We start from the raw sequence: 72,089 nt of genomic DNA on the forward strand, positions 1-72,089 counted from the left end.
TCGGCGAGAAATCGCTTGAAGTGGTCGAAACACTCTTTAAAAGCTTTTAGATCGTGTTACCATGCCCATTTAACAAGCAATATTATGAATGTCACTTTGTGTGAAAATGTTCATTATGATCTGATGCAGCTTTTTCAACCATGTTCCTTCAATCATAAACAAAAACAAACTCCGCATTTGCATATTACCAACTATGAAGTCAAACTCAAAAAGTCTGTAATGCGAGCTGAAAAAAGAAAGGCAAATAAACTTCCTTTAGAATCACGTCGGGTTGTTCTCTCGCAAATACAAACAAATTATAGAAATTGGGCCAGAGGTATGAAAGCCAAATTATATCAGGGCGATGGGGAAAACATGCTAGTAGCTTTAGCATCTAAAAATTTGGCCCGTTCTTGGCACATTATAAATCAAACAACATCAGGTCACCAAGTGGCAATCCAATCAAACGATGTCTCAGAGAACACGTGGGTTCATTACTACTCTAACCAATTTACAAGTGAGCAAGCGCCTTCATCTGTTCCATTTTTAAAGTTTGACACTGCATTTAATCTATGCTTTACTAAAGAAGATCTAGAGCAGTTAATTAGACAGACCAGTAACTCCAGGGCCCCTGGCCCGGATGGCCTGTCTAATATGCATCTGAAACAATTCCCGGAGATCTGGGCTGACATATTATTTCTCATGTTCGAAACAGTCATCAAATTTCAAAAAATTCCTGCATCTTGGAGACAGTCGATTCTCATACCGATTTACAAAAAGGGTGATCGTGCATCCCCGGCAAGTTATAGACCCATTTCACTATTGGATGTCACGGGAAAGATTTTTTGTCGACTCATTTTACGAGATTTAAATGAGTGGACAAAGAATCATTTGAGACGCGATCCTTTCCAATCTGGCTTTGTCAGCGGCTTGGGAACAATTCCTAACATTATCACCATCAACATGTTGAAATCCCAATATCTAACCAGGAAACAGACTTTATTTTTTGCATTTATAGATTTCCGGGCTGCTTTTGATTCTATAGATCGGACACTTCTTTTCAATAAATTAAAAGCTTTTGGTTGCCCCAGCTCTATTCTGGCGTTAATTATTCAACTTCATACGGATACTTCTATGCGAGTCCGACTCACACGGGAAGGTCTACTATCGACATCATTTCGAACGTCTGTAGGACTCAAGCAAGGATGTATACTAGCATCCACTTTGTTCAATCTTTTTATATTAGACATGGGCCTATGCTTCCGAGACATCATTAACGATGCTCCGGAATTGGGTGGCCAACGCATTTCGTGGTTGCTCTACGCAGACGATCTGGTCTTAATCTCACAGACACCAATGGGTATGCAGAACTTGTTGACCGCCCTTTCACACTATGCAGACTTAAACCATCTTACAATAAATCTATCTAAATCTCAGATTATGGTCTGCAAGCCTCATGGCAAATGTAGAATTTATAATGGACCGTGGTTTTTGCAGCGTCAAACCATGGAAACTGTGTCGAACTTTAGGTACTTGGGTGTCAGTATACAAAACACTGCCACCCAAGCCGCGGTCACACACATTCTAGACACCAAATTGTTGACTCTTATATCTCAAGCGAAAATTCTGGTACATAAATACGGAAAATTTACGTTAAAACATATTTTGATGTTCTATGAACAAAAGGTAGTACCCATCCTGCTCTATGGTGTAGAGTCAAAATTATATTCCAATGACAACTCATGGAATAGACTTGAAGCCACCTTCTGGAAAAAGGTTCTGCGTCTCCCAAACTGCGTACCTTTACCCATTTTAAGATTCGAATTGGGCTTGAACTCGCTACACTGTAGAGTGAAATGGAAAATGTGCGCCTTTTTTCAAAAAAGTCTGCTTGGAATTACTAATAATAATATTCTGAGCACAGTAGCTCGCCAATTATCAGGATCGTCTGCTCCTTTTCCTATGAAATGGCGAAACATGGTAGTAGATACCTTAGCTAAAGCCGATATCTCCTTGCAACTCCTTATAGAAAACCCAAGTGGTGCAAAGAAAAAATTCTTTTGCAGAGATTGGATTTCAAATTACGAGTTATGTGCAAAGTATAAAGATTTTGCCCCCAATCTCTTTTGTCCCAAACGCTTAGGACAAACGGCCGGATACCTGCTGAAATGCCCCTCAGCAAACATTCGTAATACATTTTTAAGAACAAGGCTGAATTTGTGGCCGACGAGAGAGATTATGGTCAGGCGTAAAATTATTCAAGTGGATTCTAATTTTTGTCGCTTTTGTAAAAATCGTTATGTGAAAGAAACGTTGCAACATCTCATTGCTTCATGCCCACACTTGCATGATATTCGAAAGAAACACTGTAAAAATCTTTTGAGATTCTACATGGAGAAGGATGAAAATGAAACTTGGAGTATTTTATTTAAAAGTACCAGATTTTCAGTCATGAAAGCCATCGTGCATTTTTTAGAAAATGTTTTACATGATGAGATATTGTTATAAGTATAATGGATAGACTCATCCAAAATTTAAATGTGAAATACATAGAACTTTATAGTAACAATTTTACCCATGGTTTTATGATAGTCATTTTATGTATTTTATCTGCCTGTATTGATGGCTTTTCTCTCTGGTATGAACGTTTTTGAAAATGTAATAATCATATGTATATGTCAAATCCTTCTTTGCTATTATGTAGCTATTTGTTATGATAACTATATTCTTTAAATTTTGAAAAGTTGATGTAATCAGCTATGACAAAATAAAAAAAATAAAAAAAAAAAAAAAAAAAAAGAATGTGGGTTTAGTATGTGTGTTCGCCGTGAATGTTCTGTTTGTAAAGTAGCTTTGATAAATTATAAGATGCCCTATCACTGCCCTTTGCCCTGAGAAGGATATGGGTTGTGCCTGTGGATTAGGGTGGAACCCATCCTGCAGCTGACCTGGTACGCCACGGCATGCAGCAGTGTCATGCATTACCCAACATGCCACTATAATTTTGCATACAACTGGTGTCTTGCCAAGGCAAGAGTTACATTTTACCGTATAGGAATATGGCACCCGATTGGTGAAGGGAGCGGAATCGTGATTTGAGCACTCTGAATGTGCGCTCCACTATGCCCCCAGTGGCAATTGATGCTGCATTGTATTGGGCCTCACCTGAGTTGGCAGGATTCGTGATGGGTGTCAACAGGCATGGTGATAGAGGGTCGGCACTGTCCCCAACAAGAGAGGAAATGGTACATTTGTTTAATTTATTGTCATTTGGTAGGTGTATATTTAACATGTGACCATTTGTGTCTGTGTTGATATGTGAATGGTGGGCGATACTCAACAATGAACCACATGTTGCCAATGGTTCGAGAGGCCAGAGCTTGGTGGATACATGTGTGACGAAAGATTTATCTGTTATGTGTACATCCAAGGAAATTTGTATTCACACACACACACATACACACACACACACATGATATGTCCCTTGGTGTCACAGACGACCTGGACATTGGTGGAATGGCAATGCTTTTGTCTCTCTAGGGGGAGAGGGGTTGCAACGCAACATGGGTGCAGTCAATGGCTCTGCAGAGCCGGGGAATCTGTGCAACTGCATAGAAATCCTGGACATGCAGATTGTGCAGCAAATCTATGTGCCTATGCATGTGTGCTATGAAGCAGAGCAAGATCTGGTGGAGCCACTGTGATTGGGTGGTTAAGAAAATACCCTCAACCATGGCTGTGGTGCGCCGGAATGACCCAGTGGCCAGGAAGTGAATGGCAGAGAGCACTTTGACATGAGGTGGCACTGCCTCTGAGCACATGGTGGGTGATGCCAGTTTATTCTCCCACTGCCTTAGCAGGTCATGGATAGGGGGGGAAATTGGGATGTGGCTCCTGTGTAGTAGCTCAAGTGCGACAAATGCATGATCAACCATTCTCACGCGTTTTCTTTAAGATTCACTAGCACCTTTTTAATCATGTTCATTATGATTGCATTGCAAACGTACATTTAGCAACTGTTCAAGGCTGGCAGTGAAATGTTGGCAGTTTCTAGTTGAATAAGGCAAGGTGTCCACGGTATGGGGCCTGTTTGAAGTTTTGCACAGTGCCTCCCTCCCCACGCCCATGTGTTTCCCATTTTCCATTTTTATTGAGGGCTTTTGCATATTACGCTCCCTTCTCATACGTCGCACTGACCTTTCCCTCGCGCTAATCTGACGCAAGCTCTATCTGCTCATGCTGGGCACAAAGTGGAAACGGCCAGTGCCAAGTATGATCCGGTAATCAACAATGGTATTTTTGCGTTGGGCAAACTACACCTTTCTGAATCAACTTGCCTTTGCGCCATGCTAAATATGTTGTAAATCAGGCCCTCTGTGTTTACTCAGGTGTACCTTGTTTGCAGTGATTGGCCACTGGCACTCACGCAGTGACCCACATTTCGCATACGGAAAATGAGTGTTATTGCGGCAACACCCTTCCCCCTGTCCTCAACGTTGCAAGTCTGCATGTGCAAAATTGAGCATTTCGCGCAGTTTGCCCAAAACATATTTTCACTAGGATCTTTCGTAAATGGCATATTTGTGTCTTCTGTGAAATGGGTGCCATTTTGTGAGCGCACTTTGTCAACAACATCTAATGGTCCCACAGTGAATTGGCATGAATTGACCCAAGATGAAAATGCATATCACGTCACAGGAATGAATATATGTTTCTGTGTTTCTAGTGTAATGATTTCATAAGTAAACAAATGTTCAAGCAAGTACTTTACATCTTAAAACGTCGTAATATATTTCTAAATAACGCTAAAATGCTACTATTCAATTTCCTTCAAACTGTCGCGAAACAAATAGTAGCTTTTAACCCTCTCTCCCCACTATTCGGAAACATGCATTATCATTAGACAAAATCAGGATGAAGGTAAACAGAGGCTCATTTCCGCCATTCTTCGCTATTTGTATGCGGCTTTTGTCAGCATGTCGGCAGTGGCCGGTGATAAAGTGCATTTTTCTGCTTGGGTGGTTAGCCCTTTCATTTTTACAAGTGACAAAATAAAAATCCGCTGAAGAGTGAACATGCTGCTTTCACTGTGTCATCTCAGCCCCGCGGGTCATTTTATTATAAAAATGTAAAAATCCAGTCAATTTTATTTAATCAGCTGAAAAGGAAAAGTGTTTCCAGGTCATTAATCAAGTGCTCCTTCTCTGTGGGACTTGTCTCTTCAGAAACTGCCATCTGAATCATTAATAAAGCTGAGAAGATTTCTTTTTTTTTTTGCCAGAATGTTTATGGGAAGCCTAGATGTTACCAATAAAGCAGAGCTAAAGCAATCTGAGGTCACAAAATACATCTTTCCAGCCTGTATTTTTAAACTGCATTCTTGTTCGTGTATTTAAATATATAAACACGCGTTCACGATGCTGTATAAACTCCAAAGCTTTCGGCATACTAATGACGCGTGACATAGCTGCTATATTCCTCCCTTTATGTACCGCATGAATTGTTTATCAGTCTGGATAACATGTCCCAAATACATATTTCACTTTGTGCAGAGGAAGGCAGCAAAACGTGTTCTTATCTGGGTGCAATGCTGGAAAGTTCATGTGTTTGGTCTACCCTTAGGAGCATCATATCTCTTGTGTCCACATAGGTCGAGTTATGGGTCCTGTTGATATTTGCAGCTGGTACAGGAGCATGCACTACCCCCTGTCAGCAAGTGATCACGTCATGGATGCCAATGCCCACATTAGTCTGGTCTGCACTGTCCTAGTCTATATATCGAGCAAGACAATTGCCCAAGATAATTCTCTGTTGACCTTTAATTAATTTCATTACTCAAATTAACGTTATTTTTGTGACCCTCTGTTTGTATCTTGTATCTGTTTCTGTTTCTTTGTTCTGTGGGTTGTTTGTTATGCTAATTGGGAAATCTGAATACACTATATATTACAGAATTTTAACCAGCGGTATACTCCCTGTATTTAATCGCATATAGTGACTTCAGCATATCTGTTACGGTATAAGTGTGAACTGACATCAAGAGAGCAATTCTCTATTAAATGTGCTCTCTTTTTGGCACCCAATAGGAAAGCTCAGGGCCGGGTATGATTTCACGTGACATATTTAAGCATAGCAACCTGATCGGGGTACTGCATGCAAATCCAAATAGCCTGGGTCACAGCCATGCACATAGAGGGGAGTGATTGGATTACATCCTTCTCTTCCATCCCCATGGTATATATACAGGGAACAGATTCATCACTTAATTTCTGCTATTCCAGACCTACCATTTATGGTTAAGAGACCATCTGCAGGGAAATTTGACATGGCCTAATGTCCCTCAATGTGTTCCGTCTGCCACTAAAGCAAATATCAGCAGCACCTTGTGGTCGTATTGCTCCATCCGCAATCCCTCCTGGATCACTAATCATGCCACGGGCTTTGCAGGAACAGTATATTAAATTAACTGTTTGCTTAGTGGGTCTTGTCAAGTTCCCATGGTGTTACAATATGGACCATGCAAGACATTGCACATATCTTGGTAATCACAGGGGTGTACATGTAGCCTAATACCTAGGCACAACACCATGTTCATCAGGATCATTGGACTTCCTCTCAACTGAGAGAACAAGATACTGTTTTGCAAATAGTTTCACAAATGTTTCCCCTGATTCTTGGGTGGACAGTGTCCACTGGCCCACACTCTCAGAGTACACATTTTTCATGTGGTTGCCAACATCAGCGAAATTGTGATCAGTATTCTCCAGTTCGAGGTCCTAGCTCTTCTCAGAGGGGTCAAGGGACAGCTTCCCTATTCAAAGGCAGTATGGCCAAAGTGTATAAACATGGGATGGGGGAATGCACTCTCTGACCACTCACACCTAGAGTGTGTCTCTGGGATGGTGACCCTAGGGATGGGTTGACACAAAAGTCTTAATTTGTTCCTGAGATTAGAGTGCCTAACCCGGAGGCATAGGGGTCCTTCCTCCTTGACCACCTCCTCCAGTTCAAGGGGTTTCCCAGGTCTGGATACTTCCCAACGAGCAAAGCCCTGACAGGTCAGCATGTCAACACAATGTCTGATATGAATCAATCTGATTGGCCATCTGATGGCTGCTACTTGATCAGCACAGGCTGGAACCTCAGCACTGGAATTCCCCCTTCATTGTACTCACTCTTAGTTGGGGGACCCAGGAAGCGATGGGGAGGGACTGTAAGGCCTACCTGTGTCCATAAGAGTCCTCCCTGATGCATGTAAACAACAGCTAATCCAATGTAAGCAACATATGGTTACTGATACAGACCATAATAAGAGCTTTGTATAAGACATGTAAGAAGCCATGTTGGCTTCAGATCATAGTAAAATAAAACAAAGAGAAACAGGTACCACAATAGGGGATAGTTTGCCTGTAATTGAGGGCCCTCTACCCTTATCTGATAGGTCCTTGGTTAAAACTAGAGGATCTAACTTACCTTGCCCCATCCAGGATACATATGTTGTGAAGTGTACTGCTTCTCCTACGCAAATATAAATAGACATTGGAGAAGTAGCTATTCCCCTGTCACAAGCAAAAAACAAAAGAATAACAAGGCGCATAGATGAAATAGGTAGTTTACTTCTTGGTATGTATGAGGTGTACAGGTGTGAACATGAGAATATTCCCAAGCAAATAATTGCTAAACAAATTTACTGAGTGAGTTAAGGAAAAAGAACTGCAACATATGATCCACCAGATAGATCATTCACATCCACTGGCTAATCTTGTGAGGCAAGGACTATGCTTAACAATGGCTTTTAAAAAACCTCGTATACCTGGGGAACAATCATCCGTATCCGCAGAGAGTTGAAGAATGCATTCTTCAGATCATAACTCGAAGAAATGCAATATTATTAAAGCCATTCAAAGGGAATGTGTACTAATTACCTACAAGAGCATACCATAAATGATGAGAGGACATTTTGTATGAAATTAGAAGATGATTTGTTGTGCCATTAATAAAAGAATAACTATGTCTGTAAGGAGAGAAGGTATGTTATGAAGGATGGGATTTTAAGTAGAAGCACTGCCACTGATGAAGAAAGCTAGATTCAAGTTAAAAGATGAACGAAAGGCAAACAACAATTTCACTTTAAACATTATATACTCTAACAGGTAAAACCCATAAAAAGCATTCTAACGCCAGAACATGAAAATTAAGGTCTGTTGGCAGTGGTTAAACTCCATCATCAGGTCAATCTCACATTTGGTGAAGTTCACCTTGAGTCTTGGCTCCTTCTCAGCATCCATCTTGCTGGAAAACATGACCACTGTAGCTATTGGGGCCACTGGTGTGATAGTATTTATTGCTTATCAGAGGTGGAGGGATTTGACACTGATTATGATGTGTGCATCATTACATTTGTAGTGTCATCCATGTGTACTGAGGTAGTTGAGTGTGTGCGCATGTATTTTGACCACCATGTGATATGGGATACATCTTGTTCCTAGTGTGCACCTTATTTGCTGATCACGGAACAGGAGGCATTGATGGAGTCACATGTGTGGTCATGTTGTTGGGTGATGATTTTTGTGTATTTTTGACTTGGTATGTGTTGGAATGTGTCTGTGTTGCTAGCGATGTGTGTGTCCTGTCGGTGCTGTGTCTGTCTTGCCTTTTGGTGTACATGTTTACACAGTCTGAGGTGTCCTGGAATCGATGTGATATTTGGCAGATGCTCCATGGAGTAATGTCTTATTCTGGACTAGGTAGGACATGTAAGGTGCACACATCTGTGGTGTGCATTCCGCTACATTCTGGCATCTCCGGCCCACCTGTATGAGCGTTTCTGTAGTTATGTCCTATGATTTTTGGGTATGCTAGTGGGTGTGTGACTATTTTTAGTTTGTTTGTCGGTGGGGGTATCCAATATTTTGGGGGGGTGTCTGTGGTGTTTTGGGGATGCTGTGTGTCTAGGTAAGTGTGATGCCCCCGAGTTTAAGTTTGAGGGTATTTATTAAACAAACATGGATCTTGCGAGATGTGTGTAGAGTGTTGTGAAATAAACCATGACGTTGATGGTTTAAGTCGTGTGCACGATGCAGGTACATTTTGGGATTTGTATGGTGACTGCAGGGATGGATGGCGAATGTATGTATGTTTACTGGAACATTTTCTCAGGTGCAAAATTACAATGTATGTCATACTTGGCAGCTAGATTGCTTTCCGCATTCACTTGAGCTGGGGTGAGCCCCACCGACAGTAGTTGCATCAACACATTTTGGATGCACATCCTGTTTCTTAGTGAATCAGGTGTAATTGTAATTGGATCCGGGATTTAACGTGTTTTGCTCCGCGCCATCTTGCTTCCAATGCAAGCGTGTTGCCCCTGAGCTATCCTCCCGAGGTGTGACTTATGTCTGATTCTGGGCAATGTATAAGATCTGCTAGATTTCTGTGTCTGACATGGTGAATGTGTATTTTTTGATGTATGTACCACTGCATGTATGACTAATTGTCTTTTCACATAACATATGCAAAAATAAGTATTAGTTAGCAAATTTGAGACATTTATGTATTGGGCTGATTTACTAACTCAAATGACACCAACTAGTGGCTTAAGTTCTACTTACACTTTATCTTTGTACATTTTGTCTTACTTAAGCTACTTATTTGGCTTACTCAATTAGCTCCAATTGTGTTACAGCACATGTAATAATAAAAACATTTGCATTATAACCTAAGTAAAACCAAATTGTGGTTAAACAAAGGTAACCCAAAATGTAAGTTTCTAACAAAAACACAATTGTATTTTAAAAAAGAAATTAAAAAACAAAACGCATGGTCCTTTAATAAACAAATTGTCCTTTGTTATGTAATTTCATCTGCAAAACACAGCATGAAAATGAAGTGGTAAAAGAAAAAATACATAAAGTAAAATACCTTAAACTTACCTCCAAAAAGGAACACAAAAAAGGAATAAAGGAACGTACAAGCAAACATATCACTAGCTAGCAAGAAGTTGAAATACATATTCCCACTGACAACGGCATAACTCTACCAACTGTAGGTAATGTCACAGAAGAAGTAGATGAATATATATTTTTAAAAGAACAAGTCACGATGGAAACAACAATATTTATTGCACCAGTTGAAGTCTTTTCTTCAGTTTCCACAAGTCCTTGAAAACATTTACAACAAATGAACATAGTAATATACTATTCAAAGTGTCCAATATTAAAACTAATATTACATCTACCACTCCTTATTAATTACAATGACTATGCGAAACACCTTAAGTTTACCAATTAAAATTTATAAGAAGCAGTCACCCTAAATGTGAATGTATTTCTTCAGTAAAACTTTGTCCTATTGAAATAAAAATACAACCTACATTAGCTATTATCAGTTATAAAACTTCTTCAATAATTGAAAGTGCTGTCACACCAAATAAAACAAGAAACATCACCAAACACTAAAGATACTACTATTTCAACAGTTTAAAGTCCACAAATTACCACAAAAAATAACACAAATAAATTCCCCATTAGAAGTGCTATTTCAAAAGTACAAACTTAATTATAGAAGCTGTCAAAAAAGGTATATTACCCAAAACTACTTCTACAATTGCAAAAGTACTTTTATTTAACCAAACACACTTTGACTACTTTTCTTTTAACAACCTCTCATACACCTAAAAATAAGACAATTGATGTTCCAATTCTATTTCAAATAGCATCATCAAAAAAACAAATTTCCAACTTCTCCAGTTTCAAGTAGAAGCATTTTAACAAAGCAAAACATATAGAGGCCGATTCATGGAATGAATGTGCGCTGAAAATTCTGGCGCAAGTGTGTGAAACCGTGCAAATCGCAGTGCAAGTGCAAAAATCACAGTGCAATGGCGAAAATCGCACCAAAACCCGCGCACATCGATTCATGGAAGTCCGTGCACGAGTAAAATCTGGGATGTGCGCTGAAAATCTGCGTGGCGCATGCCAGCGCACAGGTCATCTAACGGCGTGCGCTACGGCCATAGCGAAAGCGCACATAGCGCAGCGCACATAACAAAAGTAGGCGTAACACGGGGCGTGACACGCGGAAGGGGGAACAACGCGTGAAAATGTGGGCGTCACGGGGGAAGTACAGGAGGCAAGTGCGCGGAACGCCCACACGCTCGCCTACAACGCGTATTCATGGAATCGAATAGGGCGAAGATGCGCACACGCCTAAACACGTCCGCCACACGAAGGCAGGCAGTAGCGTCCCTGCGCATGAAAAAAATGTGCGTCAAAATGTGCGCTAACAAAAAGCACGTACATACAGCTCTGATGATTGTCCCATACTGTGGCCCTCTAGGACAAATGACGTGCAAAGGGGTACGCGACAAACACGGACACCTGCTGTGTCAAAAATAGCGTATGCGTGTATTTCGGGGATCTGCAGGAAGTTTCACACGTGATTGGCCTTGGGCGAGCGGGGTGCGTGTAAATCTGGGGTTCGCGGGAAGTTTCACACGCGATAGGCCCTGTGCGAGTGGGGTGCGTGTATTCCTGGGGTTCGCGTGAAGTTGCACACGCGATTGGCCTGGGTACGTGTAAATCTGGGGTTCACAGGAAGTCTCACACACGATAGGCCCTTTGCGAGTAGGGTGAGTGTATTCCTGGGGTTCACGTGAAGATTCACACGTGATTGGCCTGGGTACGTTTAAATCTGGGGTGCGCGGGAAGTTTCACACGCGATTGGCCTTGGGCGAGCGGGGTACGTGTATTTCTGGGGTGCGCAGGAAGTTTCACACGCGATTTCAACAGGGTACGTGTATTTCTGGCATTCACGGGAAGTTTCACACACGATTCCAGCAGGGTACATGTATTTCTGGGGTTCGCGGGAAGTTTCACACGCGATAGGCCCTGTGCGAGTGGGGTACATGTATTTCGGGGGTGCGTGGGAAGTTTCACACGCGACAGGCCCTGTGCGAGTGGGGTACGTGTATATGTGGAGTGCAGGGGAGTCCTACACGTGAATTGGCATTGTGGGTCCTCCCAGGTGTTCCCTCTACATCCTCCACGGCCCCTGCAGGGAGCCCACACCACAGGGGACTACCCTGCACCCCTGGTCATGTCCCGCAGGCAGACCATCCACCATGGGCATGCCCCCCAGGCAAGCCACATGTCAGCTTGCACTACTGATCACCAATGCATGACCCCCTCCACCCCCACCCCCCAGCACTGAAGGGCACCTGCCAGCAGGCCCCCACTCATGTCCCACTCATGCCCCCTTGCACCCCCACCCCCAAACAGTCAGGGGCACCTGCCAGCAGGCCCCCACTCATGTCCACTTGCACCCCCACCCCCCAGCACTGAGGGGCACCTGCCAGCAGGCCCCCACCCATGTCCCACTCATGTGCCCTTGCACGCACACCCGCCAGCAGTGCAGGGCACCTGCCAGCAGGCCCCTACTCATGTCCCCTTGCACCCCTACCACCCAGCACTGAGGGGCACCTGCCAGCAGGTCCCCACTCATGTCCCCCAGCACCCCCACCCCCCAGCAGTGCATGGCACCTGCCAGCAGGCCCCCACTCGTCCCACACATGTTCCCTTGCACCCCCACCCCCGAGCAGCGCAGGGCACCTGCCAGCAGGCCCCCACTCATGTCCCCTTGCACCCCCACCCCCCAGCACTGAGGGGCACCTGCCAGCAGGCCCCCTATCATGTGCCCCAGCACCCTCACCCCCCGGCAGTGCAGGGCACCTGTCAGCCGGCCCCCACTCATGTCCCACTCATGTCCTCTTGCACCCCCACCCCCCAGCAGTGCAGGGCACGTGCCAGCAAGCCCCCACTCATGTCCAACTCATGTCCCCTTGGACCCCCTCCCCCCAGCAGTGCAGGGCACCTGCCAGCAGGCCCCCACTCATTTCCCCTTGCACCCCCACCCCCAGCACTGAGGGGCACCTTCCAGCAGGCCCCCACTCATGTCTCCCAGCACTCCCACCCCCCAGCACTGAGGGGCGCAGGCCCCCACTCATGTCCCCCAGCACCCCCACCCCCCAGCACTGAGGGGCACCTGCCAGCAGGCCCCCACTCATGTCCCCTTGAACCCCCACCCCCCAGCAGTGCAGGGCACCTGCCAGCAGGCCCCCACTCATGTCCCACTCATGTCCCCTTGCACCCCCAACCCCCAGCAGTGCAGGGCACCTGCCAGCAGGCCCCCACTCATGCCCCCCAGCACCCCCAGCCCCCGGCAGTGCAGGGCACCTGCCAGCAGGCCCCCACAGATGTCCCACACATGTCCCCTTGCACCCCCACCCCCCAGCAGTGCAGGGCACCTGCCAGCAGGCCCCCACTCATGTCCCCTTGCACCCCCACACCCCAGCACTGAGGGCCACCTGCCAGCAGGCCCCCACTCATGTCTCCCAGCACACCCACCCCCCAGCACTGAGGGGCACCTGCCAGCAGGCCCCCACTCATGTCCCCCAGCACCCCCACCCCCCAGCAGTGCAGGGCACCTGCCAACAGGCCCCCACTCATGTCCCACTCATGTCCCCAGCACCCCCACCCCCCAGCACTGAGGGGCACCAGCCAACAGGCCCCCACTCATGTCCCCCAGCACCCCCACCCCCCAGCACTGAGGTGCACCTGCCAGCAGGCCCCCATTCATGTCCCCTTGCACCCCCACCCCCCAGCAGTGCAGGCCACCTGCCAGCAGGCCCCCACTCATGTCCCACTCATGTCCCCTTGCACCCCCACCCCCCAGCACTGAGGGGCACCTGCCAGCAGGCCCCCACTCATGTCTTCCAGCACCCCCACCCCCCAGCACTGAGGGGCACCTGCCAGCAGGCCCCCACTCATGTCCCACTCATGTCCCCTTGCACCCCCACCCCCCAGCACTGAGGAGCACCTGCCAGCAGGCCCCAACTCATGTCCCCCAGCACCCCAACCCCCCAGCACTGAGGGGAACCTGCCAGCAGGCCCACACCCATGTCCCCTTGCACCCCCACCCCCCAGCAGTGCTGGGCACCTGCCAGCAGGCCCCCACTCATATCCCCCAGGACCCCCACCCCCCAGCAGTGCAGGGCACCTGCCAGCAGGCCCCCACTCATGTCTCACACATGTCCCCTTGCACCTCCACCCCCCAGCAGTGCAGGGCACCTGCCAGCAGGCACCCACTCATGTCCCCTTGCACCCCCACCCCCAGCAGTGCAGGGCACCTGCCAGCAGGCCCCACTCATGTCCCCCAGCACCCCAACCCCCAGCACTGAGGGGCACCTGCCAGCAGGCCCCCACTCATTTCCCACTCATGTCCCCTTGCACCCCCACCCCCCAGCACTGAGGAACACCTGCTAGCAGGCCCCCACTCATGTCTCCCAGCACCCCCACACCCCAGCACTGAGGGGCACCTGCCAGCAGGCCCCCACTCATGTCCCACTCATATCCCCTTGCACCCCCCACCCCCCAGCACTGAGGGGCACCTGCCAGCAGGCCCCCACTCATGTTCCCCAGCACCCCCACCCCGCAGGACTGAGGGGCACCTGCCAGCAGGCCCCCACTCATGTCCCCTTGGACCCCCACCCCCCAGCACTGAGGGGCACCTGCCAGCAGGCCCCCCTCATGGCCCCCAGCACCCCCACCCCCCAGCAGTGTAGGGATCCTGCCAGCAGGCCCCCACTCATGTCCCACACATGTCCCCTTCCACCACCAGCTCCCAGCACCGAGGGGAACCGGCCAGCAGGCCCACACTCATGTCCCCTTGCACCCCCACCCCCCAGCAGTGCTGGGCACCTGCCAGCAGGCCCCCACTCATATCCCCCAGGACCCCCACCCCCCAGCAGTGCAGGGCACCTGCCAGCAGGCCCCCACTCATGTCTCACACATGTCCCCTTGCACCCCCACCCCCCAGCAGTGCATGGCACCTGCCAGCAGGCACCCACTCATGTCCCCTTGCTCCCCCACCCCCAGCAGTGCAGGGCACCTGCCAGCAGGCCCCACTCATGTCCCCCAACACCCCACCCCCCAGCACTGAGGGGCACCTGCCAGCAGGCCCCCACTCATTTCCCATTCATGTCCCCTTGCACCCCCACCCCCCGGTACTGAGGAACACCTGCTAGCAGGCCCCCACTCATGTCTCCCAGCACCCCCACACCCCAACACTGAGGGACACCTGCCAGCAGGCCCCCACTCATGTCCCACTCATATCCCCTTGCACCCCACCCCCCAGCACTGAGGGGCACCTGCCAGCAGGCCCCCACTCATGTTCCCCAGCACCCCCACCCCCCAGCACTGAGGGGCACCTGCCAGCAGGCCCCCACTCATGTCCCCTTGGACCCCCACCCCCCTGCACTGAGGCGCACCTGCCAGCAGGCCCCCACTCATGTCCCCCAGCACCCCCACCCCCAGCAGTGCAGGGAACCTGCCAGCAGGCCCCCATTCATATCCCACACATGTCCCCTTCCACCACCACCTCCCAGCACCGAGGGGCACCTGCCAGCAGGCCCCCACTCATGTCCCCTTGCTCTCCCACCCCCCAGCACTGAGGGGCACCTGCCAGCAGGCCCCCACTCATGTCTCCCAGCACCCCCACCCCCAGCACTGAGGGGCACCTGCCAGCAGGCCCCACTCATGTCCCCCAGCACCCCCAGCCCCCAGCAGTGCAGGGCACCTGCCAACAGGCCCCCACTCATGTCCCACTCATGTCCCCTTGCACCCCCACTCCCCTGCAGTGCAGGGCATGTGCCAGCAGGCCCCCATTCATGTCCCCAGCACCCTCACCCCCCAGCACTGAGGGGCACCAGCCAACAGGCCCCCACTCATGTCCTCCAGCACCCCCACCCCCCAGCACTGAGGTGCACCTGCCAGCAGGCCCCACTCATGTCCCCCAGCACCCCCACCCCCCAGCAGTGCAGGGCACCTGCCAACAGGCCCCCACTCATGTCCCACTCATGTCCCTTTGCACCCCCACCCCCCAGCAGTGCAGGGCACCTGCCAGTAGGCCCCCACTCATGTTCCACACATGTGCCCTTGCACCCGCACCCCCCAGCAGTGCAGGGCACCTGCCAGCAGGCCCCCACTCATGTCCCCTTGCACCCCCATCCCCCAGCACTGAGGGGCACCTGCCAGCAGGCCCCCACTCATGTCCCCCAGCACCCCCACCCCCAGCAGTGCAGGGCACCTGCCAGCAAGCCCCCACTCATGTCCCCTGCACCCCCACCCCCCAGCAGTGCAGGGCACCTGCCAGAAGGCCCCCACTCATGTCCCACTCATGTCCCCTTGCACCCCCACCCCCCTGCAGTGCAGGGCACGTGCCAGCAGGCCCCCATTCATGTCCCCAGCACCCTCACCCCCCAGCACTGAGGGGCACCAGCCAACAGGCCCCCACTCATGTCCCCCAGCATCCCCACCCACCATCACTGAGGGGCACCTGCCAGCAGGCCCCCACTCATGTCCCCTTGCACCCCCACCCCCCAGCACTGAGGGGCACCTGCCAGCAGGCCCCCACTCATGTCCCCCAGCACCCCCACCCCCCAGCAGTGCAGGGCACCTGCCAGCAGGTCCCCACTCATGTCCCACACATGTCCCCTTGCATCCCCACCCCCCAGCACTGAGGGGCACCTGCCTGCAGGCCCCCACTCATGTCTCCCAGCACCCCCACCCCCTGCACTGAGGGGCACCTGCCAGCAGGCCCCCACTCATGTCCCACTCAAGTCCCCTTGCACCCCCACCCCCAGCACTGAGGGGCACCTGCCAGCAGGCCCCCACTCATGTCTCCCAGCACCCCCACCCCCAGCATTGAGGGGCACCTGCCAGCAGGCCCCACTCATGTCCCCCAGAACCCCCACCCCCCAGCAGTGCAGGGCACCTGCCAACAGGCCCCCACTCATGTCCCACTCATGGCCCAGCACCCCCACCCCCCAGCAGTGAGGGGCACCAGCCAACAGGCCCCCACTCATGTCCCCCAGCACCCCCACCCCCCAGCACTGAGGTGCACCTGACAGCAGGCCCCCACTCATGTCCCTTTGCACCCCCACCCCCCAGCAGTGCAGGGCACCTGCCAGCAGGCCCCCACTCATGTTCCACATGTGCCCTTGCACCCCCACCCCCCATCAGTGCAGGGCACCTGCCAGCAGGCCCCCACTCATGTCCCCTTGCACCCCCATCCCCCAGCACTGAGGGGCACCTGCCAGCAGGCCCCCACTCATGTCACCCAGCACCCCCAGCAGTGCAAGGCACCTGCCAGCAGGCCCCCACTCATGTCCCCTGCACCCCCACCCCCCAGCAGTGCAGGGCACCTGCCAGCAGGCCCCCACTCATGTCCCACTCATGTCCCCTTGCACCCCCACCCCCCTGCAGTGCAGGGCACGTGCCAGCAGGCCCCCATTCATGTCCCCAGCACCCTCACCCCCCAGCACTGAGGGGCACCAGCCAACAGGCCCCCACTCATGTCCCCGAGCACCCCCACCAACCATCACTGAGGGGCACCTGCCAGCAGGCCCCCACTCATGTCCCCTTGCACCCCCACCCCCCAGCACTGAGGGGCACCTGCCAGCAGGCCCCCACTCATGTCCCCTTGGACCCCCACCCCCCTGCACTGAGGGGCACCTGCCAGCAGGCCTCCACTCATGTCCCCCAGCACCCCCACCCCCAGCAGTGCAGGGAACCTGCCAGCAGGCCCCCACTCATATCCCACTCATGTCCCCTTGCACTCCCTCCCCCCAGCACTGAGGGGCACCTGCCAGCAGGCCCCCACTCATGTCTCCCAGCACCCCCACCCCCAGCACTGAGGGGCACCTGCCAGCAGGCCCCACTCATGTCCCCCAGCACCCCCACCCCCCAGCAGTGCAGGGCACCTGCCAACAGGCCCCCACTCATGTCCCACTCATGTCCCCTTGCACCCCCACTCCCCTGCAGTGCAGGGCACATGCCAGCAGGCCCCCATTCATGTCACCAGCACCCTCACCCCCCAGCACTGAGGGGCACCAGCCAACAGGCCCCCACTCGTGCCCCCCAGCACCCCCACCCCCCAGCACTGAGGTGCACCTGCCAGCAGGCCCCACTCATGTCCCCCAGCACCCCCACACCCCAGCAGTGCAGGGCACCTGCCAACAGGCCCCCACTCATGTCCCACTCATGTCCCTTTGCACCCCCACCCCCCAGCAGTGCAGGGCACCTGCCAGTAGGCCCCCACTCATGTTCCACACATGTGCCCTTGCACCCGCACCCCCCAGCAGTGCAGGGCACCTGCCAGCAGGCCCCCACTCATGTCCCCTTGCACCCCCATCCCCCAGCACTGAGGGGCACCTGCCAGCAGGCCCCCACTCATGTCCGCCAGCACCCCCACCCCCAGCAGTGCAGGGCACCTGCCAGCAGGCCCCCACTCATGTCCCCTGCACCCCCACCCCCCAGCAGTGCAGGGCACCTGCCAGCAGGCCCTCACTCATGTCCCACTCATGTCCCCTTGCACCCCCACCCCCCTGCAGTGCAGGGCACGTGCCAGCAGGCCCCCATTCATGTCCCCAGCACCCTCACCCCCCAGCACTGAGGGGCACCAGCCAACAGGCCCCCACTCATGTCCCCCAGCACCCCCACCCACCATCACTGAGGGGCACCTGCCAGCAGGCCCCCACTCATGTCCCCTTGCACCCCCACCCCCCAGCACTGAGGGGCACCTGCCAGCAGGCCCCCACTCATGTCCCCCAGCACCCCCACCCCCCCAGCAGTGCAGGGCACCTGCCAGCAGGCCCTCACTCATGTCCCACACATGTCCCCTTGCACCCCCATCCCCCAGCACTGAGGGGCACCTGCCAGCAGGCCCCCACTCATGTCTCCCAGCACCCCCACCCCCTGCACTGAGGGGCACCTGCCAGCAGGCCCCCACTCATGTCCCCTTGCACCCCCACCCCCCAGCACTGAGGGGCACCTGCCAGCAGGCCCCCACTCATGTCTCCCAGCACCCCCACCCCCAGCACTGAGGGGCACCTGCCAGCAGGCCCCACTCATGTCCCCCAGAACCCCCACCCCCCAGCAGTTCAGGGCACCTGCCAACAGGCCCCCACTCATGTCCCCAGCACCCCCACCCCCCAGCAGTGAGGGGCACCAGCCAACAGGCCCCCACTCATGTCAGCCCCACCCCCCAGCACTGAGGTGCACCTGACAGCAGGCCCCCACTCATGTCCCTTTGCACCCCCACCCCCCAGCAGTGCAGGGCACCTGCCAGCAGGCCCCCACTCATGTTCCACATGTGCCCTTGCACCCCCACCCCCCAGCAGTGCAGGGCACCTGCCAGCAGGCCCCCACTCATGTCACCCAGCACCCCACCCCCAGCAGTGCAGGGCACCTGCCAGCAGGCCCCCACTCATGTCCCCTGCACCCCCACCCCCCAGCAGTGCAGGGCACCTGCCAGCAGGCCCCCACTCATGTCCCCTTGCACCCCCACCCCCCTGCAGTGCAGGGCACGTGCCAGCAGGCCCCCCATTCATGTCCCAGCACCCTCACCCCCCAGCACTGAGGGGCACCAGCCAACAGGCCCCCACTCATGTCCCCCAGCACCCCCACTCACCATCACTGAGGGGCACCTACCAGCAGGCCCCCACTCATGTCCCCTTGCACCCCCAGCCCCCAGCACTTAGGGGCACCTGCCATAGGCCCCCACTCATGTCCCCCAGCACCCCCACCCCCCAGCAGTGCAGGGCACCTGCCAGCAGACCCCCACTCATGTCCCACACATGTCCCCTTGCACTCCCACCCCCCAGCACTGAGGGGTACCTGCCAGCAGGCCCTCACTCATGTCTCCCAGCACCCCCACCCCCAGCACTGAGGGGCACCTGCCAGCAGGCCCCACTCATGTCCCCCAGAACCCCCACCCCCCAGCAGTGCAGGGCACCTGCCAACAGGCCCCCACTCATGTCCCACTCATGTCCCCAGCACCCCCACCCCCCAGCACTGAGGGGCACCAGCCAACAGGCCCCCACTCATGTCCCCCAGCACCCCCACCCCCAGCACTGAGGTGCACCTGCCAGTAGGCCCCCACTCATGTCCCCTTGCACCCCCACCCCCCAGCAGTGCAGGCCACCTGCCAGCAGGCCCCCACTCATGTCCCACTCATGTCCCTTGCACCCCCACCCCCAGTAGTGCAGGGCACCTACCAGCAGACCCCACGTATGTCCCCCAGCACCCCCACACCCCAGCAGTGCAGGGCACCTGCCAACAGGCCCCCACTCATGTCCCACTCATGTCCCTTTGCACCCCCACCCCCCAGCAGTGCAGGGCACCTGCCAGTAGGCCCCCACTCATGTTCCACACATGTGCCCTTGCACCCGCACCCCCCAGCAGTGCAGGGCACCTGCCAGCAGGCCCCCACTCATGTCCCCTTGCACCCCCATCCCCCAGCACTGAGGGGCACCTGCCAGCAGGCCCCCACTCATGTCCGCCAGCACCCCCACCCCCAGCAGTGCAGGGCACCTGCCAGCAGGCCCCCACTCATGTCCCCTGCACCCCCACCCCCCAGCAGTGCAGGGCACCTGCCAGCAGGCCCTCACTCATGTCCCACTCATGTCCCCTTGCACCCCCACCCCCCTGCAGTGCAGGGCACGTGCCAGCAGGCCCCCATTCATGTCCCCAGCACCCTCACCCCCCAGCACTGAGGGGCACCAGCCAACAGGCCCCCACTCATGTCCCCCAGCACCCCCACCCACCATCACTGAGGGGCACCTGCCAGCAGGCCCCCACTCATGTCCCCTTGCACCCCCACCCCCCAGCACTGAGGGGCACCTGCCAGCAGGCCCCCACTCATGTCCCCCAGCACCCCCACCCCCCAGCAGTGCAGGGCACCTGCCAGCAGGCCCTCACTCATGTCCCACACATGTCCCCTTGCACCCCCATCCCCCAGCACTGAGGGGCACCTGCCAGCAGGCCCCCACTCATGTCTCCCAGCACCCCCACCCCCTGCACTGAGGGGCACCTGCCAGCAGGCCCCCACTCATGTCCCCTTGCACCCCCACCCCCCAGCACTGAGGGGCACCTGCCAGCAGGCCCCCACTCATGTCTCCCAGCACCCCCACCCCCAGCACTGAGGGGCACCTGCCAGCAGGCCCCACTCATGTCCCCCAGAACCCCCACCCCCCAGCAGTTCAGGGCACCTGCCAACAGGCCCCCACTCATGTCCCCAGCACCCCCACCCCCCAGCAGTGAGGGGCACCAGCCAACAGGCCCCCACTCATGTCAGCCCCACCCCCCAGCACTGAGGTGCACCTGACAGCAGGCCCCCACTCATGTCCCTTTGCACCCCCACCCCCCAGCAGTGCAGGGCACCTGCCAGCAGGCCCCCACTCATGTTCCACATGTGCCCTTGCACCCCCACCCCCCAGCAGTGCAGGGCACCTGCCAGCAGGCCCCCACTCATGTCACCCAGCACCCCACCCCCAGCAGTGCAGGGCACCTGCCAGCAGGCCCCCACTCATGTCCCCTGCACCCCCACCCCCCAGCAGTGCAGGGCACCTGCCAGCAGGCCCCCACTCATGTCCCCTTGCACCCCCACCCCCCTGCAGTGCAGGGCAAGTGCCAGCAGGCCCCCATTCATGTCCCCAGCACCCTCACCCCCCAGCACTGAGGGGCACCAGCCAACAGGCCCCCACTCATGTCCCCCAGCACCCCCACTCACCATCACTGAGGGGCACCTACCAGCAGGCCCCCACTCATGTCCCCTTGCACCCCCAGCCCCCAGCACTTAGGGGCACCTGCCATAGGCCCCCACTCATGTCCCCCAGCACCCCCACCCCCCAGCAGTGCAGGGCACCTGCCAGCAGACCCCCACTCATGTCCCACACATGTCCCCTTGCACTCCCACCCCCCAGCACTGAGGGGTACCTGCCAGCAGGCCCTCACTCATGTCTCCCAGCACCCCCACCCCCAGCACTGAGGGGCACCTGCCAGCAGGCCCCACTCATGTCCCCCAGAACCCCCACCCACCAGCAGTGCAGGGCACCTGCCAACAGGCCCCCACTCATGTCCCACTCATGTCCCCAGCACCCCCACCCCCCAGCACTGAGGGGCACCAGCCAACAGGCCCCCACTCATGGCCCCCAGCACCCCCACCCCCCAGCACTGAGGTGCACCTGCCAGTAGGCCCCCACTCATGTCCCCTTGCACCCCCACCCCCCAGCAGTGCAGGCCACCTGCCAGCAGGCCCCCACTCATGTCCCACTCATGTCCCTTGCACCCCCACCCCCAGTAGTGCAGGGCACCTACCAGCAGACCCCACGTATGTCCCCCAGCACCCCCACCCCCCAGCACTGAGGAGCACCTGCCAGCAGGCCCCCACTCATTTCCCACTCATGTCCCCTTGCACCCCCACCCCCCAGCACTGAGGGACACCTGCTAGCAGGCCCCCACTCATGTCTCCCAGCACCCCCACCCCCCAGCACTGAGGGGCACAGCCAGCAGGCCCCAACTCATGTCTCCCAGCACCCCCACCGCCCAGCACTGAGGGGCACCTGCCAGCAGGCCCCCACTCATGTTCCCAGCACCCCCACCCACCATCACTGAGGAGCACCTGCCAGCAGGCCCCCACTCATGTCCCTTTGCACCCCCACCCCTCAGCACTGAGGGGCACCTGCCAGCAGGCCCCCACTCATGTCCCCCAGCACCCCCACCCCCCAGCAGTGCAGGGCACCTGCCGTCAGGCCCCCACTCATGTCCCACACATGTCCCCTTGCACCCCCACCCCCCAGCACGCCCCCACTCATGTCCCACTCATGTCCCCTTGCACCCCCACCCCCCAGCACTGAGGGGCACCTGCCAGCAGGCCCCCACTCATGTCTCCCAGCACCCCCACCCCCAGCACTGAGGGGCACCTGCCAGCAGGCCCCACTCATGTCCCCCAGAACCCCCACCCCCCAGCAGTGCAGGGCACCTGCCAACAGGCCCCCACTCATGTCCCACTCATGGCCCCAGCACCCTCACCCCCCAGCAAGGAGGGGCACCAGCCAACAGGCCCCCACTCATGTCCCCCAGCACCCCCACCCCCCAGCACTGAGGTGCACCTGCCAGCAGGCCCCCACTCATGTCCCCTTGCACCCCCAACCCCCAGCAGTGCAGGCCACCTGCCAGCAGGCCCCCACTCATGTCCCACTTATGTCCCCTTGCACCCCCACCCCCCCAGCACTGAGGGGCACCTGCCAGCAGGCCCCCACTCATGTCTCCCAGCACCCCCACCCACCAGCACTGAGGGGCACCTGCCAGCAGGCCCCCACTCATGTCCCACTCATGTCCGCTTACACCCCCACCCCCCAGCACTGAGGAGCACCTGCCAGCAGGCCCCAACTCATGTCCCCCAGCACCCCCACCCCCCACCACTGAGGGGAACCTGCCAGCAGGCCCACACTCATGTCCCCTTGCACCCCCAACCCCCAGCAGTGCTGGGCACCTGCCAGCAGGCCCCCACTCATATCCCCCAGGACCCCCACCCCCCAGCAGTGCAGGGCACCTGCCAGCAGGCCCCCACTCATGTCTCACACATGTCCCCTTGCACCCCCACCCCTCAGCAGTGCAGGGCACCTGCCAGCAGGCACCCACTCATGTCCCCTTGCACCCCCACCCCCAGCAGTGCAGGGCACCTGCCAGCAGGCCCCACTCATGTCCCCCAGCACCCCACCCCCCAGCACTGAGGGGCACCTGCCAGCAGGCCCCCACTCATTTCACACTCATGTCCCCTTGCACCCCCACCCCCCAGCACTGAGGGACACCTGCTAGCAGGCCCCAACTCATGTCTCCCAGCACCCTCACACCCCAGCACTGAGGGGCACCTGCCAGCAGGCCCCCACTCATTTCCCACTCATATCCCCTTGCACCCCCACCCCCCAGCACTGAGGGACACCTGCTAGCAGGCCCCAACTCATGTCTCCCAGCACCCCCACACCCCAGCACTGAGGGGCACCAGCCAACAGGCCCCCACTCATGTCCCCCAGCACCCCCACCCCCCAGCACTGAGGTGCACCTGCCAGCAGGCCCCCACTCATGTCCCCTTGCACCCCCACCCCCCAGCAGTGCAGGCCACCTGCCAGCAGTCCCCCACTCATGTCCCACTTATGTCCCCTTGCACTCCACCCCCCCAGCACTGAGGGGCACCTGCCAGCAGGCCCCGACTCATGTTCCCCAGCACCCCCACCCCCCAGCAGTGCAGGGAACCTGCCAGCAGGCCCCCACTCATGTCCCACACATGTCCCCTTCCACCACCACCTCCCAGCACTGAGGGGCACCTGCCAGCAGGCCCCCACTCATGTCCCCTTGGACCCCCACCCCCCAGCACTGAGGGGCATCTGCCAGCAGGCCCCCACTCATGTCCCCCAGCACCCCCACCCCCCCGCAGTGCAGGGAACCTGCCAGCAGGCCCCCACTCATGTTCCACACATGTCCCCTTCCACCACCACCTCCCAGCACTGAGGGGCACCTGCCAGCAGGCCCCCACTCATGTCCCCTTGCACTCCCACCCCCAGCACTGAGGGGCACCTGCCAGCAGGCCCCCACTCATGTCTCCCAGCACCCCCACCCCCAGCACTGAGGGGCACCTGCCAGCAGGCCCCACTCATGTCCCCCAGCACCCCCACCCCCCAGCAGTGCAGGGCACCTGCCAACAGGCCCCCACTCATGTCCCACTCATGTCCCCTTGCACCCCCACCCCCCTGCAGTGCAGGGCATGTGCCAGCAGGCCCCCATTCATGTCCCCAGCACCCTCACCCCCCAGCACTGAGGGGCACCAGCCAACAGGCCCCCACTCATGTCCCCCAGCACTGAGGTGCACCTGACAGCAGGCCCCCACTCATGTCCCTTTGCACCCCCACCCCCCAGAAGTGCAGGGCACCTGCCAGCAGGCCCCCACTCATGTTCCACACATGTGCCCTTGCACCCCCACCCCCCAGCAGTGCAGGGCACCTGCCAGCAGGCCCCCACTCATGTACCCTTGCACCCGCATCCCCCAGCACTGAGGGGCACCTGCCAGCAGGCCCCCACTCATGTCCCCAGCACCCTCACCCCCCAGCACTGAGGGGCACCAGCCAACAGGCCCCCACTCATGTCCCCCAGCACCCCCACCCACCATCACTGAGGGGCACCTGCCAGCAGGCCCCCACTCATGTCCCCTTGCACTCCCACCCCCCAGCACTGAGGGGCACCTGCCAGCAGGCCCCCACTCATGTCTCCCAGCACCCCCACCCCCAGCACTGAGGGGCACCTGCCAGCAGGCCCCACTCATGTCCCCCAGCACCCCCACCCCCCAGCAGTGCAGGGCACCTGCCAACAGGCCCCCACTCATGTCCCACTCATGTCCCCTTGCACCCCCACCCCCCTGCAGTGCAGGGCAGGTGCCAGCAGGCCCCCATTCATGTCCCCAGCACCCTCACCACCCAGCACTGAGGGGCACCAGCCAACAGGCCCCCACTCATGTCCCCCAGCACTGAGGTGCACCTGACAGCAGGCCCCCACTCATGTCCCTTTGCACCCCCACCCCCCAGAAGTGCAGGGCACCTGCCAGCAGGCCCCCACTCATGTTCCACACATGTGCCCTTGCACCCCCACCCCCCAGCAGTGCAGGGCACCTGCCAGCAGGCCCCCACTCATGTACCCTTGCACCCCCATCCCCCAGCACTGAGGGGCACCTGCCAGCAGGCCCCCACTCATGTCCCCAGCACCCTCACCCCCCAGCACTGAGGGGCACCAGCCAACAGACCCCCACTCATGTCCCCCAGCACCCCCACCCACCATCACTGAGGGGCACCTGCCAGCAGGCCCCCACTCATGTCCCCTTGCACCCCCACCCCCAGCACTGAGGGGCACCTGCCAGCAGGCCCCCACTCATGTCCCCCAGCACCCCCACCCCCCAGCAGTACAGGGCACCTGCCAGCAGGCCCCCACTCATGTCCCACACATGTCCCCTTGCACCCTCACCCTCCAGCAATGCAGGGCACCTGCCAGCAGGCCCCCACTCATGTCCCCCAATACCCCCAAACCCCAGCACTAAGGGGCACCTGCCAGCAAGCCCCCACTCATGTCTCTTTGCATCCCCACCACCCAGCAGTGCAGGGCACCTGCCAGCAGGCCCCCTCTCATGTCCCACCCATGTCCCCTTGCACCCCCACCCCCCAGCAGTGCAGAGCACCTGCCAGCAGGCCCCCATTCATGTCCCCAGCACCCCCACCCCCCAGCAGTGCAGGGCACCTGCCATCAGGCCCCCACTCATGTCCCACACATGTCCCCTTGCACCCCCACCCCCCAGCAGTGTAGAGTACCTGCCAGCAGGCCCCCACTCATGTTCCCTTGCACCCCACTCCCCAGCACTGAGGGGCACCTGCCAGCAGGCCCCCACTCATGTCTCCCAGCACCCCCACCCCCCAGCACTGAGGGGCACCTGCCAGCAGGCCCCCACTCATGTCCCCTGCACCCCCACCCCCCAGCAGTGCAGGGCACCTGCCAGCAGGCCCCCACTCATGTCCCACTCATGTCCCCTTGCACCCCCACCCCCAGCAGTGCAGGGCACCTGCCAGCAGGCCCCACTCATGTCCCCCAGCACCCCCACCCCCCCAGCAGTGCAGGACACCTGCCAGCAGGCCCCCACTCATGTCCCACTCTTGTCCCCCAGCAGCCCCACCCCCCAGCAGTGCAGGGCACCTGCCAGCAAGCCCCCACTCATGTCCCCTTGCACCCCCACCCCCAGAAGTGCAGGGCACCAGCCAGCAGGCCCCACTCATGTCCCCAGCACCCCCATCCCCCAGCACTGAGGGGCACCTGCCAGCAGGCCCCCACTCATGTCCCCTTCTACCCCCACCACCCAGCACTGAGGGGCACCTGTCAGCAGGCCCCCTCTCATGTCCCCTTGCACCTCCACCCCCAGCAGTGAAATGGTGATGTCATGACACAAACCAAAAGTCAACTATGTACATCAACACATGTCTGCCACACGAAGGCAGGCGGTAGCGTCCCTGCGCATTAAAGAAATGTGCGCTAACAAAAAGCCCGTATATACAGCTCTGATGAATTTCCCATACTATGGCCCTCTAGGACAAATGACGTGCTAAGGGGTACGTGACAAACACGGACACCCGTTGTGTCAAAAATAGCGTGTATTTCGGGGGTACGCGGGAAGTTTCACACGCGATTGTGCCTGGGTGAGCGGGGTACGTGTATTTCAGGGTTCGCGGGAAGTTTTACACGCGATTGGGCCTGGGCGAACGGGGTACGTGTATTACTGGGGTGGGCGGGGAAGTACAGGAGGCAAATGCGTGGAACGCCCACACGCATGCGCCCAAAAAGACGCGCTAATCCGGAAACACGCCCGCCAGCAGGAAGCAGGCGTACGTGGACCCGCGCAGCATAAAAGTTGTTAGGGAGAATTCTCTGTTAAGGCTGAATTTCCTAACCCAGTGAGTCCCCCAGCAGCTTTGCTGGATTTCTGGAGTTTGTTTTTTTCATCCTGCCAAGAGTGAGACTCTTTTTCTCCCACTCTTGGACATGAATGTGGTTGATTCCTTTGAATGTCAATGTGTTCTATGGGCTATGGGGTCTATTACTCCATATGGCCTCATGTGTTTTGCTATGTGTGTTACACCACACCCTATGTGCCATAATACTGGGGTGTCCTAGAGGATCCCCACCATAGACTCCATACCCTGGGACTGACTACTGTCTCCCAGGGCATGTAAAGTCACCATTGGCTTTACTAGACCTAAATTTAATAACAGAACCAGTACAAACCATCCTATTGTGGACACACTGGTAGGGGTAATTCGATTACCCCTGGGTCTGTTGTTCGAGGGGGCACTGTCCCGTCCCCCCTCATCGAGTTTTGGCTGGTGGCAGTGGATACTACTTTTTATATTCGACCGCAAATATATTCCTATGGGATTCTTCCCATTGGTGGAGGCTAATACTTTTTCACGTTAGTCTCTAACATAGCGCCGGTTTATTTATCTTAAATAAATTCACTGGTTGGTATTTTCTGCTAGAACTCAGTTTTTAAAATGGCGTATGTGTCCGCCTCTGTAACTCCAACCAAAGGTTGAGCCCTTTGTTCCACTTTTGGCGGGCTTCTACACAGAAGCCCTCCAGAGTGGTGCCATTCTGTCTGGGTACCACAGGGGGTGTGGGAGGGGTTTTAGGCACCCTGGACTGAGTTGCCTTGCCAACTCAAGTCGCACTCTGGTGTGATTGGCCCAAGTGGTGAGCTACCCCGCTCACCACTTAACGTGTTTGATTGACAGCTAGGCTGAATGAATGGGGGTTTTCTGCATAAAAGCAGGGATTTTGGTACTGGATCTTCAGAAGTCGCCACAGGACCTAAGAATCCGACGAGGGTAAAGCTGAGCCGACCTGCAACGACGACACCTCCGGTGGAGCCCTGCTGAACCGACTCACCACTTCCCAACGACAGAGGAGATCTCCCTGCCAGAGAGTCTTCTACCCCTGACTGGTGGGAACAACTAGTGTCTTGCTTTTTCTTCGCTTCCAGGACGTCTAGTGGTCGAATTGCCCGTGCTGAGCACCCCGGCAACCGGATAGCCACTAACCACTGTACCGTGACCAAAAGGTGGTGCCTTGTGACGGAGCACTCCGTGGCTGGTCTCTTCCCTGGTGGTGCAACGATCTTCAACTTCTCTTCGACGACGAGATCCTCTCATCTTCTGGCAAAGCCCCGACTTGCATCCACCACCAGGAACAACTGCCCCCGCCGGAGCTGTCTCTTCACTTACAAGGTACTGTGTCCGCCTGGCTGCCCTTGTGATGGTTAGCGTGAGGTGTCTTAAATCCTTACCTTTCCTTTGGGTCACCTCCAGACCTTCTTAACTTTTGTTCTAAACTGGTCCAACCTTTCTGTGACATTTTGCTACAAAGACTTGAAGTGCATTTCCACTGTGATACTTTTGGGACATACCGCCTTGCCTCTCTCTGAGTGGGCCTGGCCTCTGAACTTTGTGATCTACAGTAGACCCTGCCTTGCTTGCTTTGCATTTCCTTCGTAAAAGTGTTGGTACCGAGTTGGTTTCATACCCTGCCTTTTTCTTTCCCTTTCTAACGAATATTAGAGTGCCATCTAGGTTAAAGCATTCACATCTGTCTGCAAATAAGTGGTGCCGTTGAACCTAGACTTGTCGAAATATTGTTAGGGGATTGATATACTTATAGTAATTGTGATTGAAGATGTTTGCCGTATTAGTGCCAGTGTGTTTTTCGTAGATGTGTTTTTAAATAAATAATTATATATCTTTACACCCAAGCTCTGATCCGTGTCTGCTTGTTCTACTGTGTAAATTTCCCTATCTTGTATACTCCACATACTGCCTAACTCATCTTGAGAGAAGTCTGACTGCTCAGCCACAGCTACCTGGTAAATCTGGGTGGTACAGACTGCTACCAATTGGGTTTACTGCTAACTCCTGTAGACTTAAACTTTTTGCAGTGGTCCCAGAGGGAACTGCACAGGTTTCTGCCTAACAAAAGTGCGCGCAAACAACAAGCAAGCTCAGATGCCAGGATGAACATACCGTTCCTAGCAGCAGTGGTCGTGGGATACCGCAGGAGGAGGAGGAGGATAGTCAGGCCCAGAATTTTCACACCCAGAATCAGCCTTTTTGGCATGCCTGATGAGCAGGTGTATGGGAGGTACAGGTTTCCACCTCACATAATACTTGACCTGGTCAGTGAGTGGGAGGATGACCTCACATCACCCACCCTCTGCTCCCAAGCACTCAGCTCCCTGGAGAAGGTCCTCAATGTACTGCACTTTTTGGCCACCGGATCATTTCAGCAGACAAGTGCCATAGTGGGGGGGGTATCACAGGCCACGCAGTCATGCTGCCTACACCAGGTCTTGGCCATCATGACTGCACGCCCATCAGTCCGCAGGCACATATACCTGCCCAGAACACCTGCAGAAAGGCAGGCTGCCATCCAGGATTTCTACGGGGTGGCACAATTTCCCAAAGTCCTTGTTAGGCAGAAACCTGTGCAGTTCCCTCTGGGACCACTGCAAAAGATTTAGGACTACATGCGTTGGCGGTGAACCCACTTGGTAGCAGTCTGCACCACACAGATTCACTTGGTAGCTGTGGCTGAGCAGTCAGACCTCTCTCAAGAAAAGTTGAGCAGTATGTGGAGTATACAAAATAGGGCAATTCTTCAAAGCAAGACAAGCAAACATGCAACAAGGCTTAGTGTAAAGATATTAAGGTATTTATTTATAACGAAACATCTATGAAAAACACTATGGCACTATCACGGCAAACAAATCAAACACAACTACTCTATGAAAAAGAAAACGATCAATCCCCCTAGCAATATCTCGACAACTCTAGGTTCTACCGGTACCACTTATTTTCAGACAGAGGTGTATACCTCAACCTAGATGACACTCGAATATTAGTTAGGACGGGAGAGAAAAAGATAGGCAGGTTACGAAATCAACGCAGTTCAATACTTCGCGGGTAAAATGCACGGCAAGAAGGCAAGAATCACAATAGAGCATAAAGTTCAGAGGCCAGGCCCACTCGGAGAGAGGCAAGGCGCGATGTCACAAAAAGTCTCTAGCGGAGATGCATTCAAGTCTTTGTAGCAAATTGTTATCCGCAGATTGAACCAATTCAGAACAATAAATGAGAAAAGCTTGGAGGCGACCCAACGGAAAGGAGAGGATTAAGACACCTCACTCAATCCGATCTAAACGGAAGCCAGGCGGACACGGTACCTTGTTGTGGAGGGCAGCTCCGGCGGGGGCAGGTGTTCCTGGTGGTGGATGCATGTCGGGTCTTTGCCAAGAGTAGAGAGGTTCTCGTCGTCGAAGAAAAGTGATGTCCGGTGCACCACCAGGGAAGAGGCCAGCCGCTGAGTGCTCCGTCACAAGGCACCACCTTTTGGTCGCGGTACAGGGGTAGTGGCTATCCGGCTGCCGAGGTGCTCTGCAGGGGCAATTCGACCACTGCGTCCTGAGGCGAATAAAAAGCAAAGGGGACTGGTTGTTCCCACCAGTCAGGGGAAGAGACTCTCCGGCAGGGAGATCTCCTCTGTTGTCGGGAAGTGGTGAGTCAGCTCAGCAGGGCTCCATCGGAGGTGTCGTCGTTGCAGGTCGGCTCAGCGTTACCCTCGTCGGATTCTTAGGTCCTGTGGCTACTTCTGAAGATCCAGTCCCAAAAGCCCTGCTTTTATGCAGAAAACCCCCATTCATTCAGCCTAGCTGTCAATCAACACATGCTAAGTGGTGAGCGGGAACGCTCACCACTTGGGCCAATCACTCCAGAGTGCAACCGGAGTTGGCAAGGCAACTCGGTCCAGGGTGCCTAAACCCCCTCCCACACCCCTGTGGTAACCCAGACAGAATGGCACCACTTTGGAGGGTCTCTGTACAGAGGCCCGCCAAAAGTGGAACAAAGGGCTCAACCTTTGGTTTAGGAGTCACAGAGACGGACACAGACGCCATTTTACAAACCGAGTTCTGGCAGAAAATACCATCCGATAAACTTATTTAGGATAAGTAGATCGGTGGTACGTTAGAGATTAACGAGAAAAAGTATCAATCTCCAACAATGGGACGAATCCCATAGGGTTATGTTCGGGGTCGAACATAACAAGTAGTTTCCACTGCCACCAGCCAAAACTCGACGAGGGGAGACGGGACAGTGCCCCCTCGAGTAACAGGTCCAGGAGTAATCAAATTACCCCTACTAGTACGTCCACAATAAGATGGTTTGTACTAGTCCTTGTTAGTAAATTTAGGTCTAGTAAAGCCAATGGTGACTTTACATGCCCGGGGAGACAGTAGTCAGTCCCCGGGTATGGAGTCTATGGTGGAGGTCCGCTAGGGCGCCCCAGTGTTACGGCACATAGGGTGCGGTGTAACACACATAGAAAAACATATGAGACCCTATGGAGTAAAAGACCCCATAGCCCATCAAACACATTGACATTTCAAAGTAATTACACACATACATGTCCAAGAGTGGGACGAAAAGAGTCTCACTCTTGGCAGGATGGAAAAAAACAAACTCCCGAAATCCAGCAAAGCTGCTGGGGGACTCACTAGGTTAGGAAATTCAGACTAAACAGAGAATTCTCCTTAACACTCGCCCCCCCCAGACTAAGGGACAGGAGGATTTAATCCACTCCTGGATGAATCTCATACCTCTAGTCGATGACATACATCCTAGAGAGACCATCAGCATTTTGGTGGTGACATCCTGACCTGTGCTCAATGGTGAAATCAAACCCTTGCAGGCAGATCGACCATCTCAATAGTTTTGGGTTTTCCCCTTTCATTTGCATTAACCATCTGAAGGGTTGGTGGTCAGTCTGAATGACGAAAGTAGAACCATACAAGTACGGCCTAAACTTCTTCAGCGCCCACACGATAGCAAAGCACTCTCTTTCGATTTTTGCCCACCTTGTTTCAGGATCCTTCAGCTTGCGGCTGATGAAGCAAACGGGGTGCTCCCTACCTTTCCCATCCAGTTGACTGAGTACGGCACCTATTCCTACATTCGAAGAATCTGTCTGCACAATGAAGTGTTGGCGGTAATCAAGAGCTCTGAGTACTGGGGCTTGGCAAAGAGCTTTTTTCAGGTTTTCAAAAGCCTGATTGCGCTCCTCGTTCCATTTAACCTTTTTAGGAAATTTGGGCGAGGAGATGACATTCAGTGGAGAAGCTATGGTCGCATACTTCTCTATGAAATTCCTGTAATACCCAGTGAGGCCTAGGAAGGCTCTCACCTGGGTTTGAGTAGTCAGTGTTGTCCAATTTTGCACAGCTTCAATTTTACTGAGCAAAGGCCTTATTTCTCCACCGCCTACCTCATGCCCAAGATAGACTACCTTACTCTGTCCAATTTGGCATTTACTCGCCTTTATGGTCAGATTGGCTCGTCCAAGAGCCTGCAAAACATCTCTCAGGTGGGTTACATGTTCTTCCCAGGAATTGCTGAACACTGCGATGTCATCCAAGTATGCCATGCAGAAGTCCTCCATCCCATTCAGAACCTGGTTTACCATCCGTTGAAACGTAGCAGGTGCATTCTTCAATCCGAAAGGCATTACCTTAAACTGGTATAGGCCAAAGGGGGTAGAAAATGCAGTTTTCTCCTTGGCATGGTCTGTCAGGGCTATTTGCCAATAGCCTGACGTCAAGTCAAATGTGCTGAGGAACTTGGCGGCGCCAAGTTTATCCACCAACTCATCTGTTCTTGGCAAAGTGTGGGCATCAGTCTTGGTGACTGCATTAAGAGCTCTATAAAATACGCAGAATCTAAATTCTTTAGATCCGGCCTTTGGTACTAACACAACTGGGCTAGACCATGGACTAGTAGAGGGCTCTATTACCCCGAGATCAAGCATCTTGCTGACCTCACCTTTGATGTGGGTTCGTATGTTTTCTGACATGCGGTATCCTCTGCTTTTGACTGGCAGACAGTCACCAGTGAGTATGTCGTGCTGGCCCCAAGGGGTCAAGCCTGGTGAAAGCGAGAACAGAGGGACAAACTGATTCAACATCGATTTGCACTCGTCTTGTTGCTTGGGTGTCAGATTGGAGGAGAGATTTACTCCTTCAATTTTTTCGTCTAAAGGCAAGCCTCTGAGGAGATGCGGAAGAGCTTCACTCTCTTCTTCTTCCTCGGATGATGCTAGAAGCAACGCTCCTACATCAGGTCGTGAGACATACGCTTTAAGTCGGTTGGTGTGAAAGACTGTCGGAGCCTCCTTGGGATTGCCCAAGTCCACCAGATAGTTAACCTCTCCGAGTTTACCCACTACTCGGAAGGGTCCCATCCACTTATCTTGCAAGGCCCTCTGCCTTGTTGGGATCATAATGAGAACGAGCTGGTCTTGAGCGAACTCAACCATGTTAGCCTTTTGATCGTGCCAGTGCTTGACCAATGCTTGTCCAGCTTTCAAGTTATCGCTTGCTTCCGTCATCATGTGCGACATTCTCCTCCGGAGACCTATCACGTAGTCAGTCACTCTGACTGGCTTGGGGGAAGGAGCACTCTCCAACCATTCCTTAATCAGGGCCAATGGACCTCTGACGGGATGACCATAGAGGAGTTCGAAGGGCGAGTAACCTACGCCCTCCTGAGGGACTTCTCTATAAGCAAATAGAAGGCATGGCAGTAGAAGGTCCCACTTGCGCTTAAGGGGTTCCTCTAAAGCACCTATCATGCTCTTCATGGTTCGGTTGAACCGTTCTACCAACCCATTGGTTTGTGGGTGGTAAGCCGTTGAGAACTTGTAAATTACTCCGCAGGTTTTCCACATGGCTTTCATGTAGTGGGACATAAAGTTTGACCCCCTGTCAGAGATTACTTCCTTCGGAAACCCGACCCTAGTAAAAATACCAAGGGGGGCCTTAGCCACAGCCGGAGCTGTAACAGTCCTCATAGGAATTGCCTCAGGATACCTAGTAGCATGGTCTACTACAACAAGTATAAACCTGTTGCCTGAGGAGGTTGGAGGATCAAGGGGACCAACGATGTCAATCCCTACTCTCTAAAATGGGACTCCCACGACTGGGAGAGGCACTAAAGGTGCCGCATTCTTGGAACCAACCTTACCAGAGATCTGGCAGGTGTGGCAGCTCCTGCAGTGTTTTTTTACTTCGGCCCCCATCTTCGGCCAATAGAAGTAGAGAGAGAGCCTTCCCTTAGTCTTCTTGAAACTCAAGTGACCAGCCAAAGGAATCTCATGGGCTAACTGCAAGAACTGTGGTCTGTTCTCTTGGGGTACTACAAGTCGTTTGTAGTCTCCAGGTGCAGACTCGGTCGGTTCACTGTAGAAGAGGCCATCTTCCCAGTGCAACCTGTATTTCCCAGGCTCTTGCCCTTCAGCCTGAGCTTCTGCCTGGTGGCGAAGACCTTCCAGAGTTCGACATTCTCTCTGTCCCTTACTGAAGTCTGCCCTGCTGGGTCCACCTTCTGCCAGTAAAAACTGCAGCTCAGGATGGTCAACAGGATCCAGATCTCCAATGAGTTCCTGGCCTTCCATTAGCTCTTCCTCAGAGTCTAATTCTACCACACAGGGTCGTACCTCCCTCTCAGCCTCGGCTGGAGGTGGAGTTACAGGTGTAACTGTGGACAACCGCGGGGAAGTCCGTGTTGGCTGCACTGGAATGCGGGCTGCTGGTTTCGGGGTAGAAGCCTTAGGTTTCCCTTTCGCTTCTGATTTCTTGGAGACAGCGGCCGACAATTCCAGTGGAGCAGGAGTGATATTGTTCTTCATCATCTCCTGGAGAGTACCGCGCATGGTCCTCTCTCTTGCAGGTCTGGTTAGCTCCTGTAACCGTTTACTAGGAGGTCTGGGAGTATGCGATACAACTCCGAGAGTTTTTAAATCGTTACCCAACAGTACGCGTCCTGGTACCTCACTCTGTATGCTGACAGGTATCTTCACAGTCATGTCGTTACACTGGATGAGAACTGGTAATTGGGGAAGCATCTGCACAGGCCCTCCAGCTAACTTGGTGAGGCATTTGGGTGCCTTAGCAACATCCTCAGCCTGAAAAAACGATTTATCCACCACAGTTATGCTGGCCCCAGTGTCCCTAATGGCAGGAGTCTCCTGACCATTCACCTGGACACTGTCCTTATAATACTCTTTAGTATTATCGGGGATAGAATTATAGACATCTAAATTCTGTTGTTCCCACAACCCCAGAGATACTAAAGAAACGCTGGCTGAGACTCCAATGGGTTCGTCAGCTAGCAGTAGAAAGTTTCCACTTGCCATTTGGACTTCCTCCTCTGGAGCGAAGGCTAAGGAGACAAGCTGGACCCCTGAAGGTTTACCCTTACATCTGGGATCTCCTTTCACGTGGTCAGTCGAGCCACAAACAAAGCATTTACCAAATGCTTTCTGGAATGGTGGCTTGTTCTGACCTCCTTCCGGTTTGGCACCAGAAAGCACATTATTCTGCTGTGGTTTTCCCAGTGGCTTACCCTTCTGGTTTTGTTTGGGGCCCTCTTTGGAATGTGAGTTATTAGAATTCTCTTTTGAGTCTTTTTTAGGCTGTTTTCCCTCATCCTTTTTCTGAGTTGCCCCAGAATCCTTAGGAGTAGCCCTGTTGGCAACCCACAATTCAGCAGCCCTAGCTAGCACCCTGGAATCCAATTCCTTCGAATCAGCCAAGTGCTGTCTGAGCTCAGGAGAACAGGCATCATAAATAGACTCCAACATAAAAAGATTCCTCATACCCTCATAAGTGTTCACTTTGTAACCCTTAATCCATCCCTCTAAGTTTTTCAACCCTTCACTCACCCAGGTAGCCCAAGGGGTACCATCATGCTTTTTGAGGGTTCTAAACCTCTTAAGATACTGGGAAGGGGTCTTCCCGAATCTAGCTATTAAAGCTAGTTTCACACTTTCGTAATCCGTCTTATCCGCCTCCCCCAACTCCATTACCACATCAGTCGCAACAGGAGGGAGCCTAGAGAACAACCAGGGGAGCAAAGCATTCCCGGTGATGTCCTGGAGCCCATGATTGTATTCAAACAGTTTCAACCAATCCAACACATCCAACCTCGTCTCATACATACCCACTAATTCCTTCGGCATCCGGGGTCTTTTGGGACTGGAGTTCCTAGAGGAACCAGAGGAGAGAGAAGCATTTTCCATAGACAACTTTTTCATCTCTAACTCGTGATTAAGTTCTATTTCCCTGAGTCTTAACTCAGCTTGCTTCTGCTCAGCCTGGGCATTCATCCGTCTGAACTCGAGCTCTTGGTTTCGTTCAGATTGAGCCAAGAACCATTTGTATTCTAGTTCGAGCTTCATTTTTTCAAGTTCAAAATAAGCAGGGTTACTTGTGGGACCTGGTATGGGCCCCATAGGCACAGCTGGTAAGGCGGGTAGAGGAGCAGGGGAGACAGTTTCGTTAGCCTCGCCGCCCTCGTCAGCCTCTTCATCGCTATCATCAGAATTACGATTCAGATCAACACCATCACTGTTATCTACAGTCGCTGGAGAGATTGGTTCCTCTGAACCACTACCCAGACTTTGGTTCGCCAGCAATCTCTCGATTAGTTCTAACTTCTTGCCTCTTACAGAAAGATTTGCTTGCCTACAGAGAGCTCGCAAACTCTCAGTATTTTCACCTGACAAGGACTCTTGACTGGAAGTTTCCATCGTAGACATGTTTTTTTTTTTTAAAGTTGCTTTTTGTGCAAAGTTTTGTGGTTAGTTATCCTACAGTGTCGAAAAGCACTCTAAACTGTATACTCGATACAAATCCCACCGCTGCCACCAGTGTTAGGCGGAAACCTGTGCAGTTCCCTCTGGGACCGCTGCAAAAGATTTAGGACTACAGGCGTTGGCGGTGAACCCACTTGGTAGCAGTCTGCACCACACAGATTCACTTGGTAGCTGTGGCTGAGCAGTTAGACCCCTCTCAAGAAAAGTTGAGCAGTATGTGGAGTATACAAAATAGGGCAATTCTTCACAGCAAGACAAGCAAACACGCAACGAGGCTTAGTGTAAAGATATTAAGGTATTTATTGATAACAGAACATCTATGAAAAACACTATGGCACTATCACAGCAAACAAATCAAACACAATCACTCTACGAAAAAGAAAACGATCAATCCCCCTAGCAATATCTCGACAACTCTAGGTTCTACCGGTACCACTTATTTTCAGACAGAGGTGTATACCTCAACCTAGATGACACTCGAATATTAGTTAGGACGGGAGAGAAAAAGATAGGCAGGTTACGAACTCAACGCAGTTCAATACTTCGCGGGTAAAATGCACGGCAAGAAGGCAAGAATCACAATAGAGCATAAAGTTCAGAGGCCAGGCCCACTCAGAGAGAGGCAAGGCGCGATGTCCCAAAAAGTCTCTAGCGGAGATTCATTCAAGTCTTTGTAGCAAATTGTTATCGGCAGATTGAACCAGTTCAGAACAATAAATGAGAAAAGCTTGGAGGCGATCCAACGGAAAGGAGAGGATTAAGACACCTCACTCAATCCGATCGAAAGGGAAGCCAGGCGGACACGGTACCTTGTTGTGGAGGACAGCTCCGGCGGGGGCAGTTGTTCCTGGTGGTGGATGCACGTCGGGTCTTTGCCAAGAGTAGAGAGGTTCTCGTCGTCGAAGAAAAGTGATGTCCGGTGCACCACCAGGGAAGAGACCAGCCGTGGAGTGCTCCGTCACAAGGCACCACCTTTTGGTCGCGGTACAGGGGTAGTGGCTATCCGGTTGCCGAGGTGCTCTGCACGGGCAATTCGACCACTGCGTCCTGAGACGAATAAAAAGCAAAGGGGACTGGTTGTTCCCACCAGTCAGGGGAAGAGACTCTCCGGCAGGGAGATCTCCTCTGTCGTCGGGAAGTGGTGAGTCGGCTCAGCAGGGCTCCACCGGAGGTGTCGTCGTTGCAGGTCGGCTCAGCGTTACCCTCGTCGGATTCTTAGGTCCTGTGGCGACTTCTGAAGATCCAGTCCCAAAAGCCCTGCTTTTATGCAGAAAACCCCCATTCATTCAGCCTAGCTCTCAATCAACACATGCTAAGTGGTGAGCGGGAACGCTCACCACTTGGGCCAATCACTCCAGAGTGTGACCGGAGTTGGCACGGCAACTCGGTCCTGGGTGCCTAAACCCCCTCCCACACCCCTGTGGTAACCCAGACAGAATGGCACCACTTTGGAGGGTCTCTGTACAGAGGCCCGCCAAAAGTGGAACAAAGGGCTCAACCTTTGGTTTAGGAGTCACAGAGACGAACACAGACGCCATTTTACAAACCGAGTTCTGGCATAAAATACCATCCGATAAACTTATTTAGGATAAGTAGACCGGTGGTACGTTAGAGATTAACGAGAAAAAGTATCAATCTCCAACAATGGGACGAATCCCATAGGGTTATGTTCGGGGTCGAACATAACAAGTAGTTTCCACTGCCACCAGCCAAAACTCGACGAGGGGGGATGGGACAGTGCCCCCTCGAGTAACAGGTCCAGGAGTAATCGAATTACCCCTACTAGTACGTCCACAATAATATGGTTTGTACTAGTCCTTGTTAGTAAATTTAGGTCTAGTAAAGCCAATGGTGACTTTACATGCCCGGGGAGACAATAGTCAGTCCCCGGGTATGGAGTCTATGGTGGAGGTCCGCTCGGACGCCCCAGTGTTACGGCACGTAGGGTGCGGTGTAACACACATAGAAAACCATATGAGACCCTATGGAGTAAAAGACCCCATAGCCCATCGAACACATTGACATTTCAAAGGAATTACACACATACATGTCCAAGAGTGGGAGGAAAAGAGTCTCACTCTTGGCAGGATGGAAAAAAACAAACTCCCGAAATCCAGCAAAGCTGCTGGGGGACTCACTAGGTTAGGAAATTCAGCCTAAACAGAGAATTCTCCCTAACAGTCCTAGGTGCCATTGATTGCACCCATGTGGCTCTACGTCCCCCCAGGGCATCAGAGCACATCTATAGAAACCGCAAGCACTGGCATTCCATCAAAGTGCAGGTAGTATGTGATGCCAAGGGAATCATCACCTCAGTATATGCCAACTATCCAGGGTCCACCCACAACAGTTTCATTTACAGAATGTCAACCCTAAACCGGACCTAGAAGCTGGGCGGCATGGCGATACATGGCTGCTCGGTGAGTATAAATGCCACAGCACATGCATGCATGCCAGACACTGAGTAATGTCACAACCCTACTAATGATACCCATCACCACCTCCCCAGGGGACAGTGCCTACCCTCTGAGCACCCACATGATGACGCCAATTCGGAACCCCACCACGCCACCCGAGGTAAGATACAACACAGCCCATATTGCAACCCGCGGCATAGTGGAGCGCACATTCGGAGTGCTCAAGTCACGCTTTCGCTCCCTTGACCGTTCTGGCGGGCAGCTGTTATACGCTCCCCCAGTAGTGTGCAGGATCATAGTGGCAGCATGTGTCCTGCACAACATTGCAACACGCCGGGGCCTGCCGGTGGACATGGTGGTGCCCCCACATCCCCAACCACATGCACGCCCGCTGCGCATGGGAGGGGAAAGGGCATGGGGTGAGGCAGCCCGAACGCAGATGGTGACTAATTACTTTACTTAGAATCACACCCCTGTAGAGTGCACACAGCCTTGCCACATACCAGCTGACAATCAATGATGATGACATAAGGGACAGTCAACTGTCACAACCATACCAGCCTGAGATTGGTCAGCTGGAAGTGTCACAATGTGTGCATCCCTACCTACAGAAACACCACCAATGCTGTGTCATCAAAAGACAAATATGCTGCCAAATGCATTAACCCCTTGCAAAATACAACATGAGAACAGTGCCATGTCACCCAACCCCTCCCCAGCACCGCCACCCAACACACCATGGCATGTCATGCTATGTGAGAGCAAACAAAGCAATCCCGAAAACATGACACAAGTGTCAAAAAGTACAGTGTCCCTAATGGAAACTGGCCACACACAATATGCTCCCAGTAATGTTGAACTAACAACACACATGACCAAATACTTACCAACAATACAATGCAGCTACACAAGCTCAAACATAACTAAAACATGACAGAACTAAGTTAAAGTAGTCGTAGTCTTACAACCTGAATATGCCACCACATCGCACCCTTCCAACTGTAGTCTTGAAGGCTTCAAAACATGTCTGTGTACTGCATACAACATGAACTCCATCTCCAAAGTAGACGGCCTTGTGAAGACATGAGGAATGAACCTGCAAATTCAGAGGGAGACATGGAAGCAGAAACATACATAATTCCAACATGCAGTGTACAATACAACAACAATATACACAAGGAATGTCTACACAGTATTGACTACAGACTGCCCACACAGCTCATGGGAGCCCAACATGGGGGCGTGGCTTGGAGCCGATGGAGAGCAGAAGCTGATCTGCCGGGCTCCGGCCGAGACGCCGCTTCCTGATCCTTTTTCTCCGGTACAAGAGTGGTTGCAGCCAGCGGAAAAGCACGCATCGGCGGGGGAAGTGCTCCCCATTAAGAATTACTCGAGTGCTGGAATTTTCAGGGCCCCCGTGAGGAAGAGTGGGCTCCGGATCCCACCCTCCCCTCCGCCGCGCATTGATCCAAGATGGCGCCTGGCACAGCTTCACGCAGCCCCTGAACCAGCGTCCCCTGACGGAGCGCTTTGGGGATCGGCTACATGGCCGGGGGGGGCGACCCCTGTCTGACACTGGTTCGGAATCGGCACAGGCCCCCAGGCCCCTGACTCCGTTACCCCTGGGCTGGCCCAATTTATGCAACGCGGACTACAACTAGAACCACGTGGATGGCATCACATAAAGAGAAACTCGCCACCTCTGAGAAGCAGCACCCCGCCCCACGGCCATCACCCGAACGACCTGATTCCAGCCGAAGCACTCGGGAGCCCTGAAACTCAAGGTGCGTGAGCCTACATAATACCCTTTGGTGGGCCCCTGACCACCACCGCACCCTTGGGCCGCCTGCACTTGGCTCCCCTGCGTCCAGCGGCTTCAAGATGGCCACCAAGAACAAGAGCAGGGCCGCCACCATGGACTCCTTTGTCTCGACCAAGGCGAAGACCTCCACCCAGCCCAGACCTAGCCTCTCCGAAAACACTCATCCGAACGAAGGGGAGGTCAACGACAATCGCTCTCAGATATTGGATGCCATTGCCTCACTGAGAACCCACATTGACTCCAAGATTGATGAGTTCAAAATAGACATACAACTCATCCACCAGGATGCCCGCAACTTGACAGAGAGGGTAACGACCGTCGAGAATTCCACGACGGAGCTGTCCGGGGCCACCACAACCCTGAAGTCCGAAGTCTCCGATCTAAAGAGGAGGGTCGCCTTCCTGGAGGAAAGGGCGGAGGTAGCCGAAGGACGGGCCAGACGGGGGAACATCAGGATCCTGGGTATCCCGGAGGGAACAGAGGGCCTAAACACCACATCCTATGTCGAAACCCTTCTGCTACAAGAGATCGGGGCCGGAAAACTAACCCAAGGCTTTGCGGTCGAAAGGGCACATAGATCCCTCCAGAGACGTCCTCCCCCCGGCTCGCATCCACGGCCAATAATAGCCAAAATATTGAATTTTCAAGATAGAGAAACCATCCTACGGCACTCCAGGGAAGCAGGTCCCATTGAAAGGGGGGACTCAAAAATTACTATTTACCCCGACTACACCCAGAAAGTGCAGAGGGAAAGGAACTCATTCGTCCAGATCAAGGCGAAGCTTCGGCAACTGGACATTAAATACAGGCTGTTGTACCCCGCGCGCCTGAGAGTTGTTTATAATGGGCGAGCGATATTTCTCGAAAACCCGGAGGCAGCCAATATGTGGCTAGAAGATAATAACCTAGCCGATGGCAAGGATCCTCCTCGGAATGAGGATTAAGTCCCGAGTCTCCTCGCACCACCAGTAACCGGACCCCAGCAGGTAATCCAAACAACAGTTTAACTTACGGAAGCGGCCCTCGCACGGCCCTGCCGCCTCGCACCAACCCTACCCCCAGCAGAAAATCCAATTGGGCCAGTTCACCGCCCGACCCAGCTCACGCCCGATTCCCGGATGGGTTCAGACGGCTCGAGAGCGCCTGAGCACCGCGACAGTGTTGTAGTCACTGGGCGCACCAGTTTATGTTATGTTATTAGTTTAGTTGGTTTTGCAGTCTACGAATCATCAATGTTGGTAAAGTACAAGATGGTGGCAAGTTACGACACAAGACTTCATGAACCAGGGGCCCCCCGCCCGCAGAACGCCACCTGTGGTTCGTTGTGCCACCGGGCCAGCGGGCCAGAACTCCAAGACGAATTCAGAACACCGATCCGATGGCGTCGCAACTCGTTGTGATGACATGGAATGTGAGGGGAATAGCTTCATACCTCAGAAGGAACCGCGTACAGTCCTACCTCAGGAGGAAGAAGGTCTCGATTGCGCTATTACAAGAGACCCACCTTACAGCGGACTCCATGTCTAAGTTAACAGATCGATGGGATGGGACCACGAGGGGGTCTCCCTACTCCAAATATGCGAGAGGCGTACTGATATGGGTGAACCCGAATGTGCCTTTCCAGCTAGAAGGCTGGGATTCTGACAAGGAAGGGAGATATACATCAATGTGGGGCACCATAGAACAAACCCCAGTGTGCTTCATTAACACATACTTTCCGCAGCATGGAATCCCGTCATACTTAAGCACGTTGAGTGCTAGACTGGCACAACACCGAGGCAGGACCTTCGTGTGGGGGGGAGACTTCAACTGCGTCATGGACTTAAGCAAGGACAGATCACGCCCTCCTCCTCAGCCAAGCAATCCCGCATCCTCCTCCTTGACGGAAACACTCGACCAGCTCAACCTGGTGGACATCTGGAGAGTGCAACATCCAGAGGCCAGAATTTACTCGCACTACTCAGCTCCACATGGCGTCTACACAAGGATCGACTACTTGTTTGTTGATAAGGAACAATCTCCACTGGCCACATCCACTGAATATTTGGGAGATCGATCTCCGACCACTCCCCGCTCGCCATGCATTGGCAGCTGCGTGGACCCAAACCTCCAATTCCCATGTGGAGGATGCCTACAGCAGCGTTGGATGATCCAGAGTTCAGAGAGGACCTTGCTGAGAAGCTAGAGGAATATGTAGCAATCAATAAGGGATCGGTGGCTACCTGGTCCACACTGTGGGAGGCCATGAAGGTGGTTACCAGGGGAGAAATCATTTCAAGAGCGGGCGGAACCCGCAGACAACTACAGTCCTCTCTTGAGGCCCAGGAATTAGAGATCGCAAGACTAGAGTCCACCCCTGACATTTCCTCAGAGTCCGAGAAGATCCTTAAAACCGCCCGTATAAAATGTCAGGAATCATGGGTCAGACTGGAGAAATTTGACTTCGCAACACATACCGCCAGATCCCACAGCGAGTCTGACAAACCCGGCAGATTGCTTGCCTGTCTCTGCAAGCGGGAACACCCTAAACACCTGCCAACGGAGATAAAGGACGAAAAAGGAGTAACACACAAGACGCAGATGGAGATCAACGAGACTTTTGCTAAGTTCTACTCCAAATTGTATGCCCACGAGTCCCAGGTGCCCGCCGCAGAATTAATCGAAACATTGGAGGAGATAGGCCTCCCTCAAATCTCCAGCGAGCAGAGGGAGGAACTGGACTCGGAAATCACTTCCGAAGATGTGACAGCGGCCATCAGATCGCTCGCTAATGGCAAAGCCCCCGGCAGTGATGGTCTCCCGCCCGAATTCTACAAGACCTACGAACCCATTCTCACCCCCATCCTCCATGAAGTTTATCAAGAAGCCTACACAAATGGCATCCTGCCCAACACCATGAAAGAGACCATAATTATTCCAATGCTCAAGCCGCACAAGTCACCCACCGATTGTGATTCTTATCGACCCTTGGCCATGCTGAATTACGACAGCAAGATCCTCACTTCTATACTAGCCAATAGACTCGCTAGAGTGGTAGGATCCATAATTCACGAAGATCAAAATGGATTCGTCCCAGGACGCAACACCACGGCCAACCTCAGGAGACTACAACACATCATCGCCGAAACCCACGACCGAGAGGAGGACCTGGCGATACTGTCACTTGATGCCATCAAGGCCTTCAACTCTATCTATTGGGAGTGGCTTGTGGAGGTTTTGAGGGGCTTCGGCTTTGGTGCGGGCTTCATCAGATGGTTCCAGGTACTTTATAATTCGCCAATGGCAAGGGTTAAAACAGGCAGAATTGTCTCGGGATCCTGGGCAATACAAAGGGGCACGAGACAGGGGTGCCCACTCTCGCCCATGCTGTATATATTGGGCCTAGAACCAATAGCCATATACTTTCGCCAACAGTTTTTTGATGCGGGCATTAAGGTGGGCAACGTTTACAACATAATTTCATTATACGCGGATGATGTACTTCTCTACTTGAGGAACCCTGAGCTCAACGCACCCACAACGCTAGAAGTTCTCGACAATTATGCAAAGTACTCAGGGATACGATTCAGCAGACACAAATCAACTGCATTCCCCCTAGCTAGCCTGAGAGGCATTGCAGTAGACGACCTCCCGCCTATCGGAATACAGTGGCAACCTGACAAGTTCCGGTACCTGGGAATCAATGTGGGTCACACCCCGCTACTCACACACGAACATAACACTATAGCAGCAGTCACCGGCCTTCGGCGTTCAATCAAATTTTGGTCCAAACTACCACTGTCAATGGTGGGTAGAGCGGCGATTGCCAAAATGATAATCCTTCCTCGATTCCTGTACTTCTTTGCCAATATTTGCCACTACGTTCGCCCGCCTTTCTTCAAGACACTAGAGGCCATCATCAAGTACTTCTTGTGGGGTCCGCGCAGACACAAGCTCACACTGGCCACGCTGTCTCTCCCACATAAGGAAGGCGGAATAAAACTCCCAGACCTTCACCTTTACTACTTGGCGGCCCAGCTCAGTCACATTACGAAGTGGCTGTCTGATGACACATCGGCCGAACTGGAACTACTCAGGCAATCTTCCACAAACTTAATCCCCAAAGAAACTCTATGGTTTCCCCCTCGGCTACCTCCCGAAACTCCGCTGATTGTCAAGCTGGGCAGGCAGATATGGGCCAGGGCCTGTCACATAAGGCAAATGAAACATCCGTACTCACCGGATAACCCCATAATGGTGGATGTGTGCAAGTCGGAGGCGGAACTTCCCACTCCCAGGAGATGGGAGGAAGCAGGCATATATACATGGGGAGACATGTTCACTGATGGGGAATTCAGGGACTTCGAGTCGTTACAGAACATTGAAGGACTATCCAAGGGCCAGTTCCTCTGGTACCACAGGATCAAACAGATTGCTAAGAAGCAGTGGAACAGTTGGCCGGAAGAGCCCACCCCAGACCCACTGCTACAGGAAATGCACGACCTCTCAGATGGATGGAGACCAGTTTCCAGACTTTACAACAGACTCATAGACAAGCCTAACCCCAAAGGTCAGGCACTGAAGGCGAAATGGGAGGCAGATCTTGAATCACCACTTACTGACAAGGAATGGGAGAGAGCACTGATCTACCCCAAGAAAGTGTCCCGGAATTCCAGATTCGGACAAATACAGCTGAATGTCCTTTACCGGACATATATGACTCCCCACAGGATTGCCTCATTCAACCCGAAAATACCCCCGACGTGCCCATGGTGCGGAAACGACAAGGCAGACATGATCCACATGTTCTGGTCCTGCATCAAAGTGAAATCACTCTGGTTCAAAGCCAAACAATCCTGCGCAGAAGCTGGCATGGTAAGATACGACTGGACGCCCGGAGAGTGCCTACTAGGTATATATCCTAGACCGGGCAAATTTAAACATTTGGTGAAACTAATGGACATCTCATGCATTTTGGTCAAGAGAACAATAGCGATGGCCTGGAAGACTCCAGCGGGCCCCAGCCATGCTCGGTGGCTGAGCGAGCTGGCGAGATGGACGACTGCCGAAACCAGGGCCTGGCAAGACGGGATCACAACCAGCGGAGAAGCCACAAGTGGAACCCTGGACTCCTGGAAAGCCCTCCTGAGTGACATGCGTTTCAAGGCAGACTATAAGCCTCCCTGAGGGACTGTAGCGTCCTACAACACCCGATTTTTCATACTGATACAGAGATGGAATTACCCGAATCTGTTCCCCTCGCTTCCTGTAACATCGGAACTATAATTTTTACTTGCCACCAAACATCTCATAATTAACGCTACATGTAGACTGCTGTTGTTTTGGTTGTTCTCAAGTTACTTTTTTTTTGTTGTATCGTTTCTTTATTACCACACTTGTAAGTTTGTAACGTTTCTCACTTTCTTGAAAAAACCAATAAAATACTTTACAAAAAAAAAAAATGGGAGCCCAACATCACTGTGTACATCACTGTCACTTGGTCACACCCTTTGCAAGCCCATGGAAACGGGAAGCAGGAGGGATGTGTGTCTCACGAACCCAAGCATCGAACCCAAACTCAGGACAAGCCTGCATGTGCCCAGCCGGAATACAGTGGATGCCCACGGAAGCCACACAAGGCAACACGCTGCCAAAAAAAAATTAAAAATTAAAAATTAAAAAAAAATAATAAAACATTTTTTTTTAAAATGGCCTTGTGGGGGCCGGTGGGGGGGGGGGGAAACCCAGGAGGTCCGAGGACAAGGTGCGCACCAACAGCCGCCTGTGTGGATGTTGGGAAAAAAAACACCTCCATGGGTTCATGGCCTGCACGGCTATGCCAATGTGGGAGAACTGCTGCTGTCGCTCTCATTACCCTCTGCTGCTGCCACAGGAGGTAATGGTGCTATGGGAGGCAGCCCACGCAAAGCCCTGGTATGGTCCTCCGTTGCAGCAAGCATGCGGGTGTGGAAGGTCTCGTTCTGGAGGATTATAGTGCGGAGATCCCCATGCAGCACCTGACGTGATGCCCGGATCTCCTCCCGAGTTGCCTGCATCTCAGCTGAGAGTGAACGTGTGAGCCGCTCCAGCTGCTGTTCTGTCCTCAAGTTAGTGGAAGACTCAAGGTCAACAAGAGTCTCCCTGAGGTGATGGAGTTCTACCCTCAGGGCTGAGGCCTGGGACTCTATTGATATCGATTGGCGTAGAGTCTCCAGTGCCGCCCGTCTGTCCCTGTTGGACGCCAACATGTCCTCCCTGTGTGATTGGCAAATGGAGTCTTTTGCCTGCTGTAGTAGCTCCATCTGCCTTTCAGGGGGGACAATGGAAGTGGCCACCCTCTCCATTGCTTGAGCCATCATCTCAACTGATGCTGCCTGCTGGGTTGCCATACCGTACATGGATTGTTCCCATGCGGTATTGCCTGGTGGCGTACGGCCACCACGTCGGCGGGCACCACACCTGTTTTCTGTGCCGGCACTGCCTGAGGCTGCAGGACTGCATTCCCCCTCTGATCTGTTGGCCCAGGAACAGGATCAGATGTTGTGGAGTGTGACCCTGCACCTGTAACCGCCAAAGGCTGACTAACCAACACTGACATCCCCATAGAGGGTTCTACCCCTGGTGCAGGTGGGTTGTACAGAACAGAACCCCTTCCAGAAATACTTACCTGCGACGCCACATAGGTCTCATCATCCGAATCAGCAGCTGAATAGAGGTCTGGGGAGGTGCACCCAGAGACACCCCTGGACAGAATCGTCTGCAGCAAGAGTGGGTTCTCACCCACCACCACACCGCATCCCCCACTGGTGGCCGGTTGTGCCTCAGGTTCCTCCTGGGTCTGCGCCATCTCCTCAACCTCAACAGCATCAAGTGCGTCATCCCCTGCAAAAACATGAAAGACAAAAAATGGAAACAGGCATTAGCACCATAGCACACAAATAGGCCTGACAAGCTACAGAGCCAGTACACGATTTACACATGTCCCACATGACTATAACCCTCCCATGCATGCACTGTCACAGAGTTGGAAGGAGAGGCAAAAGTCAGACACTGATGACACCAAGATGGAAGAGCAACACATTTGCTGCATGCTGGGTAGCAGTGCCATCACACATTGGCCTGTGAGTGGCATGTCCTATACACATAATTGACACATGCCATCACACAGATGGCATGTACCATAGCCATGGTACATTCCACAAGTACATCCATATGTCAGTGAATGAGTACTGTCACCCATCCATGTGAGATGGACATGAAGAGATGAAAAATGCCACATAGTGTGAAAAGATATGCCATGTGCCACACACTGCAACACATCCAGTGTACAAAAATACAGCGATTGCAGGGCCATGTACACATCAATGGTTGTGCACTTCAACATGACAGGAAACAACAAGCATGTTCCACATTCAAACAGGCCCAAAAACATCATGTGATGAGGACAATACTCATTCAGCCTGAATGGTCAAATCATTCAACTACCAAGGTGACACATGTGGGCCAATGTGGGGTTCTTCAATGACAGAAGCATGTTACATATGTCCCAATAAGGCTGAGGAATGTGTTGCAAAAGTGGGAGAATTGAAACAATCAGCCTGAAAGAACACTTAAAAATACAAACAATGTTGTTGCATGATGCCACCTCAAGGGCAACTGCCGTAATGTTGCGCTAAATTATTACTGTGGGCAGAATGGATAGTGTCACACCCAAATTCAAGGCCGCAGAATGTTTTGGATGAAGCACATGGGTGACCCATACTACTCAGTCACACACACCCTCACCTGCAACTCAATCAGAACCCAAACAACATACACATGCATTACACACACATGCCTGGGCACTCACCGGACAATGTGTCATAATGGGGTAGTTCTCCCACACCTCGGATCTGTTCCTCTGTGACGAAGGTCCCAGCAACAGACTCATGTTCAGTGAGTTCGTTGTCCTCTTGTGGAGACCCACCGCCAGTCACCAGAGTAGCGGCATGACTTGAGGCCAGCTTGTTCTTTGCTCTGCGTTTCAGGTCGTTCCACCGCTTGTAGCAATCATCAGCTGAGCGCCTCACAAATCCAAGGGCACTTATGTGGTTGGCGATGGTCTGCCAGTGTGCCTTACGTTGACCAGGTGTGGTCTTGGACCCTGCAGTCACCACCATTTCGTGGCTATGTGCCAACACATAGCTCACAAGTGCATCAAGTTCCGAATCATTGAAGCAAGGCTTCCTTGAGGTACCGGAGTGTGTAACCGTGCCTGGGGTCTCAGCCTGTCGTGCCAGAGCACCCTTCTTCCTCTTTTTAGAAGGTGGAGCGGAGCCAGAGTGGCTAACGCCGCTCTGGTCAGTAGGGGCAGAATCACCGGTGGACTGGTTGTTGGAATGTGCGAATGCACATTGACCATAGGACTTGGTGCAGGCATTGTCTGAAGTGTGATGTTGGCAGGGGGAACATCAGTATGATGGACCAGGACCGACACTGTCCTGGCTGGGAGAGTCAGAGCTGGGGCGGATGGAGCTGCAGCTGCCCCTGCAGCCTCACCACCCTGCATACTTGGGGCAGCAGATGACATAGCTGTCCCAGATCCACGTGGCTTGGTGACAACTTGCACCGCCACACGTGGCTTAGACTTGCTGACTTGGAAGTCAGCCAGGGAGTCATCCTGTGCCAGGTCAGGTTCCACAATGGGCTGGTCCAACAAGGGCTGAGCTGGCATGGTCTCAGCCATGTTTCCCTCAACCATGGGGGGGGCATGGGTGTCCCTGATTGGTCCTCCACACATGGGGGTATAGGGGCAGCCTGCAAATCCCGGGCACGTCCCCTACCGCGCCCACCACGTCCACCTTTTGAAGGTCGGCCACCTTTGCCTCCCTTACTGCTTGGTCGCTTCCCAACCATGGCACTGATGTTGTTGTGCGTATGGGAGGAGCAGTAAACTATTGTCCTGGGCAATTGGGGGTCAAAGGGGTAGGGTACTAGATGGAATTCGTACCCTAGTGCTCTAACAAGGCTGTCTGTGACCCCTGGGGGAAGATGAAGGGTGACGCAATGCACAGGCAGCCCAAAAACAAAAATAAACGTGCACGCAACCCCTCGTAGACCACGTGCATGGAAAAATGAACCCACACTACGCTGTGGCATGCAGAAACACAAAAATAAGCATACGTGTGATACACACAGCCTACAATTACCTCTGAAGGGGTACGCAACACATGGGGCAAGCACAGTTGCTAGGTACGTGCGGAACTCACCGTCTGCCTGGAAAAAGAATGTGAAAAATATGCGCGTGTGCGCGTTGGCAACACCCCCACCAAAAGAAGAATTGTACGCTGTCTGAGGAGACAGGACAAAAGGAGAAGTGAACACTGTTTGAGGAAACAGGCCCAAAAAAAGTAAAAAAAATTAAAGCTGTCAGAGGTAACAGGGAGTACGAACTTGAAACGCTGTGAAGTAATCGCAATTGAACCTACAAGAAGTACAGAATCCACCCACTCGCTCTCCACAAAAAGCACGTACAAGGAAATGGCGTCCTACACGTACCTTTTAAACCGGCCCACACGTACACGTCAATTACGCGTGTACTCACCCTTTCCTCCAATTACACGCGCTGACACTCGGACGTGCAGCTTTTTCACGTGTGCTCTGCCATGACGTGCTATGAGGGAAACACCCATGCGCGTCACGTCACAGACGCACTTACGCGCTAAGGGCCTTTGGTCCAATGAAATCGCGTATGGGCGCTGACGCGCTTATTCGCTAAGGGCCTTTCCTCAAATTACACACTGACGTGCAAGATTTTCACGTGCCAAATCACTCCATATCAAGCTGGCCACGCGTTCACACACGGAAGACCACGCTCCTGCCCAGAAGGCCGAATTACTGCCCCACAGAGCCCCAAACACGCTCCCACCTGCCATCTACTGCTGCCTGATTTCCTGCTGCCCACATGCCCTGCTATTTGCTGCCTGCACGTCAGCCAGGGGTGCTGTTGCTGTGACCACCCCTGCTGGAACTGAAGACTCCTGACTGGGATTCCATCGCTCCACAACCCAGCCCCAGGACCCAGTTGCCCACCCACTCCTGCCTCTGGGGTTGCCATGTCCAGCACTACACCATCTGGCGGCACTGGCAACCCCCAGCCAGAGAGGCAGAGGGCCACCAGCTTCACTGCCACCAAAGCTGGTGCCCTGGTGGAGCAAGTCCTGGGGCAGTATGATGCCCTCTTCGGAAGGTTGCGCGCCGAAAAGGAAGGACGGACCAGGATCTGGACGGACATCGTGACTGCCATCAACGCGGAGGGGGTGGCAGTCCGCGAATTCCATCATGTCAAGAAGCAGTGGGAGGACTTCAGGTCCAGGACCCTCAACAAGGCCCGGTGCCTCTTGAAGGCAGCGGATGCTAAGGGGCTCCGGGCCACCTGTCGGAAGACCAAATGAGGGTCCTGGAACACGTATGCCCAGCGCTCCACGTTCAGGTCCTTGAGAGGCACACCCATCTGGAGTTGAGCGGTAAGTGTACACGCATATTGATTGGAAGCTGTGCGTGTGGTGGTGTGCCAGTAGTGTGCAGGTTGCACATGTGGTTTTGTAGGGCCATGTATGGATGTGTATGTACAGGGCCGTGAGGCTGACACATCCGAGTCCTTTCATGTGTGAGACACATGGATGGTGTATTTGTGGGTAAGCATGCAGGCCAAATGCAGATGTGTGAGCACACATGTTTGAATGACTGTGTATGTCAGTTGTCAAGGTTGTGGTGTCAGACATGGATGTTGGTTCCAGCTGCATGTATCTGCACTGTGTACATGTGCATGTATGTGTATCTGACAAGTGTGCAACTGTCATACAACATGGATGCATGTGAGACTGATATGTAGAAAACTGATTGCCAGATGTGACATGGATGCCAATCTCATCACTGCAACACTTGGTGGAGGTGTACACATGCATGTAAGTGTGGGTGCGTGTGTGCATGTCTAGTGCACTCCCTGTATCTCATGTGATGTCTGGCTCACCTTTGGCTGCTCATGCTGTTGTATGTGTATGGATGGTGCTGGCTGTTGCGATATGGCTGTGGAATAGCTCATGTGTGTGATATGAAATGACATGTGTGTTGGGGATTGTGATGCCATGTCTGAAGTTTGACAATGACACTCGTGTGCAACTGTCATGTGTGTATGAGTCCATTGTACAGTGCCCTGATGCCTGTGTCCTATCTCTCCCTGTCTGCAGCGTCGACTGATGAAGAGGGCGGAGAGGGTGCTGTGGAGCACAGCGGCAGGGATCGCACCACCAGCCGGAGACGCAAGGCCCGGCTCCCCTCCCAGGTTGTCATCTCGTCGGGGAGTGAGGAGTCCGGTGCCGCGTCCCAGGTCGCAGCTACCGAGGGGAGGTCCAAGTTGGACTCCTCCGCAGCAGAAGGGGCAGCTGAGACCACACAGGGCCCAACGGAGCAAGATGGCACGGAGTCATCCAGGTTGGCGGGGGGTTTGGTGGAGGAGGAGGCCATGCAAGGGACAGAGACGGGTTCTGGAGGTGGGATTCCACTGCTGCTAGTGGTGCAGTGCAGGGGCAGGGACAGGAGGCAGCACAGGCTGCCGCGGAGGTGCCTGTGTGTAATCCTGTCCCTGATCCTGTGACTGCATCATCTTGCACCAGCAGGGATACCTACGTCCAGACCCGTTTTCAGGCAGGGGATGAGCTTACGAAAACTGGCCTTCCTCTGCCTGCGGACGTGGCTATCCGGGACCGGGTTGAGCCTGTCCTGGGTGGTGTGGCGTTGCGTCAACGGCCCATGTGAGGCGAAATGCAGTCTTTTCATGGGGAGACTGCATGTCGTCTAGAATGGCTCGTTGACCATGTCGACCTACTGGGACAAGTCACCAGGGCCGGATTCCTCCATTTGCTGGGCCTTGTTCCGACCCCCTCCTCAACTGAACCCCCTATGCGCCAGTCGTACTCCGTGCCATCTTCCCATCCATGTGTCACCTGGGTGCCCTGTGGAGCTGCCTCTGACCCTGCGGCCAGGCTGGTGGAGGACACATCCCTGCCACAGTCGGGAGTCGGACGTCCAGCAGGGGTGGCCAACTCAACAACTGCACCCCAGCCAGAGGAGGATGTGCAGGCAGCAAGAGCCAGGGCACAGGCAGAGGAACAGCAGCAGCAGCATCAGGGTGGGAGCCATGATGGCTCGGGGCCTTCGTCATCGGAGGGGCAGGCATCGGCCAGAGGGCAGGAGGACCCAAGACGGGAAGTGTCTTCCGTGTGGCAGTGGTTAGGCCATGCCATAGATGCGGAGCGGCAGCGGGCAGAAGAGGCACGGCTCATGATGGTCTGGGCGGAGAACTCCATGCGGAGGGCCCTGAGGCGGGCCCAGTGCCTCGAGGCAATTCGCAGGGAGTTGGAGGAGAACATGTCGTCGTCCCTGCGAACCCTCGGGGCCATGGAAGAGGACCGCCTCCGGGACATTGAGCAGGAGTCCGATGATGCCCTGGCCCGGGACATCCAAAAGTGAGCCATCGGACTAGCCCGCTGCCCTTGTAAATAGTTAGATAGTGTTAGGTTTCCTTTGGTTTTTTCTTTATTTTGGTTGCGCTTGGACAATGCACCACGTTTCTGCATATAGTTTTTCATTAGGTAGTATTTTTGATAGGTTTCATTTCTTCAGTTGGGATCATGGACCCTGGATTGTTCATCTGTATATAGTTCACTATTGGATTCATTTCTTTTTTTTGGATTTCCCCATGGAGCAATGGTTTCACTTTTGTTTTTCGCTTGGATTTGCTTTGTTGGACTGTGACTTTGGACACCTTTCCTTTGGATTATGATTTCTTGTTTCTCATTATTTTATGGGCATGCAGCTTTTCTTTTTTAATTCCCATTGTTGTTTGTTTGATTTTAATTCCATTCATGTTGCGTTTAATACATTTTTTTCTTCATACTTCGATGTGTGGTATTATCTCATTGGTTTCATGCATGTCATGATATGGGTTTTCACATTCACTTGCAACCATTGTGTGTGTGTGACGGACATGTGTTCATTTACATACTTGCCATTGGGGTTGTATCATGTAATTGCCTTTTCTATGTGGGTGGATGCAATACTTGGTTGGGCCTTTGGGCTGGGGAGGCTGGCCATAAGGGCCATGATTGAGGATCGTCATGACCTGGGGGCAAGGGGACATGAGTGGGTGCCTGCTGGCAGGTGCCCTGCACTGCTGGGGGGTGGGGGTGCAAGGGGACATGAGTGGGGGCGTGCTGGCAGGTGCCCCTGACTGCTGGGGGGTGGGGGTGCTGGGGGACATGAGTGGGGGCCTGCTGGCAGGTGACCTGCACTGCTGGGGGGTGGGGGTACAAGGGGACATGAGTGGGGGCCTGCTGGCAGGTGCCCCTCAGTGCTGGGGGGTGGGGGTGCTGGGGGACATGAGTGGGGGCCTGCTGGCATGTGCCCCTCAGTGCCGGGGGCGTGGGGGTGCTGGGGGACATGAGTGGGACATGAGTGGGGGCCTGCTGGGGGCGTGGGGGTGCAAGGGGACATGAGTGGGACATGAGTGGGGCCCTGCTGGCAGGTGCCCCTCCGTGCTGGGGGGTGGGGGTGGTGGGGGACATGAGTGGGGGCCTGCTGTCAGGCGCCCCTGACTGCTGGGGGGTGGGGGTGCAAGGGGATGTTAGGGAGAATTCTCTGTTTAGGCTGAATTTCCTCACCTAGTGAGTCCCCCAGCAGCTTTGCTGGATTTCGGGAGTTTGTTTTTTCCATCCTGCCAAGAGTGAGACTCTTTTCCTCCCACTCTTGGACATGAATGTGTGTAATTCCTTTGAATGTCAAGGTGTTCTATGGGCTATGGGGTCTTTTACTCCATAGGGTCTCATATGTTTTTCTATGTGTGTTACACCGCACTCTACGTGCCGTAACACTGGGGCGTCCTAGCGGACCTCCACCATAGACTCAATACCCGGGGACTGACTACTGTCTCCCCGGGCATGTAAAGTCACCATTGGCTTTACTAGACCTAAATTTACTAACAGAACTAGTACCAACCATCTTATTACGGACGTACTAGTAGGGGTAATTCGATTACTCCTGGATCTGTTACTCGAGGGGGCACTGTCCCGTCCCCCCTCGTCGAGTTTTGGCTGGTGGAAGTGGAAACTACTTATGTTCGACCCCGAACATAACCCCATGGGATACGTCCCATTGTTGGAGATTGATCCTTTTTCTCGTTAATCTCTAATGTACCACCGATCTACTTATCTTAAATAAGTTTATCGGATAGTATTTTCTGCCAGAACTCGGTTTGTAAAATGGCGTTTGTGTTCGTCTCTGTGACTCCTAAACCAAAGGTCGAACCCTTTGTTCCACTTTTGGCGGGCTCTGTACAGAGACCCTCTAAAGTGGTGCCATTCTGTATGGGTTACCACAGGGGTGTGGGAGGGGGTTTAGGCACCCTGGACCGAGTTGCCTTGCCAACTCCGGTCGCACTCTGGAGTGATTGGCCCAAGTGGTGAGCCTTCCCGCTCACCACTTAGCATGTGTTGATTGACAGCTAGGCTGAATGAATGGGGGTTTTCTGCATAAAAGCAGGGCTTTTGGGACTGGATCTTCAGAAGTTGTCACAGGACCTAAGAATCCGACGAGGGTAACGCTGAGCCGACCTGCACGACGACACCTCCGGTGGAGCCCTGCGGAACCGACTCACCACTTCCCGACGACAGAGGAGATCTCCCTGCCGGAGAGTCTCTTCCCCTGACTGGTGGAAACAACCAGTCCCCTTTGCTTTTTATTCGCCTCAGGACGCAGTGGTCGAATTGCCCATGCAGAGCACCTCGGCAACCGGATAGCCACTACCCCTGTACCGCAACCAAAAGGTGGTGCCTTGTGACGGAGCACTCCACGGCTGGTCTCTTCCCCGGTGGTGCACCGGACTTCACTTTTCTTCGACGACGAGATCATCTCTACTCTTGGCAAAGACCCGACGTGCATCCACCACCAGGAACAACTGCCCCCGCCGGAGCTGCACTCCACAAAGAGGTACCGTGTCCGCCTGGCTTCCCTTTCGATCGGTTCGAGTGAGGTGTCTTAATCCTCTCCGTTCCGTTGGGTCGCCTCCAAACTTTTCTCATTTATTATTCTGAACTGGTTCAATCTGCCGATAACAATTTGCTATAAAGACTTGAATGCATCTCCACTAGAGACTTTTTGGGACATTGCGCCTTGCCTCTCTCCGAGTGGGCCTGGCCTCTGAACTTTACGATCTATTGTGGTTCTTGCCTTCTTACTGTACATCTTGCCCGTGAAGTATTGAACTGTGTTGATTTCATAACCTGCCTATCTTTTTCTCTCCCATCCTAACTAATGTTAGAGTGTCATCTAGGTTGAGGTATACACCTCTGTCTGAAAATAAGTGGTGCCGGTAGAACCCAGACTTGTCGAAATATTGCTAGGGGGATTGATCGTTTCTTCTTCGTAGAGTAATTGTGTTTGATTTGTTTGCCGTGAATTCGCCATAGTGTTTTTCATAGATGTTTCGTTATAAATAAATACCTTAATATCTTTACACTAAGCCTCGTTGCGTGTTTGCTTGTCTTGCTGGGAAGAATTGCCCTATTTTGTATACTCCACATACTGCTCAACTCCTCTTGAGGGAAGTCTGACTGCTCAGCCACAGCTACCAAGTGAATCTGTGTGGTACAGACTGCTACCAAGTGGGTTCACCGCCAAACACCTGTAGTCCTAAATCTTTTGCAGTGGTCCCAGAGGGAACTGCACAGGTTTCCGCCTAACAGGGGACATGAGTGGGACATGAGTGGGGGCCTGCTGGCAGGTGCCCCTCAGTGCTGGGGGGTGGGGATGCAAGGGGACATGAGTGGGACATGAGTGGGGGCCTGCTGGCAGGTGCCCCTCAGTGCTGGGGGGTGGGGGTGCTGGGGGACATGAGCGGGGGCCAGCTGGCAGGTACCCCTGGCTGCTGGGGGGTGGGGGTGCAAGGGGACATGAGTGGGGGCCTGCTGGCAGGTGCCCCTGACTGCTGGGGGGTGGGGGTGCAAGGGGACATGAGTGGGACATGCGTGGGGGCCTGCTGGCAGGTGCCCTGCACTGCTGGGGGTGGGGGTGCAAGGGGACATGAGTGGGGGCCTGCTGGCAGGTGCCCCTCAGTTCTGGGGGGTGGGGGTGCTGGGGGACATGAGTGGGGGCCTGCTGGCACGTGCACCCAACTGCTGGGGGGTGGGGGTGCAAGGGGACATGAGTGGGGGCCTGATGGCAGGTGCCCCTGACTGCTGAGGGGTGGGGGTGCAAGGGGACATGAGTGGAGGCCTGCTGGCAGGTGCCCCTGACTGCTGGGGGTTAGGGGTGCAATGGGACATGAGTGAAGGCCTGCTGGCAGGTGCCCCTGACTGCTGGGGGGTGGGGGTGCAAGGGGACATGAGTGGGGCCTGCTGGAAGGTGCCCCTGAATGCTGGGGGGTGGGGGTGCAAGGGGACATGAGTGGGGGCCTGCTGGCAGGTGCCCTGCACTGCTGGGGTTTGGGGGTGCAAGGGGACATGAGTGGGGGCCTGCTGGCAGGTGCCCTGCACTGCTGGGGTTGGGGGTGCAAGGGGACATGAGTGGGGGCCTGCTGGCAGGTGCCCTGCACTGCTGGGGGGTGGGGGGTGCAAGGGGACATGAGTGGGGGCCTGCTGGCAGGTGCCCTGCACTGCTGGGGTTTGGGGGTGCAAGGGGACATGAGTGGGGGCCTGCTGGCAGGTGCCCTGCACTGCTGGGGGGTAGGGGTGCAAGGGGACATGAGTAGGACATGAGTGGGGGCCTGCTGGCAGGTGACCTGCACTGCTGGGGCGTGGGGGTGCAAGGGTGTAATACGTTGGTGAGCACTAGTGCAAAGTGACATGTGGCTTGGCTGGGGGGTATGCCCATGGTGGATGGGCTGCCTGCAGGACATGACCAGGGGTGCAGAGTATTCCCCTGTGGTGTGGGCTGCCTGCAGGGGCCGTGGAGGGTGTAGAGGGAACACCTGGGAGGACCCACATTGACAATTCACGTGTAGGACTCCCCTGTACCCCCGAAATACACATACCCCACTCGCACAGGGCCTATCGCGTGTGAAACTTCCCGCGAACCCCAGAAATACACGTACCCCACTCGCACAGGGCCTATCGCGTGTGAAACTTCCAGCGAACCCCAGAAATACACGTACCCTGCTGGAATCGCATGTGAAACTTCCCGCGAAGCCCAGAAATACACGTTCCCTGCTGAAATTGCGTGTGAAACTTCCCGCGCACCCCAGAAATACACGTACCCCACTCACACAGGGCCTATCGCATGTGAAACTTCCTGCGCACCCCACAAATACATGTACCCTGCTGAAATCGCGTGTGAAACTTCCCGCGCACCCCTGAAATACACGTACCGAGGCCATTTGGGTGTGAAACTTCCTGCGCAGCCCTGAAATACACGTACCCAGGCCAATCGCGTGTGAAACTTCACGCGCACCCCTGAAATACACATACCCAGGCCAATCGCGTGTGAAACTTCCCGCACACCACTGAAATACACGTACCCAGGCCAATTGCGTGTGAAACTTCCCACGCACCCCTGAAATACACTCACCCAGGCCAATCGCGTGTGAAACTTCCCGCGCACCCCGGAAATACACGTCCCCAGGCCAATCGTGTGTGAAACTTCCCACGCACCCCTGAAATACACGTACCCAGGCCAATCACGTGTGAAACTTACCGCACAACCCCGTAATACACGTACCCCACTCGCAGAGGCCCTTTCGTGTGTGAAAGTTCCTGCGAACCCCGTAATACACGTACCCTGCTGAAATTGCGTGTGAAACTTCCCGCAAACCCCAGTAATACATGTACCCCACTCACACAGGCCCTTTTGCGTGCGAAAGTTCCAGCGAACCCCGTAATACACCTACCCTGCTGAAATCGCGTGTGAAACTTCCCGTGAACCCCAGTAATACATGTACCCCACTCGCACAGGCCCTTTCGCGTGTGAAACTTCACGCGCACCCCAGTAATACACGTTCCCCGCTTGGCGTTTGCTTTTTGGCAGCCCTGTAAACTGGTCCAGGGTTAGCGCAGCCCTTTGCACTGAAGTGGGAATTTTGATGGTGTTTCCTTGCGCGAGGGCGTTCTTGGGGGCGTAACTGGCGCTGCTGCAGGGTCGCTGCGCCATTCTGCCCCACGGCTGGTTTTGGAGGCTATAATCCATGAATACGCTGTGCGTGGAAATCGACTGTAGCGCACGCGGCTGGCGCAGACATTCGCACGTGCACACTGTGCGCCAGCCGCGTGCGCCACTTTTGTGCGAAATTCTATGAATTACCCTGATAATGTACCTGTTAGGAAGAAACCTGTGCAGATCCCCCTGGGACCACTGCGAAAAGTTTAAGTCTACAGGTGTTAGCAGTAAACCCAATTGGTAGCAGTCTGCACCACCCAGATTTACCTGGTAGCTGTGGCTGAGCAGTCAGACTTCTCTCAAGATGAGTTAGGCAGTATTTAGAGTATACAAAATAGGGCAATTTACACAGTAGAACAAGCAGACACTGATCAGAGCTTGGGTGTAAAGATATATAATTATTTATTTAAAAACACATCTACGAAAAACACACTGGCACTAATACGGCAAACAACTTCAATCACAATTACTATAAGTATATCAATTCCATAACAATATTTCGACAAGTCTAGATTCAACGGCACCACTTATTTGCAGACAGAGGTGAATCCTTTAACCTAGATGGCATTCTAATATTCGTAAGGAAGGGAGAGAAAAAGGCAGGGTATGAAACCAACGCAGTTCCAACACTTTTACGAAACAAATGCAAGGCGAGCAAGGCAGGGTCTACTGTAAATCGCAAAGTTCAGAGGCCAGGCCCACTCGGAGAGAGGCAAGGCTATATGTCCCAAAAGTATCACAGTGGAAATGCACTTCAAGTCTTTGTAGCAAAATGTCACAGAAAGGTTGGACCAGTTTTAGAACAAAAGTTAAGAAGGTCTGGAGGCGGCCCAGTGGAAAGGTAAGGATTTAAGACACCTCACGCTAACCATCACAAGGGAAGCCAGGTGGACACAGTACCTTGCAAGTGAAAAGACAGCTCCGGCGGGGGCAGTTGTTCCTGGTGGTGGGTGCAAGTCGGGGCTTTGCCAGAAGATGAGAGGATCTTGTTGTCGAAGAAAAGTTGAAGATCGTTGCACCACCAGGGAAGAGACCAGCCGCGGAGTGCTCCATCACAAGGCACCACCTTTTGGTCGTGGTACAGTTGTTAGTGGCTATCCAGTTGCCGGAGTGCTCAGCACGGGCAATTCGACCACTAGACGTCCTGGAAGCAAAGAAAAAGCAAGGGACCGGTTGTTCCCAACAGTCAAGGGGAGAAGACTCTCCGGCAGGGAGATCTCCTCTGTCGTTGGGAAGTGGTGAGTCAGTTCAGCAGGGCTCCACCGGAGGTATCGTCGTTGCAGGTTGGCTCAGCTTTACCCTCGTTGGATTCTTAGGTCCTGTGGCGACTTCTGAAGTCCCAGTCCCAAAAGCCCTGCTTTTATGCAGAAAACCCCCATTCATTCAGCCTAGCTGTCAATCAAACACGCTAAGTGGTGAGTGGGGAGGCTCACCACTTGGGCCAATCACACCAGAGTGTGACTTGAGTTGGCAAGGCAACTCAGTCCAGGGTGCCTAAACCCCCTCCCACACCCCCTGTGGTACCCAGACAGAATGGCACCACTCTGGAGGGCTTCTGGGCAGAAGCCCGCCAAAAGTGGAACAAAGGGCTCAACCTTTGGTCCGGAGTTACAGAGGCGAACACATACGCCATTTTAAAAACCGAGTTCTGGCAGAAAATACCAACGGGTGAATTTATTTAAGATAAATAAACCGGCGGTATGTTAGAGACTAACGTGAAAAAGTATTAGCCTCCAACAATGGGAAGAATCCCATAGGAATATATTCGCAGTCGAAAATAAAAAGTAGTATCCACTGCCACCAGCCAAAACTCAACGAGGGGGGAAGGGAAAGTGCCCCCTCGAACAACAGACCCAGGGGTAATCGAATTACCCCTACCAGTACGTCCACAATAGGATGGTTTGTACTGGTTCTGTTAGTAAATGTAGGTCTAGTAAAGCCAATGGTGACTTTACATGCCCTGGGAGACAGTTGTCAGTCCCAGGGTATGGAGTCTATGGTGGGGATCACCTATGACACCCCAGTGTTACGGCACGGAGGGTGCGGTGTAACACACATAGCAAAATACATGAGGCCCTATGGAGTAAAAGACCCCATAGCCCATAGAACACATTGACATTCAAAGAAATCAACCACAAATCATGTCCAAGAGTGGGAGAAAAGAGTCTCACTCTTGGCAGGATGAAAAAAACAAACTCCAGAAATCCAGCAAAGCTGCTGGGGGACTCACTAGGTTAGGAAATTCAGCCTAAACAGAGAATTCTCCCTAACACTCGCCCCCGCCCCAGACTAAGGGACAGGAGGATTTAATCCACTCCTGGATGAATCTCATACCTCTAGTTGATGACATACATCCTAGAGAGACCATCAGCATTTTGGTGCTGACACCCTGACCTGTGCTCAATGGTGAAATCAAACCCTTGCAGGCAGATTGACCATCTCAGTAGTTTTGGGTTTTCCCCTTTCATTTGCATTAACCATCGCAAGGGTTGGTGGTCAGTCTGAATGACAAAAGTAGAACCATACAGGTATGGCCTAAACTTCTTCAGAGCCCACACGATTGTTGCCCACCTTGTTTCAGGATCCTTCAGCTTTTCGTCTAAAGGTAAGTTTCTGAGGAGATCCGGAAGAGCTTCACTCTCTTCTTCTTCCTCTGATGATGCTAGAAGGAATGCTCCTACATCAGGTCTCGAGACATACGCTTTGAGTCTGTTGGTGTGGAAGACTGTTGGAGCCTCCTTGGGATTGCCCAAGTCCACCAGATAGTTGACCTCTCTGAGTTTAAGCACAACTCTGAAGGGTCCCATTCATTTGTCTTGCAAGGCCCTCTGCCTTGTTGGGATCATAACGAGAACTAGCTGGTCTTGAGTGAACTCAACCATGTTAGCCTTTTCATCATGCCAGTGCTTGACCAATGCTTGTCCAGCTTTCAAGTTATCATTTGCTTCCGCCATCATGTGTGACATTCTCCTCCGGAGACCTATCACGTAGTCAGTCACTCTGACTGGCTTGGGGGAAGGAGCACTCTCCAACCCCTCCTTAATCAGGGCCAATGGACCTCTGACGGGATGACCATAGAGAAGCTCAAAGGGAGAATAACCTACTTCCTCCTGAGGGACTTCTCTATAAGCAAAGAGAAGGCATGGCAGTAGAAGATCCCACTTTCGTTAAAGGGGGTCCTCTAAAGCACCTATCATGCTCTTCATGGTTCGGTTGAACCTTTCTACCAATCCATTGGTTTGTGGGGGGTAAGCTGTTGAGAACTTGTAAGTAACTCCACAGGTTTTCCACATGGCTTTCATGTAGTGGGACATAAAGTTTGACCCCCTGTCAGAGATTACTTCCTTAGGAAACCCGACCCTGGTAAAAATACCAAGGAGGGCCTTAGCCACAGCTGGAGCCGTAACAGTCCTCATAGGAATTGCCTCAGGATACCTAGTAGCATGGTCTACTACAACAAGTATAAACCTGTTGCCTGAGGAGGTTGGAGGATCAAGGGGACCAACAATGTCAATCCCTACTCTCTCAAATGGGACTCCCACAACTGGGAGAGGCACTAAAGGTGCCACATTCTTGGCACCAACCTTACCAGAGGTCTGGCAGGTGTGGCAGCTCCTGCAGTGTTTTTCTACTTCGGCCCCCATCTTTGGCCAATAAAAGTAGAGAGAGAGCCTTTCCTTAGTCTTCTTGAAACTCAAGTGACCAGCCAAAGGAATCTCGTGGGCTAACTGCAAGAACTGTTGTCTGTTCTCTTGGGGTACTACAAGTCGTTTGTAGTCTCCAGGTGCAGACTCGGTCGGTTCACTGTAGAAGAGGCCATCTTCCCAGTGCAACCTGTATTTCCCAGGCTCTTGCCCTTCAGCCTGAGCTTCTGCCTGGTGGTGAAGACCTTCCAGAGTTGGACATTTTCTCTGTCCCTTACTGAAGTCCGCCCTGTTGGGTCCACCTTCTGCCAGTAAAGACTGCAGCTCAGGATGGTCAACAGGATCCAGATCTCCAATGAGTTCCTGGCCTTCCATTAGCTCTTCCTCAGAGTCTAATTCTACCACACAGGGTTGTACCGCCATCTCAGCCTCAGCTGGAGGGGGAGTTACAGGTGTAACTTTGGACAACCGAGGAGAAGTCCTTGTTGGCTGCACTGAAGTGCTGGCTGCTGGTTTCGGCATAGAAGTTTTAGGTTTCCCTTTCGCTTCTGATTTCTTTGAGACAGCAGCTGACAATTCCAGTGGAGCAGGAGTGATATCCTTCTTCATCATCTCCTGGGGAGTACCTCTCATGGTTCTCTCCCTTGCAGGTCTGGTTAGCTTCTGTAACCGTTTACTAGGAGGTCTGGGGGTATGAGACACAACTCTGAGAGTTTTTAAATCGTTACCCAACAGAACTCGTCCTGGTACCTCACTCTGTATGCTGACAGGTATCTTCACAGTCATGTCATTACACTGGATGAGAACTGGTAATTGGGGAAGCATCTGCACAGGCCCTCCAGCAAACTTGGTGAGGTGTTTGGGTGCCTTAGCAACATCCTCAGCCTGAAAAAAAGATTTATCCACCACAGTTATGCTGGCCCCAGTGTCCCTAATGGCAGGAGTCTCCTGACCATTCACCTGGACACTGTCCTTATAATACTCTTTAGTATTATCTGGGATAGAATTATAGACATCTAAATTCTGTTGTTCCCACAAACCCAGAGACACTAAAGAAACACTGGCTGAGACTCCAATGGGTCCATCAGCCAGCAGTAGAAAGTTTCCACTTGCCATTTGGATTTCCTCCTCTGGAGCGAAGGCTAAGGAGACAAGCTGGACCCCCGAAGGTTTACCCTTGAACCTGGGATCTCCTTTCACATGGTCAGTAGAGCCACAAACAAAGCATTTACCGAATGCTTTCTGGAATGGTGGCTTGTTCTGGCCTCCCTCTGGTTTGGCGCCAGAAGGTACACTATTCTGCTGCGGTTTTCCTTGTGGCTTACCTTATGGTTTTGTTTGGGGCCCTCTTTGGAATTTGATTTATTAGACTTCTCTTTTGAGTCTTTTTTAGGCTGTTTTCCCTTATCCTTTTTCTGAGTTGCCCCAGAATCATTATGAGTAGCCCTGTTGGCAACCCACAAGTCAGTAGCCTTAGCTAGATTCCTGGAATCCAATTCCTTCGAATCAGCCAAGTGCTGTCTGAGCTCAGGAGAACAGGCATCATAAATAGACTCCAACATAAAAAGATTATTCATACCCTCATAAGTGTTCACCTTGTAACCCTTAATCCATTCAGCCATGGATAGCGAACTGATCGCCAGGATTTACAAGACAATAGACGACTGGATGCAGGAAAACTGGATGTGCCTGAATGACTCAAAAACCGAACTGATGCTGTTTGGTTCCAGCCGCCAGCTGGCAAATTTGGGGCCTGAGTACAATTCTTTTCAAATTAAAAATGCTACCATCCTGGTTGCCCCTAAAGTGAAAACACTGGGTATGATGGTCGACTCTGCGGTCGACTCCCATGCCCAGACCAGCTACCTGCAAAAAAACACGGCGTATTACCTGAGATTAATGAAAGCTATCAAGCCGTTTCTTAACTAAGGTAATATGGCCACGATAGCCAGAGCCATTATTCTATCACGGCTTGACTATGGGAACGCTCTGTTGTTGGGGGCCTCTTCCAAGGACTTAGCTAGCTGCCAAGTGATCCAGAATAATGCGGTCAGGCTTGTCAAGAACCTAAAGAACAAAGATCATACCACGTCAGATAGACTATCACTGCACTGGCTCAGGGTAGAGGAGCATATCAAGTTCAAGGCCCTCTGCTTGGTACACAAGTGCCTCTACAGCTCTGCGCCGGTTTATTTGAAAAAGAGCCTAGTGCCCTATATACCGAGGAGAAGTCTACGCTCGGAGGGAAAATGTCTGCTATCTGTCCCCAATTTCAAGCTGAAATCTGGTTTGGGTAGATCATTCTTGGTGATGGCCCCCAAATAATGGAACAGCTTGCCTGAAGCGATGAGGTTAGAGGTAAACCACCTTACCTTCAGGAAGCACTTGAAGACATACCTTTTCAGATGAAGAGGCTGGGGAAAGCAATGTTTCGGGGTCCCTAATAGGCCACAGTGTTCGTTACTTAATGTCTGTCTTGTTATTGCTGTATTGTAAGTTCAAGCGCCCTGATGCCCGCGGGCTACCGGCGCTATACAAAATAAAATACATACATACATCCCTCTACGTTTTTCAACCCTTCACTCACCCAGGTAGCCCAAGGGGTACCATCATGCTTTTTGAAGGTTCTAAATCTCTTAATATACTGGGAAGGTAATACTACCAAAGCTAGTTTCACACTTTCATACTCTCTCCTATCCTCCTCCCCCAACTCCATTACCACATCAGTTTCAACAGGGGGGAGCCTAGAGAACAACCAGGTAAGTAGCTCATTACCTGTGATGTTCTGGAGCCCATGATTGTACTCAAACAAACTCAGTCAATCCAACACATCCAACTTTGGTTCATACATACCAATTCATTCCTTTGGCATCCGGGGTCTTTTGGGACTGGAACTTCTAGAGGAGCCAGAGACAGAAGCAGTTTCGACAGACAACTTTTTCATTTCTAACTCATGCTTGAGCTCCATTTCTCTGAGCCTAAGAATGTGTTGCATTTATTGGTGTTTCTGTTCAGTTTGAGCAGTAATCCTTCTGAATTCCAAGTCTATTTTCATTTTTTCTAGTTCAAGGACTTGAGGACTTAGTGTGGGGCCTGCTATAGGCCCAGTAGGTACAGCTGGTAAGGCAGACAGAGGAGCAGGGGAGACAGTTTCATTAGCCTCTCCTTCCTCTTCAGCCTCGTCATCACTATCATCAGAACTTTGATTTAGATCAACACCATCACTGTTATCTACATTTGCTGTAGAAGTTGGTTCCTCTGAACCAGTACCCAGACTTTGGTTTTCCAGCAATCTCGCTATTAGTTCTACTTTCTTGCCTCTTACAGACAGATTCTCTTGTCTACAGAGAGCTCTCAAACTCTCAGTATTTTTACCTGACAAGGACTCTTGACTGTAAACTTCCATAGTAGACATGTTTTTTGAAAGTTTCTTTTTGGTGCTAAGCTTTGTGGTTAGTTATCCTAAAGTGTTGAAAAGCACTCTAAACTGTATACTCGATACAAATCCCACCGCTGCACACCAGTGGTAGGCAGAAACCTGTGCAGTTCCCTCTGGGACCACTGCAAAAAGTTTAAGTCTACAGGAGTTAGCAGTAAAGCCAATTGGTAGCAGTCTGCACCACCCAGATTTACCTGGTAGCTGTGGCTGAGCAGTCAGACTTCTCTCAGGATGAGCTAGGCAGTATTTAGAGTATACAAAATAGGGCAATTAACACAGTAGAACAAGCAGACACTGATCAGAGCTTGGGTGTAAAGATATATAATTATTTATTTAAAAACACATCTACGATAAACACACTGGCACTAATACGGCAAACAACTTCAATCACAATTACTATAAGTATATCAATTCCATAACAATATTTCGACAAGTCTAGGTTCAACGGCACCACTTATTTGCAGACAGAGGTGAATGCTTTAACCTAGATGGCACTCTAATATTCGTTAGGAAGGGAGAGAAAAAGGCAGGGTATGAAACCAACGCAGTACCAGCACTTTTACGAAACAAATGCAAGGCGAGCAAGGCAGGGTCTACTGTAAATCACAAAGTTCAGAGGCCAGGCCCACTCGGAGAGAGGCAAGGCTGTATGTCCCAAATGTATCACAGTGGAAATGCACTTCAAGTCTTTGTAGCAAAATGTCACAGAAAGGTTGGACCAGTTTTAGAACAAAAGTTAAGAAGGTCTGGAGGCGACCCAGTGGAAAGGTAAGGATTTAAGACACCTCACGCTAACCGTCACAAGGGAAGCCAGGCGGACACAGTACCTTGCAAGTGAAGAGACAGCTCCGGCGGGGGACGTTGTTCCTGGTGGTGGGTGCAAGTCGGGGCTTTGCCAGAAGATGAGAGGATCTCGTCGTCGAAGAAAAGTTGAAGATCGTTGCACCACCAGGGAAGAGACCAGCCGCGGAGTGCTCCGCCACAAGGCACCACCTTTTGGTCGCGGTACAGTTGCTAGTGGCTATCCGGTTGCCCAGGTGCTCAGCATGGGCAATTCGACCACTAGACGTCCTGGAAGCGAAGTAAAAAAAGCAAGGGACCGGTTGTTCCCACCAGTCAAGGGGAGAAGACTCTCCAGCAGGGAGATCTCCTCTGTCATTGGGAAGTGGTGAGTCGGTTCAGCAGGGCTCCACCGGAGGTGTCGTTGTTGCAGGTTGGCTCAGCTTTACCCTCGTCGGATTCTTAGGTCCTGTGGCGACTTCTGAAGTCCCAGTCCCAAAAGCCCTGCTTTTATGCAGAAAACCCCCATTCATTCAGCCTAGCTGTCAATCCAACACGCTAAGTGGTGAGCGGGGCGGCTCACCACTTGGGCCAATCACACCAGAGTGCAACTTGAGTTGGCAAGGCAACTCAGTCCAGGGTGCCTAAACCCCCTCCCATGCCCCCTGTGGTACCCAGACAGAATAGCACCACTCTGGAGGGCTTCTGGGCAGAAGCCCGCCAAAAGCGGAACAAAGGGCTCAACCTTTGGTTCGGAGTTACAGAGGTGAACACATACGCCATTTTAAAAACCGAGTTCTAGCAGAAAATACCAACTGATGAATTTATTTAAGATAAATAAACCGGCGGTATGTTAGAGACTAACGTGAAAAAGTATTAGCCTCCAACAATTTGAAGAATCCCATAGGAATATATTCGCAGTCGAATATAAAAAGTAGTATCCACTGCCACCAGCCAAAACTCGATGAGGGGGGACGGGACAGTGCCCCCTCGAACAACAGACCCAGGGGTTATCGAATTACCCCTACCAGTACGTCCACAATAGGATGGTTTGTACTGGTTCTGTTAGTAAATTTAGGTCTAGTAAAGCCAATGGTGACTTTACATGCCCTGGGAGACAGTAGTCAGTCCCAGGGTATGGAGTCTATGGTGGGGATCACCTAGGACACCCCAGTGTTACGGCACAGAGGGTGCGGTGTAACACACATAGCAAAATACATGAGGCCCTATGGAGTAAAAGAGCCCATAGAACACATTGACATTCAAAGAAATCAACCACAAATCATTTCCAAGAGTGGGAGAAAAGAGTCTCACTCTTGGCAGGATGAAAAAAACAAACTCCAGAAATCCAGCAAAGCTGCTGGGGGACTCACTAGGTTAGGAAAATCAGCCTAAACAGAGAATTTTCCCTAACAGTACCTATTGCTGGTACTTCTTTAACGTACACATGGGAAAGTTCAACAATTGGAGAAATGTCACAACAAAATGTCTGTTATACTGACAGTAGTAAAAGCATGTCAAGCACGGTTACTAGCAAAACCAATAAACACTTAAAAAACTATAACTACCTCTGGAACTTTTGTATTTGGAAAATTAAGATCCTGGATTTGGGAATACTTTGAAACTCCTGAACCATATGAGGTGGCAAATATTACTCAAGTCATTTGCACCATCTACAAAGCAAAATTAAAAAGCGGTAACCCTAAAAAATATAATTTAGTAAATTCAGAAATATTAGCACATATGTGAAAATAACATGAGCAGAAATATTTAAAAAATAGTTTCTAAAAATGAAACAATCAAACTTCAATATAAAAAACAGTTCCACGGTAGTTATATAACTAAAAAAACTAAATACTAAACAAAAACATATATAAACTGTAGCATTAGAAAAAGGACAAGAACATGTACTTTCTAAAGTTCCCAAAACATATCAAGTTGATGATTCTGTGTCACTTTCAAATTGACCAGTTACTGATGCAGCAAATGCTTATTCTTTTTTAGTCTAGTGAAAATGTGGAACAATAATTGCAGTTGGAGAAACAAATGCTGCTACCCGTCTCCAAAAATGTAAGTATCATCAATTAAGAAATACTTTTAAAAAGAAAATATTGTTAAGTTATTTTATGTTACTGTGATTTATACCATGCACTACTGCCTGTCATTTGCATTGTCTGCAAGTTCTCTGGAAGATCTGAAAAGAAACGAGGGCTGAGAGGGCTAAGTTAGTGCTTAGATCCTAAGGATGCAGCCAACCTATGCCACATCACCAATACGTTATTTTTGTTAAAATTTCTTGATAAAGTTGCAACCATGCTCGACCATTCTTACCTGGCAGCGGCTGGTATTTTACATAAGAAACAGTCAGGTTTCCTATGCTGTCATGGTACCGAGAGTGCTTTATTGGACCTCCAGACCGAAATGCAGTCCATGTTGGAGATGAGCAGATCGGGCTTGCTGGTTTTACTGGATTTATCGGCAGCGTTCGATCTGCTCGACCATGTAATCTGGCTGGAAAGATTGATTTCCATGGGTGACATCTCTGAGAATGCAATCAGATGGTTGAAATCCTTCTTGGAAGGTCGCAAGTCAAGGGTCCACTGTGGTGACTCATCATCTGAATCAGAAACCATCTTATATGGAGTCCCTCAGGGGGCTTGTTTGTCCGCCCTGCTTTTTAACATATATATACATATTGTCCCTTTATGTAGGAAACTGGAAGAACTTGTATTTTTCTTTACAAATTATGCCAATGACTTCCTGCTGCTGGTAGAGTTCAGTGGAAATCATGTAACAGACCAAGAAACGTTAAAGCAGGTCTAGCAGAGTATAACAAGCTGGATGTCATACAATTGGGTAATATTGAATGCTACAAAAACAGAGCTGATGATTTATGGATCACACCATGCTAGGGACAGTCTAGACCAAACATTCAAATATTTTGAGATCGAAGCTAGCTGGATAAAAGTGGCACCAAAACCAAAAATGCTTGGTACCTACATGGATGCAAGTCTGGATGCCAGGCCCATGTAGAATCCATTGTAAAGAACACCAACTACCATTTTAAAGTACTAAGGTAGGTAGCTCATTTAGTCCCAAAAGACAATCGGACTAAATTAGTCAGGGCTGTAATACTCCCACGCCTGGACTACTGCAATGCTTTACTGAGTGGGGCCAATAAAGAAAACAAAAAAAATTGCAGAAGGTCCAAAATGCTGCAGTCCGTGTTGTCAATCAAATGGGTCGGAACAAACCTACTTCTGCTGCTCAGAGGGATCTGCACTGGCTCCCAATCTCCGCAAGGATTTCTTTTTAAGTATTGACAGTATGTAATAAATGCATTTTTGGACTCACCCCGCAATACCTCAAAGAAAAGGTAGTTATTCATCAACCAAATAGAAATATTGGATATGCACAGGCCTGCTACCTCATGGTTGATCGTATAAAAAGGGCTCAGGGAAATGGTTGCGCTTTCCTAGTTCAGGCGACAAGGACCTGGAACGAACTGCTGGAGAGGATCCGGAAGAAGGAGGATCATCTAGCCTTTAGAAAACTGTTAAAAAGCAGATTGATTGAGTAAAATGTATACCTCGACTGCAAACCTGTCTCTAGTGATTTTTCTCTGTGATAGCGTCTGGATGCCTACAGGCTTTGGTGCTCTAGAAATAAAACAACATAACATATAAAACATTCAACTATAGTAAACAAATGATGCGTCCCAAATAAAAATATATTTTAAAAATCCAACATATGTACCACCTTATTATAATTATATATGATATATAAATAAAATGATTTTTATACGTTTAAAGATGAATAAAGCATACAACAAACACAAATACACTTCATACCAATTGATATGATGATAAGTCATTTATAACGCACCTGTACACAAGTGTTTCTAAGCATGACAAGACAAGGGATCTTACAATGATCTGACTAGGCTTTGTGTCATTTAGATCGTGCAAGTGCCAGGGGGTGAGGGAGGGGAGAGTGGAAAGTAACTTGTAAGTGCTGCCTGGAGGTGGCTCATAAGTGCAGAAAGTAAGGCGACTATAGGGGTGCAGATACAGTCCCTTAAATTGTTGGGAGGAACGGAGGCAGTGCAAGGGCAACAGGTTGTGCAGGATCCTGCTCCTGTAAGTTCAGTGGGCGGCCAGGTAACCAGTATGTGCAGCAAGCAGGGACATCAGCAAGGGTGAGGGAGAGGGAAAGCGAAAAGGAAGGTCTTAAGTTGAGTTGAATTACAAAAATATATCCATTAATACTAAATATACATACAATACATAGTATACTTTTACATTTTGTGTTATGCTGATCAAAACATGCTTATACTGACAATAGTTTTTGCTAATTTCAAAAATGTAAAGCTAACAACATTAGTAAAACAAAATAAAAGTTCAAAATAGATATATAATTTTAATATTAATAACATGTTAGTCTACTTTTACATACTTTCTCAATTTCTGGTGATTTTCATAAAGATTCCCAGAATAAATACGTGAAAGTCTTCATATTATAACTTCAAGAACCTTTAATTGCAATTTTTCAAACAGGTGTTATACATAAATAAAATGTAACTGGAATGTTTCAAGTTTTTATTATTTTCTTTTCTTGTGACATTGGGTTGATGTGGATGCCATCGCAAAATTCACTAATAGGAATAAT

This window comes from Ambystoma mexicanum, chromosome 6p, assembly GCF_040938575.1.
Source record: "Ambystoma mexicanum isolate Mex_15411 chromosome 6p, UKY_AmexF1_1, whole genome shotgun sequence".
Taxonomy (NCBI): Eukaryota; Metazoa; Chordata; class Amphibia; order Caudata; family Ambystomatidae; genus Ambystoma; species Ambystoma mexicanum.